Source organism: Quercus lobata, chromosome 1 (genome assembly GCF_001633185.2).
Source record: "Quercus lobata isolate SW786 chromosome 1, ValleyOak3.0 Primary Assembly, whole genome shotgun sequence".
NCBI lineage: Eukaryota > Viridiplantae > Streptophyta > Magnoliopsida > Fagales > Fagaceae > Quercus > Quercus lobata.
This window is the reverse complement of record NC_044904.1, coordinates 42005060-42077148: the sequence shown is the minus strand read 5'-3', so window position 1 is coordinate 42077148 and position 72089 is coordinate 42005060. Positions and strand designations below refer to the sequence as shown.

Below are 72089 nucleotides of genomic sequence, written 5' to 3'. Positions count from 1 at the left end.
ATTAGTAAAGACATATATACTTATTTATGCTTTATTATTGTCTACTAATTTTATAAAAAAATGAAAAAAAAAAAATTTATTTTGAAAGTAGTTTAAATTGCTTTAGATATTTTTACTAACTTTTGCTATTTTTTACAAATTTATTACCGTCAGTTGTATTTTAAATAATTATAAAATCATCACAATTTGACCCTATTTTAAAAATCTTGAACCCTCCCATTTCGATTCTTTGAACTGTTTTTTTTTTTAAAGCATTGCTTGTAGGTCCTTGTACTCTTGTTATCATTTATTCAAGTATTCAAGTAGATTGATGCAATATTTAGTTGTTTATTGAAATTTTATATAATTTACTATTTAATTCAAATCAATTTATTGGTAGAATAATCATTTAGGTTTGAATCCTTTACATTTCCTACAATTTACTTTACTTTGAGATGATTTTCTTAGGATTAATTTACTGTGCATTAGTTTACTTCGAGATAACTTAGGCAAATTAGGTTCATAACTTAGTCATTTAGGAACTTTGACAATTATGATTTTCTCATTCTCATAATCTCATGTGAACTCATGCATTTCAAAACAAGTCCTATTAAGTTAAACATTTCCAAACCCTATGTCTTAGTTTTCGAAGTTATATATTCACTTCAAGTAACTTGAAAGCATAATCAAGGGACCAAGGTTAATTAAAAATTGATTTTTACTCAAACACACTCACATTGTAAGTAATTTATGGTTACCAAAGATTTCCTCCATAATTTGGTCTACCTTTACAATTGAAATTTATTATTATTTTTTTCTAATCAAAACTCAGCTCAGCTCAATATTCCACAAATCTAAATTATATAAACACAAATCAATTTTCAATTTACAGTACCTTGGATTTGTCAAAGAATTAGAAAAAACACTCAATATGGACAAGGTCCCTAGTTGGCTTTCAATTTCATGATACAATCCTAGGACGGAGGCCAAGTTAGATGAGATCTCTATGTCACAAGATAGATCTCAATGCCTTCCTTTGATTGGGGTCCCAATTATTCATCGTAAGATAAAAACCATTCAAGATAAATTTTATTTGTGTGACCGATGTGGCTCTTTATCGGAAATGAATTTGATTTAAAATGTTTGTTTTTAGACCCCTTAAAACACAGATGGATTAACCTAGTAAGTTAGCCAAGTTATTACTTAGTTCAAATTCCAAATCTAGATTATCACAATCAAACAATCATATCATGCATAACAGCGGAAATATAAATAACACAATAATATGATGACCCAGGAAACCACACGGGTAAAAACTTAGGGAGGATTTAACATAGTTATCCTCAAGGTAAACTTGAATCCACTATAAAAAGAATCGAAGTTTGCGCAATAGAACTTAGACCACTAATATTCTATTGCTACGCACTAGTAGAAAACTTATTGATACGACCACGTGCAAGCTCCGAGACCACAGTCTCCTTCTTTCTTGGATTCTCCAGCAAGTACAAACACATCCGCTTGTGTTTCTTTAAGCTCTTTAGTGTAGCAATTGAATAATCATGAAGCTCTCAATAGAATCTCCTTCTTGATAATCCTAAGCATGTGTGAAGGCAACCACCTCTAGATCTTACAAGAGATTCACACACAGAGCAAAAATAGAGCAACCTTAGAGAGGTTTTGGGTACAAAACCTTAGATACAAAAAAGGCACAAGAGGCACTCAAATCTCTCTAAACAACACCCCTAAAAACGTGCTTACGGTTTCCTTTATATACTGGGAGAAGTAGATCTGAAACCCTAGTCCTTAATGGGCTTGGGCTGAGTTGGAAATTCTGCAGAAAGAAACATTCTGCCCGACTTTCGATCGATCGAGTCTAATTCTTGATCCATCAAGCCAGACAAAATTGCACAATAAATTCTGCAGTAACTCAATTTCAACTTTACATAAAACGCATACACTTTAAGCAAGTCTAATCAAGACAAAAACCTGTTTTGATCATAGTTTGCCAACATTACAAAATAGAGTTCTAATACATTAGTTTCTAATTACTTAGAACCTAACAAAAAAAAATTTTGGAATTTGAATTTTAAAAAAATCATATTTGGATTAAATTCGTAACTTTTTTATTCAACTTTTTGCAAATATGGCTATTTTGTAGATGTCACTTGTTCATTGAGTTGTAACACCCGCAAGGGTGTTGATATGCTAGAATTGTTGTGAGAGATACTTTCTTGTTTTGGACAATTTTGTTTTCTCTTAAATTGGTTTTGAAGAATCAGTGGCAAAACATGACCATCTGCAATCTCCGCATGAGTTCCAATTGCAGGAACACTTTAAGGAGATTCGAATTGAGTAATTCATATAACATATAGGGACCAAGAGAGTAAATTTCATGTCATTTTGGTTTGGCCAAAGAAATGAAATATTTTGATACTGGTGTACCATTTTGAGGTTAAATATATGAGTAGTGATATAAGTTTGATGACATTGAGCTAACAAACTAGTGTGTTACCAATCACAAAATGACAATTCAAATATTTATTTTATGAGGTGGTTAAAGCCTACCATTGCCATATCAGTTTGTAAACATTATGCAGTAAAACTTGTAGTACCTTTATCATTTTTCTATACAAAGATTTATTTATTTTTTATATTTATCAAAATATAATTTAAATTGCACTTATTTTATAAGCCTAAGTATTATCCTAAGTACATGAACCCAATGTAATCATTTTATTATATCGGCTGAAACATCAATAATGCCCAAAATACCCAAGAAATCTACAATATAGCCAGTACAATATGGTATATGTAAATACCGGTATCAGTTTAATGACCAATATGGTATATGTTGCTAGTATGGCTAGTATTGACTTTCTTGATAGGAACACCATTGAATCCAAAAGTTTAAGTTTATGGGTTTGGCCCACTTATGTTCTACTAACTACTCATTTCTTTTTTCTTTTTCTTTTTTTGGAGAAGAAACAACTCATTATCTAATGTGAAACTTCACTATTTAACCAACTACACCACTTACATGTGAATATTATAACACACCTTTAGCTGTAACACATCACATTAACATTAAATAATGTCTATCATAAGCGAATACTATACAAATTCATAAATAAGGTCTATCATGACTATTGACCAACCATACCACTTACATATTAATATGACTCCAACTATAACAGTGTCACAATTGGTGAAAATTAGTCCAACGTAGGTTAATAGTTTACAAATTCATGGTTACAAATAGAGAAGGAGTACTAAGTAGTCTAGAATTACAACAAAGTTATATAGGGTAACAATCACATACGTTTCGAAAATAAATAATATATTGTAACAATCACATAGGTTTCAAAAATAAATAAATCACATAAAGACAACACTCAGAAATAAAACAATCAATAAAAGGGAAGATCCATCATCTTTTGAGTTTCTCCCTCGTCATCATTCTCCATCACATTGTGTGTCCCCTACTTCACTAGTAGTTTCTCTCTCCAAGTCATCATTAGCGTCATGTTCACTCTCCTCACCGTCACTAGCATCAATCTACAATAAAAGTATTTCAAAATAAATAAATAAAAAAGATATAAAGTAATCCAAAAACAACATGATATGAAATAGCACGATGTTAACATATTATGAACAATGTTCCAATCTCATCCACCAAATATGGAGATCAACTAAAACCAAAAGCGACAAGATCCAACAATCACAAAAACCAATGTTAGCTCTATTCAAATTAGATTTCTCACATTCCGCACCATTGTAAGATACTACATTTCAAATAACAACAATAATTACAACACCAATATGGGAGTTTATCTTTTTCTTTTTTTAATTACATAATTTGGAAGCAGTTGTGGCTCCATATTTATTTTCTAGGAGTTAATAAGAAACATAAATGATACAAAATCTAAAACAAAAGTGAACTTGAATATATCACATTGCCAAAAAAAAAAAAAAAGGGTTTTACAATTGCCTTTTATGAGGTTTCATATTTTGAAACCATTGTATAATATTTTTATTATTAATCCTACAAGTTACATCTCTTCTAATGTACATAGCCAACCAATCATTCATCCATTAATCTCTCATTTGATTGATTTATTTCAAATTTGCTAAGATCTAAAAGGGCTTTTTTCTAAGGTTTTTTAATTAACAAAATTTCTACTTTCATTGTTGAGCTTATTAATTTTTATTTTATTTTTCCAAATTTTAGCTCAAATTGGTTTGTTATTGAGTTTTATTATTTTATTTTTTAAGGGCCAAGATATTGATAACATGATCATATTCAAATTTATTTTAGTTGGACTTAAAAAATATTTAAGGTCGTGGTGTTCAAAATTTTATTTTAGAGGGTCAAAAAAAATTAAAAACAAAATTATAATATATATATATATATATATATTATATATATATATATATATATATTTGCCAATTCAGGGGTTGAAATTATGTATAATATTGTTACTAAGATGCTTATAAATTAAAAGGCTCTCTAAAGGCCCAATTTTTTTTTTTTTTGGTGTGTGTGTTAAGTAATTTGAAGAAGGCAATATGCATGAATGAAGGCCCACGTTTATGTTTTAATGTGGGTGCAATTGAATGACGTCTGCTTGAATAGAAAATTTTAATGCTTTTTATTTAGAGAAATGCTAACGAATGTCCTTAGGGTATTGGTTAATAATCCATTTAAAAAAGTTTTTAGAGAAAAAAATTAATATTTTAACAGTTTTTTTTTTTTTCATTTTCCATAACAATGATGTCAAAATTTTCCTAAAATGAATTATTAATCAATGCCCTTAAAGCACTCATTAGCATGACCTTTTTAATTAAAGGCAACCTAAATACTAATAGTTAATAACTTTAGGGGATGTTTGGTACATGCACTTAAAAATTGAAAATTGTTATTTGAAAACATGTGTAAAAATACGTGTGGGTGAAAAAAGTAGATGAAAATACGTGTAATGTTATTTAAAAATTGAAAATTGTTGTTTGAAAACATGTACCAAACACCCCCTTATATATTTTGAATTCAGCTAGTTGAGATATCATCATGATGACACATGGCAGTGGGAAAAAAAAAAAACTAATTTTTTATTTTTATTTTTTAATAACCTCAATGACTTGGGGCCTGTTTGGGTAAGGAATTTTCGTCACTCAATTTCCGTCACTCAATTTCCATCACTCATCACTCATCACTCATAACTCATCACTCATCACTCATCACTCATCACTCATTTTTTTACACTCATTTGGCAACATCATTTTTATTTTCATCACTCAATTTTTTCACACTATTCATGGACCCCACACCTGTCAGCCAGTACAGTAATTTTTTTTTTTTTTTTTTTAGCACCCAACTCACCGAAGCTAATATAAAAAAAAAAAAAAAAAAAAAAAAAAAAAAAAAACCAAACCGAAAGCCAACCCAGGAAAAGAAAAAGAAAAAGAAAAAGGAAAAAAAAAAAAAAAAAAAGACAACGCCAACCCAGAAAAAAAAAAAAAAAAAAAAGAAACAACGCCAACCCAGAAGCCAACCCAGGAAAAGGCAAAGAAAAAGGAAAAAAAAAAAGAACAACGCCAACCCAGAAAAAAAAAAAAAAAAAAAAAAAAAAAAAAAAAAAAAAAAAAAAAAAAAAAAAAAAACTGAAACGGCCAACCCAGGAAAAGAAAAAAAAAAAAAAAAAAAACAAACAGCCAACGCCAATCCAGAAAAAAAAAAAAAAAAAAAAAAAAAAAAAAAAAAAAAAAGTCAAAAGGTGGTCAAAAGTTGCGGCTGTGGGTCCCTCATGTGTGTTTATTTACGGAAATGCCATTGAGTTATGAGTTATGGAAACTGAAAACAGCCTTTTGTTGTTTTCAGTTTCCATAACTCATAACTCAAAAATCAGAGAATTGAGTGATGGAAACAGAGTTATGGAAACAGAGTTATCGTTTGGCCAAACAACCTTTTTACTATGGGTCTCACCATTTTTGAGTTATGAGTTATGAAAACAGAGAATTGAGTTATCAAAAAACTCAATCCAAACGGCCCCTTGGTAACTCACCTTTTCAGCAAACTTTTGGTCGCAAGTCTCCAATTTAGCCTCCCAATACTCTTTTATTGTAGTGTTAAGATCTCCATCTCCATCCCCCTCCTTTTTAACTCTTAGATTTCCTTCCATCCAAACCCATGTTAGCTTTGGCGTGCTTAAGACTCCACTACAGAAAATCTTCAATTTAGGACAGTTCTCCACCATTACTTCATCCAATGATGGGAATTTGATGATGCGATTCCCCAAATGGAAGGCTGTGAGACTCGGCAAGTTTTTTAATCGCAAAGATGTCAAATTATTGAAAGTGATCTCATCTCCTGCTTCTGCTTCACTTCCCTGATTTGCAACTATTTCTGTCATTCTTTCGCAATTCTCAATTTCAATCTTTCGGAGTTGCACGGCTCGCTGAGGGAGTTAATAAACTAATCAATTTAGGACAGTTCTTCACCATTACTTTATCCAATGATGGGAATTTGATGGTGCGATTCCCCAAATGGAAGGCTGTGAGACTCGGCAAAGAATCTAAGTACAAATGTGTCAAATTATTGAAAGCGATCTCATCTCTTGCTTCTGCTTCACTTCCCTCGTTTGCAACTATTTCTGTCATTGTTTTGCATTCATAAATTCTAATCATTTTGAGTTGCACGAGAGTTCTGGCTGTTGAGAGAGTTAATAAACTAATCAATTTAGGACAATTCCACACAGCTACTTCATCCAATGATGGGAATTTGATTGTGCGATTCCCCAAATGGAAGGCTGTGAGACTCGGCAAGTTATCTAACTGCAAGAGTGTCAAATTATTGAAAGCGATCTCATCTCCTGCTTCTGCTTCACTTCCCTCATTTGCAACTATTTCTGTCATTCTTTTGCAATCCATAATGTCAATCCATTGGAGTTGCACGAGAGTTCTGGCTGTTGAGGGAGTTAATAAACTAATCAATACATTAGATCTCCTTACTCTCAATTCCCTTAAGTAGTGGAAAGATGTGGATGAGAATGGCACAATATTCTTTAATCTGCGAATATCTGATACTCCTGCTCTTGCAATTGGAGCCTCTACATTTGGAATTTCACCGTTTCCGTACAACCACAGCTCTTTTAGGTTGCAATAGAATTCTGCTGACGGTCCGCCACATGTCTCATTCATGGCATCGCCCTCATCCAATGACAATATTTCCAAGTTCGGGAATTTATCCTGGGAAAATGCCAAAGTAATGAACAAATTAAGGACATAATGAGTTTAACATCCTCTAAAACAAGTTTGGGATTATATTATATTATATTGCAACAAATTTGAACAAGGACTAGATGTATCTAAATCATCTAGACATTTAATCCATGGCATGCACTAATTTAAAATGAATAAATTCAAGGGATATGGTTCCTAACAAGCTCACTCAAGCACAAAAAAAGTATCAGCACATTAATTAAAAAATTAAAAAGAATGAAATAGCCCAAGCAACATAGATAAAAGGACTGATTCAAGGAAAATTATTTAATACTTCAGAGCTTCCATTAACATGAATGAACTGGGTCCCCCTAGGAGGTAGCAACTCATGGTTTAAAATGTGATGCAAATTGATGTCCAATTAGATATTTTCAATATTAAAGCTAGAGATAAGCAATAAAATATTAAATTACATACTAAACTAATTGATCCAAGTTTTGTTTAATTTAAATTAGGACAAGACAAATACGATCTAGCATATCAAAAATAATAACCAAGAAAAAAAAAAGAAAAATATTTGAATACCTAACCAATGCACATTGGTTCAATCATGATGTTATTCAGAACTAACCATGAAGAAATGGGGAAAACAAACCACTCATATCCTATTTGACTTAAGCAATTAAATCAATTGTATTTTTGAAGTAAAGACCTTAACATGAATTTGCCAATACAATTACATTTTTTGTTAAAATTTGTTATTTCTACAAATTTAAATTCATGAGAGCTCATGATTTAAAATTAACTAATGGCAAAATACTAGGATATTACAAATTTTACAAAATAACTAATGTTTTTTTATTATAAAATAACTAATGTGTTAGTTTTTTGACACAGCTAAAATATAATCAATTAATTTGTTTATTTTATATATATATATATGTATGTATATATATAATATTTTTTATATTAATCACTTTCATTACCACATTAGTTTATAAACCTTTTGTTGTTAAATTGGTTACTACTTTAACATTTTTCATAACTAAACATATTTCTTTCCATTCAGCCAATGACATATCTTATTTAGTGTGCGTTTGGGAAAATCTAAAAATTTTAGCTTATTTGCAATTTCAACTTATTTTTCCTATTATTCATGGATCTCACTGTACTATTCAGCTAACTTTTACCTTTATATACAGTATTTTCAACAAATAGTTTTCAATTTCAGCTAAATAAACTATTCCCAAAGGGATACTTAGTGAATATCAATATTTTATCTTTCTTCCACTAGATAGAGACTAGGGCCAAGGGGGTGGTTTTTTTTCTTTTTCTTTTTTGATGTATATATTAGGGACTAATTTGAATTGGACTTAGGGAATAAAACTTGACCCTCTTCCCCCCAAAATCCCCACCCCCTATAGATTAGTGCAAACAACTTCATTACCACATTAGTTTATAAACCTTTTGTTGTTAAATTGGTTACTAATTTAACATTTTTCATAACTAAACATATTTCTTTCCATTCAGCCAATGACATATCTTATTTAGTGTACGTTTGGGAAAATCTAAAAATTTTAGCTTATTTGCAATTTCAACTTATTTTTCCTATGATTCATGGATCTCACTGTATTATTCAGCTAACTTTTACCTTTATCTACAGTATTTTCAACAAATAATTTTCAGTTTCAGCTAAATAAGCTATTCCCAAAGGAATACTTAGTGAATATCAATCTTTTTATCTTTCTTCCACTAGATAGGGACTAGGGCCAAGGGGGTGGTTTTTTTTCTTTTTCTTTTTCTTTTTTGATGTATATATTAGGGACTAATTTGAATTGGACTTAGGGAATAAAACTTGACCCTCTTTCCCCCAAAATCCCCCCCCCCCACCTATAGATTAGTGCAAACATCTCCATAAATTAGCCCAAACAACATTACAAATTTGTCCAAAGAACCACATATTAGCCCTTAAAACCATATGTGCATAGTGCACAAATCATCAACCCAAAAAATTTAACAAAAACTTATTACAAAAATTTATAAATAATGACCAATTGAACCACCATTTTCTCTAAAATGTTAACCATTTCCTTTTGTTCATTTTATAAAGAAATGAAATTATGCTTAAATAAACACATTATGTCATGTCATTGTTGCATGAGTCTATCCATCGCACATGGGCTTAAAGGATACTACATAATTTTTCCATTATGGTGGTGGAATGCAAAATTTTGCTTCAATGGTGTCTAGAATAGCAAATTAGAGGCCACCTAGGACAAAATTCTTCCAATTTAAGAGAGGCAAATTTAAAGAAATTAGTGAGATGTTAAACAACATATACTGATATAAAAAAGTAAAAATATTTGAAAGGAATCTGATGACCAATTATTGTTCACTGGCTTTTAGCCTGAATGACACCTTCCCCCTTTCATTTATATTTCAATTCCCATGTTTCAGGTTCAAACCTGCCTCACCCTTTCCCTTCCCAACAAAATAAAAAATTAGAAAGAATGTTCATAAAGAACTAGAAATTTTAAATGGAAGAAGGAATTAGAAAATAATCAAAAAGAGAAAATTCTTATTAGAGCTAATATCTAACTGTCTTTGAAGAGTCTTTTAACAAACTCATAACTACATATCCAATTAACCATTTTGTGCATTCAATATTTAACTGTTCAACTAAAAACCAATCCTAATTATTATACTTTCGGTTTTTTCTTTTTTTCTTTTTTTGGGGGCTGAGAAATTAAACTTTTGGTTAACACTAATTAATTACATGAAAGAGGAAAAAAAAAAAAAAGGCTTTGAACTTTAACGAAGGAGCATTAATTGATATCTACTTACCAAAATTCTCAATGATAAGGGTAAATTACAACTTACCCACTTGTGGTTTGACCGAAATTTAAATTACCTATATGTGATTTGAAATTTGGCATTTTATCCATCTGAGGTTGGCACTACTAGAGTTCTGTAACCCACCTATGGCTTTTCCGTTAAAAAAAAAAAAAAAAAAAAAAAAACTTTTAACATCAAATATAACATAAAACAGATAAAAAAGTTAGGGTTTGAAGATAACTACCTATCTCCTCTCTATCTTATCCAAGGAACTCATGGTCAAAACATTTTTAAATGGTTTCTTTTGTTCTAAATCTATGGATTATGAGTTTCCCAAGATGACATTTGAGCCAGTTTCTATAAGCCTCTGTGGAATATACACTGAAAATTAATGTTGGTTATTCACATTTCGTGTGCGTTTGGGATGAGTTTAATTTTTTAACTTATTTTCACTTTCAGCTTATTTTTGCCACTATTCATGGGTCTCATTGCACTATTCAGCTAACTTTTACCTTTATCTATAGTACTTTTAGCAAAAAGTTTTTAGTTTCGATTAAATATGCTGTTTCCAAATGGACATTGCATTTGATAATATTATAAATGCAACAGATTCGTGTATAAGTTTTTCTATACTTGATGCTTAATGTCTTTACTTACGTAGGGACTTTTTAATTGATCATTCTAATTTGGTTTTATGTTAATTTGTGCCTAATATTTGTGACCGACGTTGGCTTAGAGATGAACAAGAATGTCAATCTTGAATAAGTGGGTTCATATAAGTTTAGATTTTAGTGACTGATCTATCCAAGAATGAGAGGGTATAGGCTAGAGTCATAAGCTGCAATATGACTCGTTCATGCTGAGCCACATAAGTTTTCTAAATTGAGTTTTTGACCTTCAGTAAGTGCATGTACTCAAGCAATTGAAACACTTACATCTACTTTCCATCTTTTTAACTGTACAAATTAAGTTTCACATCAAATACCCCTGCTTTTTGATCAGTTTTATGTTATGTTTTGATGTTAAAATTGTTCTCTAAGTGAAGAGTAATAGGTGGGTTACAAAACTCTAATAGAGCTAACCTTAAGTGGATAAAGTGTCAAATTTCAAACCACAAGTAGACAACTTAAATTTCAGCCAAACTATGGGTAGATAAGTTATAATTTGCCCTAATAACAAAAAAAGAGTGAGATGATTTGAAACCTTAGTGTCTCTAAATTAGAGACATTAACAGGTGACAATTGAATTGCAACAAATTTGCAAGACCCTTTCCTACTTATTATCATTCTAATTTTGTTCATGTTGACATTTAGGCATGAAGAAAAACATGGGAAAGTTAACCATTCTAATTTTTAACTTAATAGAAATAGTAGGCAAATAATTTTGGATGTCAGAATATAATGAAAAAAAAAAGTGAACTCGTGTCAAAATATAAATGTTTAAGCTATTATGCATAAGAGTTATAAATAACTGAAATATTCCACAAAATACCTTGTTGAGATAAAACTCTTTCGTGAGTAAGCATGAGCTAACCAACTCATATTAATTACGGAATTATAAACTGCCAAGTAAAATTAACAGATCCTCTATGTCAAAAAATAAAAAAATAAAAAAATCCAAATTAGTTTTTTTTTTTTTTTTTGGGTTAATTTGAGAATCCTTATTTTATTCATTGAAGGGCATTTCAATTTTCAAGACCTCCATAATTTTCTATTTTGATTGCAATTCACATATAATGAATTTATTTGAGAGAGAATTCTTAAACAATTAGAATGTGCAGCTAGAATGCAACTACTAGGGACTGTCCCTCAGCCTACTACACCGACATATAATCCAATGAATATATATTTTTTCTGTATTAACAAAATGTAAAGACATGCAAGGGAAGTTGTTACCTTTTCGCTGGAAAAGAAGCATTGTTGAATTACACTAACATCATGGTCCAGCCCATTTGTTTCTTCGACGCTTTCCTTATTGGAACCAAATATTTTCAGTTTGTCGCATTCATAAATGGTCAACCGGTTCAACAACGGCCACTCTGAAGTATGCTTTCCTGGATAAAAACTTTTGAGCTCAGGCAAACTTCCAAGATTTAGAGAGAATAACCGTGGGAATACAAACAAAGTGGTTGTCTCTATTCCTTCTTCTTTTGCTATGATTTGCTCCACCGTTGCACAATCATCTATCTTTAGCATCTCAAGTTGCATAAGAGCCTTCGCCACAGATGTTGGAAAAACACTTTTTAGACTGGAACAACCATAAATATAGACAGTATTTAATTTCCCAAAGGTGATTATTCCTTGAGGATCCATACTCCACACGTGCTTCAATTTTCCTAGATTTACTAATTCTAAGGATCTAAGTTCAGTGGCTGCTATATCATGTGTTTCTTCAACATTGTTTGTCCGTTGGATCTCAAATACCTCTTCTATGGAGCCACAACTATCTATCTTCAAACGTTTTAGATTCTGGAGTGTTCTCGGCATATTGGGTGGAAGAATATTTGTAAGATTGGTGAACTTTGAAACAGTCAAATTTTCCAGTTTGCAAAAGGAATCTAAAATGAGTTGGTCAGGCCAAATCATCTTCATGCTATCCATCCCCTCTATTTCCAATTCCTCCAAGTTTGGAAAGACAACCTACAATTCACAGGTACACAATGAGTCAATAAACGAAAAATTAATTAAATTATATTCTTAATAACAAAGAGGAGACTAATTTGAGAAAGATGAAGGAAGAAGAGTAATAATCCCTTTCTTCAATACAGAGGTATTATCTGACAATGCAGATTCTCAATTCTTCAACATTTTAATCAATTATCATGTCCGTACTAAAGAATTGGAGATGAATTCAATTGAATTTCCTAAGTGGATTCTCTCTCTCTCTCTCTCTCTCTCTAACGAATTTTACTTAAATTCAATCATAGTATATTGCGAAACTTCCAAAAATACAGGAATTAAAAATGTATCCAAATTACTTTGTACACTTCTATAACAGATATTGTGTAGAACAGTCCCATTTAAAAGACAGTAAATGGTAAGGTGCCACTCCACTAGGCAAACTCATTACACCCTAATCTATGATAAGGTATCAGATTACTTTAGTTGAACCAAAGTTTGGTGCAATATAAAAATCAAGTAATTCATGTTCATATTAACGTCTAATCAAACGTGGTTCTGTCAAACATCTTATGGGCATTCTAAAAAGTCGGTGAAAGAAATATATCATGAAAGGTTTGGAGTTTGAACTAAACAAACAATAAGGAATTTCAAAGTGTTAAAATTTGGGTCGGAAAACTAATCAAAATAAACGAATATATGTGACAAAAGAAAATAAGCTTTAATACTGGCAAAAAAAAAAAAAAAGCAAAAATTGTTCTTCTGATCATTTGGTGCAGTTTTCAAAATGGAGTATTGTCATGATATCCACAATAAATACAAGACCTACTCTTTTTGTGGGTTTTTAGTTATAAGTTGTGGGAAACTTATCATCATTCAAGGAGTAAAATTTATAATCAAATCTTAAACATACCTTTCTGTTGAAAAGCACTAGATATTCATCATCAGAAAAGAAGCCCTTCAACTTTAGTAATTTGCTCATAGTGAGAGAATGAAGTTGTGCGAACATAATGTTGTCGTCACTATTAACCTCTATTTCTTCTTTTCTTTCTATTGCAATTATTTCGCTCATTTTCTTACAATCATCTATCTCCATTTCTTGGAGGTGTGAAAAGCATCCAAACATAGATGAGGAGAAGACAAATTCCAAATTACAACATTTACTCACTTTTACCACTCGCAAGTTACGAAAAGACTCCGCTGGAAGTCGAGTGTTGCATATCCGTTTCAAATTGATCATATTGCTTAGATTAATTGACTCCAAGATTGGAAAGACAGAACCGAGAACCCCCATAGACTTGATAATATACTGAATCTCGTCATTGCCTTGGACTGTGAGATGCTTCAAACTTTGAAAACCTTCCGAATCTAATTCGTAAAGAATATTTTTGACACCCTTCATTTCACGCAAAAAGAGAGCTTCACATTTCCTCAATAATACTTTATACCCATCGTCAGATTGAAGGCTTATATTGAGCTTTAAAATTCTTGAAGCATCTAACATTTCTCCTCCGTAGAAGTAACTGCCTATGGCTATTCTATAGCTTACCAACCTTTCAAAAACCATGGCTTTTGGTAAAATCTTGGAATTCTGAATATGTACGTGTAACATGATCAGGTGATACAAATTGTCCAATTCTGAGACCATAGCATTACTTCTTTCTGTGCTTTGTTCTTCAACCTCCCATTCAACAGTTCTCGGTAGGTATAATTCTTGTAAAATCTTCATATTAGATAACACATTGGGTGGAATGACTTTAAGATCGGAACATTCTTCCAAATCTAGCAATTGAAGGTGAGTTAAATGCCCTATTTCTTTTGGTAATTGTTCAAAAATTTTCAATGAAAGGCTAAGAATTTTCAAATTCTTCAGTTCTCCAATTATTGTTACATCCTTCACTGTACCTTTTAAAGTTAATGTTCGGAGTTTTTCAAGTGACAAATGTGATGAAGGAAGTATCTCAAACCATGTTTGAGATAAGCTTAAAACTCTGAGCTCTTTCAACCCTTCAAAAAATGAGATTGGAATTCCCAAAGTCTCTTTTTGATCGAACATAAAAAATAAATGAAGATTCGGACATTCAAACCTTTTAGGAAGGTCACAATCATCAATGTAAGGCAATGAAATTGCACGTGAATCTTCACAATTTAAACGTTCTTGCAAGTCAGTAGTATTTCTTATCATAAACATCTGCTTTTCTTCAGCTGCAATATTAATTGCTACATCACGAATTACATCATGCATTTTGACTGTACCATTGTAATCACCTTCCAACAACAAGCTAGAATCTTTGAGTCTTTTAACCAATGTGTGCACCCTACCTCTCGCAACCTCTATTTTGTCAAGGTTACCAAACAAGCTCAAACCCACACCATATTTTATCAAGTCTTCTACTTTTATGTTGTAATCCTCTCTATGTAGACTACAAAGCAACCATAATGACTTTGCTTCATTACTTTTCAAAAACTCGCAACTCCACTTTATACTCTTGTACACCTTTTCATCCATTCCAGCGATCTTTATTGGCTCAGACATTTTGAACATGTTGACTGCATCCTCCCAAACTTTTATATCTTTCTCATTTTTCAAGGTATTTGCAACTGTTTTAATGGCAATTGGTAATCCAGAACATTCTTCGACAATTTTAAGCATATTAGGTTGGATTTCAGGCCTTTTGGCTAAATCACCAACTATTTTCTCAAACAAGTTTCTCGCTTCATTTTTCAATAAAACTTCAACTGGGATCTGCTTTTGGGTATCCATATCATTGCATAGAACATTATAAAATCTTGACGTCAACAATAATTTGCACCCCTTCTGATCATCTCCAAAGGAAATCCCAAGATATTCCAAGTTCAGGGCCTCCCAAATGTCATCTATAATTATAAGGGTCTTCTTCTCTTGTTTCAATCGCTCACGTAGTTGATCTCCTCTTACAGATTCACTCTCCACCTCAAGTTTTAGACCTAATCGCTCCGCCATTTCCCTTTGAATATTTTTCAAGACTGGATCTTTGGATACAACTAAAAAAAGGTACTTGTCAAACAACTGGTCTTTCTGAGCTTGTTTTACAACTTCTTTGGCTAGCATGGTTTTGCCCACACCTCCCATCCCGTAAACCCCAATCCTAGTGATCTTAGGATCTTTGAGCGCTTCAAGAACTCCAGTTAATGTTTGCATTCTTGATTCAAAGGCCTCATACCCTGTATTCGATGTAGCAGTCCCTACCGCTTGTGGAGACTTACGATAGCCGACTCTATCGAACTTTCCCTCGTCCTTGATTTCCTTGACTTTCAATCCTATCTCAATTGCTCTCTTGCTCACTTGATAACGGGACTTCAAGTTAGGACACCACCCATTGCAGCACGTCATCTTTGCCTGCCCGTTATTTCTAATGAATTCCTCTGCCTCTGCTATGATCCCATCAGAACGGGTAAGCCATGTCTGAACATGAGGATGAATTTCCATTAAATTTCTTCTAGCAGCCGCAACTTCATTTTGTATACTATCCTTGGCATCCAGTAGATATATAACTTGGGGTATGAGATTATCAACATTACTTTTGTAGTGAATCAGATAATCCAAGTTACGTCCCAGTGCTGCAAGCACGCAATCGAGAATTTTCTCGCCGATTAGCTCTAGAAAATTCATTCTTGCAACTGGCTGCTGTCTAGGAGATACATAGTATATACGAAAGAAAAACCCAATAAGAAAATAGTGACAAAAACAACAGTTAAATCAAATTAAAGGAACCCAAAAAAAAAAAAAAAAAACCTTTCTTTGGATATTAATGGATAGACGGACGATGTTCTACTGTCTTCAGGGGGATGGTGGACCGAGATGCTATTTAAAACCTGAAAAAGAAAAAGAAAAAAGGACAAACTCAGTTTTGTCAAAATGAGCATCTTTTTGTGAATTTATTTCTGATTTGTATGAAAATCGTATATATTGCTGAGTAAAACAAATATACGAACATTCTATCAAATTAAAAAACAAAAGTTATAGATACGCACGTGAAAGATATAAGAATAAACAATGGATAATCAAGTAATGTCCAATTTCAACACCATTAATGTAATAATGTTAACAAACATCAAACTAAAATTTTCAAATAAAAATATATTTACAAAATCCATAATTTAGTAAATTACCATATAATTTTCAAGTAACCCAGTACCCACTTAAAATGTGTTAGATATTAATGTTGATATATCATGTTGAGTATGCTAAAATAGATACGGAAACGGAAGTATAAAATAGAGAACATGAAGTTATGTGGTTCAACCTAATAGCATACGCCTACGAAGGAAACTCTCAAGGGTTGCATCTTTATTGAGAGAAATTACATTTTATCACAATAAATTATAATTCATATTACACTTTACACTATAAACTTTTTGAATGAACGTTTTACATCCTAAACTCTGACCCTTGTTACACTTTGTACATCAACATTAAATTTGCTATTAACTTAGATGGAAATTCAAAGTTTAGGATGCTAAGTGTAAACAGAAGTATAGTTTAGAATGGTAAAGTGTAATTTCTCTTTTGTTTTTAAGGGATTAAGAAGACGAGCAATTTGGTCTTTTCACGTGATGTTATATTTTTCTATCTAAGTTAACAGTAAACTTGATGTCAAATTGTAGAGTGTAACAATGATCATAACTTAGGGTGTAAAATGTGCATTCAAAAAGTTTAAGGTGTAAAGTGTAATCGTAGTTATAGTTTAGAATGATAAAGTACAAGTTTCTCTACTATAAGAGAGTGTGGTATAAATCATGTATTACAATGAACATAACATGGGTATATATAGGAGGCTAAACCCTAAACTTCTAGTATAAGTAGGACACTTGTCTTCCACACAAAGTAGGACGTGCTTGGGCCTATTATATTGGCTAATGTCTATTATATCTCTAATATCCCCACTCAAACTCAAGATGGAAGTTTGAGGTTGGATAAGCATGATAAGATTCCCTAAAGAAACCATAAAGATGAAAAGATCAATTGAGCGATTTCAGAGTTTTAAGTACAAAAACAGAGTCCAAAATCAGAATCTACATGAAAAACTGAGCAAGTTAGGCCTATTTTGGAAAAAATTTGACTTTTGGTCACAAGTCAAAGTCAAAGTCAATGGTCAATCAATAGGTTGAGCCAAAGTGGTGAAGTCACAGGTCAGATCCGGGTGATCTAGGTCGTGTCGGTTTGGGTAAGCTTAGTTAGATGATGTGGCATTGACAAGGTGTTGATGTGGCAACACTATTGACATGATGATTACATGGCATTGATTCGACAAATGGCAAATGACATGGCTTAGATGATGTGGCATGATGATGTCATCAAACAATGTTAGCAGATGCTATGTAGTCCCTGAGTTAAGTGGTTGAACGGCAACCGCACATGTATAAAGGGCAAAATTTCCAAGTGGGGCATGGTGGCACTTTTGGCTTATGTTGGAGGCCAGATTCTAGGGTTCTACAAATCGAAGGGTGCTAAAGAGGACGGTGTGCTGCATACAGCTGATAGATGAGCTACATGTGGGTCGATGTCATAGCCTTTAGGCCTTGCATGGTGGCGCATGGATTCTGGGCATAACATTTCTTATAAGAAATATTGTAGACGTAACATTTCTTATATTATTTTGTTTTCATAGATGATTTCGGTCGCCTTGTATGTCTTTATTCTATGAAACTCAAAACTCAAAAGTAATAGTGTTGTATGCTTTCTTCATTTAAGAAGATGATAGAAAATCGTTATCTACCAAGATCAAGTACTTTCAAAGTCATTCTCAAAAAAAAAAAGTACTTTCAAAGTGTTGGGGCATTATAATTAACAAGAAGTTTATTTAAATCTATCTTAGATGATTATGGCATTATTGCTTGAATCTCATGTTCTCACACTCAACAGCAAAGTAGTATAGCTGTGAAGCATCGACACCTTTTTCATAACTTTTGTATTTGATAAATGGGTTACATACTCACACCTGTTTTGAACTCCAAATCTCCTTACAAGGTTCTCTTTAATACACGCACAAACTATTACCACCCTCGCAACTTCGGATGTACTTGCTATCCTTATTTGAGGCCATACAAGCACAATAAATGCATTGCATTCTAAATGCATTTAGACTACTTCTCATGCATGTTTCTAGGATTGTATGCATTTATCTAAAATTAATTAATTCGTATACATTTTATATTTTTCAAAACTATTAATATACTTAGACATGTAATTTAATTTTTTTAGCAAAAAAAAAAAAAAAATACTTCATTTAACGTGTTTGCAAAAAGATCAATTGTTATTACTATAATTTAAAGGATAATTACAAATTACTAAATAAAATAAAATATTTTTTTTGAGTTATATAAAATTGATTTCATGAAATTTTCTTTATTTTATATATATATATATGTGTGTGTGTGTGTGTGTGTGTGTGTGTGTGTGTGTGTATAGAGTTAATGATGCGGGAGACGTAAGAAAATTATTATTTAGTATTATTTATATTTACAAGTCAATTGTATTTTTATATTTTAGGTCCTAATGGTTTATTAGGTTATTAGTATTTTAATTCGAAAGTAAGGTTATTTTTGTAATAAGGCAATTAGGGTTTTCTAGTCAACTAAAACTAGGGTTTAGCAATCCTTTATAAGCAACCTATTGTACTCCTTGAGGAGATAGTTGATATTTTGATGAATGAAAAAAATGGTTGTTTGGTCTCTTTTGGTCTGGTACTGACTCCAGGTCCACCTGGCGAATCATACCTCATAAGGTTGCTTGGGGTTAACTTGAGACCTCAATACAAATCTAGGTACATTATTTTTGTCCAATTTCCTATATCCACCATCACTTGTTTTACTTCAAATCCCCCTATTTGGAGGGTAAGAATTAGGGCATTATCATGGGGCTAAATAGTTCCCTCTTTATCCTGCTTCGAAAATCCTAGCACATGCTTCTCTTCCAGTCTCAGCCTTTTTCTCTAGCCTTGATATTTGCCCCTCCTCAGATTGAGGAGCAAATGCCATCACTCGAGGTGCCCTTGTACTTGCCTCACCTCTAAAATGGGTGACACGGATGACTTCTATAACTCCCAAGGTTGGTTAAGGTGTTGGGCCGATTCTACAGGGCATTTCTTTGATCTAGGAACTATTTCAGATGCACTAGTTGATCCAAAAAGTTTTAGAGAGTTTGACACTCCTTGGTCGTGTGCCCCTGATCTCAGTGGTATTGGTAGTAGAAGCTCTGGTTCCTTTGGGTGGGGTTACTTCTCATCTTGTTTAGCCACCGCAAATAGGGATCATCCTTAATCATATCTACTATAAAGTAAATTGGTTCCTTAAACACCGTATTCACTATTTCAACTATCTTCCTTGGTGGCAAGTTGAAGAAATCTCTCCTAGACCAAGGAGGCATATATCAATCTACTTTGGTGTCCTTCCTATCGTGGATAATTTCTTTTGCTTTTCCCTTACTTTGAACTTGATCATCCTCCAACCTCTTGAACTCCTCAACTTCTGCATATCCCCTATAAGGTTCTTGGTAAGGGACTTTCTTAACTCGAAGCCCATAGAAAGGCCCACCTTGAACGTTCTAGCAGCCACATTTTCATGATTTCCTCTGATCTCATTATATAACTCCTAATAACGGTCTGATTATTGCCTTAGTGTTTCCCCATCTCCCATCGTCATGGTTAACAATGAGTCAATGGGCTTCGGTACTCTATTGCATGTCACAAATCTATCTCCAAATGTTGTCATGCGTTCCTCGTACTACCGGATGTAACCTTTATCCAACCCATTGAACCATCTCATTACCATCAGTCCAAGGCTAGATGGGAAGACTTTACACATAAGAGCCATATTTCTCGAATAGATGGTTATGCTCTGGTTGAAATGACTGACGTGCTCTATTGGGTTTGTCTTCCCATTGTATATAACAAAGACAAGTTGGACAAAGTAGTGAGGTAGGTTCGAATGCTCAATCTGCTGAAAGAAAGGTGAGTGAGATATTTGGTAAAGAGCTTGGCTCATTGCATCAGCCATTAAGTTAGGTGGAGGGGCTTGCTCTCTTCTTTCGTCTCATGTGCCTCCACTAACAGAGTTTGAAAAATCCTCTCTACGATTTCCAAAAGGACTCCTTGATCTCCTCCCCCTCCAATTTGCCTCTCTCTTAGAACTTGAGCTAGTTGAAGGACGTCTCCTCTAGTCCCTCATATTAGCCCCTCTTCGAACTTGGCTTTGCAGGGTTTGGACCTACACCTTAACTTCCTCCAATTCATCATCCTTGGTGCTAGCTCGTGAAGACACTTGTTGTTCTCTCCCTCTCTACTTAGAGGATATTAAGGATCCTTTACTACTTCTATGTGATTAGGTGGGAGATCACACTTCTCTCCTAGGTTCTATATTCACCCATCACTCCCTAGGCCCTGAGCCTATGTAACCTTCTCCCTTACTATGGTCTGAATTCCAAGCTATATCTCAGTTTGCCATTGGTTACTTTTCAAATGTGCTCTTTAGTCTAGAATAGCAATTTCCCACAGATAGTGCCAATTGTATAGGGCAAAAATTGAGTAACCGTTTGGGTTGGGCTTTAACTTTAACAACTAAATTATAGAGATGGGCTGAAAAGCTAATTCTTGGATAATAAAGTAAAAACTCAAATAAAAGATATAACCACCAGGCAAAATTGGAAGATAACACTACTTCTTTCTTATAAACTTTCCCCAAGGCGATCCAAGAAGGAAATATACAAGTGAAGAATGCAAATACACATGAAACTATTATAAGGCTCTTACAATCTTCTCTCTAGACTTAATCTTTTTCAGATCCCTTGCACATGAAGGGTCTTTTCCTATTTATAGGGAAATTGTAACTACCTTAGCCATCCACCTGTAGGGTAGATGCCCCTACTGGTAGGATACTTGTCCTGTCCCCATTTTCTTTCCTTGAGGCTAGGATAACTGTGTAATAGGTTGACGATACACCATTCAAGAGTGTCATTTAGCCATAAATGCGGCATGGCTAGTTGGAGAATTGCATTTAATATGGAGGAGACAATTGCTTTCTCAAGAAACTTCCATCCCTTTCGTCTGGGATTTCAAAGTTCTTCTAATGAGATAGTTCCCCATTGATTACCCACAAAATTAATGTACTTTGTGACCACACTTTGACCACAAAATTAAAGTAATAGTCACCTCCGCATTAATTCGACCCATTTGCTTAATGCAGTCACATTTATTGCTGAATGACTGACCTGAATAATGCTTTAAGCCCCAAGAATCCATATTCATCATGAAAAGAAAGGGGAAGGTGTCTGATGGGACAAGTATCTCACTAGCTCTATGGTGAGATAGGTTTTTAAGGAGGAAGGCAGAGGGGAGTATAAAAGAAAGTAAGACGTGGAGGAATGGGGATAGGCAATCTAAAGAGAGAAACAAAGAGCAAAACTGAGAGTGAAATTTATGCTTGTAACAAGGACTTGTTTTAGGAATAAAGAAGGGTTTTTCTTGAGTGTTCTTAATTAATATTTTGTGATTTCTTAACCTTGTTCAAGTCTCCAATTGTGGATTCATTCCTAACAGTACATTAACCAGACCCTATATATATATATATATATATATATATATATATATATGTGTGTGTATGTGTGTATGTATGTATGTATGAGTCGGAATTCGGTAAGGATGGAGTGTAAAATCATGTTTGATACCATCCAATAAGAGATTGTCACATTAGCTTTTTACTAAAATTCAATACATCTTACTAGACATAATAATATCTCAATAAACTTTTTAATAAAATTTTTATGTTACTTATCAAAAAAAAAAAAAAAAAAATTTCAATAAACTAATAGTTGAATTGGATTTTCAAATTGGTATTAGAATTGATTGGGTGTGGTTATGCCTATTCTTTAATATTTAATAGGATGATATGGTATGTTGGGATTGAAGAGTATAAAACTTGAGTTTTACATATATATATATATATATATATATATAGACACACACACACACTGAGAAGACGTTGGAAGGGTCAAAGGTTTTATGCCAGTGCAGTCTTTTTGAGTGGTCTCATTGTTGGGGTTTTACTGATTGTTCCTCTCTTTGAGTTTATGTTTTCTCTTAGATTATTTTCCTAATTTCCTTCTTTTTTGTTACTTGTTTTATCCTTTTATGTGTTGTTCATCATCATCAACAACTTATATTTTTCCTTACTATTTTCATTAATAATATTTCTATGATTATCTACCAATAAATATATATATATATATATATATATAAATTAAGGTCCAAAATATCACAAGTACAAATCTAAAACTAAAGTGGCCCTCAAAAACAGGCAAGGCCCAATCCGCCAACTAAGAACCACTTAAAATGAGTAAGAGGAAGCCCAAAATCATGTATAGGCAAGCTTTGGGGCTTTAAAAAGAAAGAAAAAGAAAAAAGAAAGCTCAACCTAGCCTTTGTAAGGAGAGTTTCCTAGGGAGCCCAAAAAAAGACTTAACCAAGATAACTTGGGACTGCTAGAGCCATGGGATCCTCGGGAAATGCAGGAAGGGATCAGCTAGGATTTGGACAGCTCATGGGAACATATTCATGGTCACAAAGAACAAAAACAGGCATGTCCCATCAGTCGCCTATGACTCAAAAAAAAGGCAGATGGCTTAGGAATTAGACTTCAAGAAAAGAAGTCTGGTACCTCGAGTAACGCAGGAAGGTGAACCATGAAGGAAGGTGGCTGGGGATTTTTCAACTTGACAAGGAAGAATCTACCCATTTAGAGAAAACGACAAAAAGGTAAAGCAGCCAAAAAGGTGGGTTTGAAAAGGAGCATCTAGAAGCTTTGGGAAGAGAGGATTGAAAGTCAGCCCTTAGGATCTCCCAAAAAAAGAAAGTCAGCTGTGGGCTTTTTGGGGGGAAACCTCAAAAGGAGAAAATAGTGAGAGAATAAGGAAGAGACCAGCCACTAATGTTGCTGACACAACATTGGTTTTGGTACTCAGGGTAACAAACGCAGGGAATCAATGGTACACCAAAAACCCTAAGAAGGTACTATAAAAGGGGATGAAGCCATTAGTAAAAACCATTCAACAATAAGGAATCAAAGCAAAAGGATCCTTTGAAAAACTTCTTTAAAATTCAAAAAGTGAGAAAAGAGGGAAAACACTGTGAGGGATCCTGAGACAAACACTAGAGGATACACTTGGATTCAAAGGGATTCAAACCTTACAAGTCTTAGAAGCCTACAAAGAGCTATCTAAGTCTGTGACTTTTGAGCTTATTTGGACCTTGTGACATATCCCAGTGGAAGAAGGGCCCAGTTTACCGAAATTAAAAAATAACGAAATATCATTTATTTTTCTGAGGATCCTTATTTACCTTTTTATTTTTATTCCTTTACTGTTCCCCAGCCATTTACTGTACAATATGTTTATATTTTATATGTATGAATGTGTATGTGTTGTAGGATCCATGTTTTGTGCACAACTTGGTTCGTAATTAACCCAACACAGCTGCAGTGAACCAAACCCAGTCCACCAAACAAGAAGTATAAGGCCCAGGATCCTTGTTTCTACTTAGGATTAGATACTATAAAAAAAAAAGACCCCACAATATATATATGCATGTATGTATGTATGTATGTATGTATGGGAGTGATTAACTAACACTTTCAAATGAGGTTCACTACATAAAAATTTTCAAGAAGGTTCCCTGGAATGCCAAATGTTCATATTCATGTGGATGGAGAGTTCATGGAAAACATTCAATTAGAGAGAATCCAGAGGTCTTGGGGTTATTGCAATAAGAATGCAAGCATGAAATTTGTAGATATTATAGCAGAGAGTCTAGCTGTACAAAGATTTTTTAAGTATTATTGTAAATACTTTTCCTGTAGTGATGTTTTCTAAGGAATTGGGTCCTTTGACGTGTGTTTTCCATTGAAGATATTCTTATTTGGTTGTCCAATTCAATACCAGATCTTGTGTCTTGGGTTGTTCTCTTTCAATACGTTGCTTTTAGAAATGGTACTTGACTACTATGGTTGGTTTGTTTATTTGTATTGATAACTTTAGGGAAAAATACCAATACACCTCTTGAACAATGGGTAAGTGGCCAAGACACTCCCCTCAACTTTTATTTTAGCAAATTTTCTCCTTAAACTTCACACAGCTTCCAAATAGAGGTAGCTATAGTTTGCCATTTAAACTCACGTTAGTCAATCACGTGTATGTCACGTGTAATAAATTTACCCAATTGCAATTTATTGAGCCAAAGAGAGAGAAAGAGAAATTAGGTTCACTAGTCCAGGCATTCACTAGAGGAGGATCTTTCAACCGAGCTGCGGTATCATCGAAATTCGAGCTCTCACCGCCAATCTAGGCTTTGTGTCGCCAACTGCTCAGTTCATTTGACAATCACTGCTTGTTAACCCATTGCTGATCTAGACTTTTTGTTTTTTTCCCTCCCTTTTTCTTTCATTTTCTCAGCAAAACAAACAGCATCTAAAGCGATAGAGAGAGGTAGCGAAACATAGAAGCCACGAACGGCGAGATCAGTTTTTCTTACACGCTACAAAGCATCAAAACTCAAGATTTTTTTATCCTTTCAAAAAAATTACTTATAATTAAGTTGAGAGAGGGAGTTTGGTAATCAATCTGTAGAATTGTATTTGTGAGAGTAGGGATAATCAGGAATTGAATTGGGTTAGTAGTGGATTGATATGATAATCGAAACAAACATCATTGGCTTCTCTTTTTCTCTCTTTTGCAAATGTAATTGGAGCTTTTTATTTACACATGACATGCACGTGATTGACCAACTTGAGTTTAAACAGCAGACTAACAGCTATCTCTATTTGGCAGTTATTGGAAATTCAAGGAGGAAATTGGCTAAAATGAAAGTTGAGAGGGTGTTTTGGTTCAAGAGGTGTATTGGCATTTTTTCCATTACTTTAAAATCAATGTGATTTGATGAATAAATCTATAAATTCTATTGTAAAAATGTAATGGTCTCAACAAGTTTTTAAGTTGTATTTGAGCAAAGGTATACTTTGTAATAAGGGTTTAGTTTCCTAAGTTTGATCCCTAGCCCCTATTGGCATGAATAAATCTCAATTTCTTAGTGTTTCCCCTTACCTTGAGGAGATTACTATGCCTACTAGAAGGTTTGCAAAAGAGTGTTCCTTAATTCTTTAAATGATGAGAACATGGTATTTGTTGCCATGAAATATAGACAATTTCTCAAAGTTAGGAAGGGTAAAAAGTAGAATAAACCCCTAGACCTACTGGACAACTTAAGAGTGAAGCTAGTTGTAGACACCCATTTAACACCAGATAAAAATCTTTAGTACCCGGCAGTAATAAGAGCATTTGCAACAGTGGAGCTAAATAGCTATATAGCTATTTTAGCTCCACCAAAACACCAAAAAGAAGCATGCAGCAGTGGAGCTATACTTATTTTTTTTAGCTCCGTTACTACAGTGCACATCTATAGATAGATGTGCATTGTAGCTGAGAGCTAAAAAAAAAACAATTTTTTACTCCCTGGCCAATTAAAATAATAAAAATGGTTCTCTCTCTCTCTCTCTCTCTCTCTCTCTCTCTCTCTCTCTCTCTCTCTCTCTAGAGTGCTGAAGCTCTCATCATCTCTCAGAACTCTCTCAACGTCACTCTCTCAAGCTCCCTCATTCACCGCCGCCGGCCCGACTCATCCTCAACGTCGCTGCAACCGAAGCTTAACGTCACCGACCCACCAGCCGTCCCAAGTCACCGATCAGCCTCAGATCCACGCTGCCATCTGCCTCAGACCCACGTCACCAATAGCCTCAAACCCACTTCTCTTTCGTTTTCTCTCTCTCTCTCTCTCTCTCTCTCTCTCTCTCTCTCTCTCTCTCTCTCTCTCTCTCTCTCTCTCTCGTTTTTAGCTCCGATCGGGTCCCACATTCCCAACTCACCTCGAATCGGAGCATTCCATTTCGCTTTGCACTCATCATCACTGTTTATGATCATTGATCGATGATCGACGCAGGTCTCGTCGGCCAGTACCGAATCGGACAGAGTATCAAGCATGGGTTTCGGTTTGGCTATGTTGATTTTTTTGGGTTTTTGTTTTGTTCTTCTTCACTGGTTTGGCTGTGTTGATTTTTCTGAGTTTTTGTTTTTTTCTTCTTCAATGGTTTTGATGGGCACAGTGGGGTTGTGGTTGTGCAGCGATTTTTATGGGTTTAATGGTGGTTGTGGTGGTGTGTGGGTGGTTGAATGAAATATTATTTTATTGTAGTGTTTATATTATTTTATTGTATTAAAAGGTAAAATAACTCCACTGCTGTAGGGTGTGAGGAGGTAAAATAGATAAAGTGACTTTTTGTGTAGCTAAAAAGCTAAAAATTTAGATCCACTGATATGGATGCTCTAAGGAGCTTGAACTTTTTCCCTTTTAAATGGGTTACACACACCAACTTTAAACTTCAAATCTCCTTACAAGATTCTGTTTAATACATACCCAAACTACTACCACCCTTGCACCTTCGGATGTACCTACTATCCTTATTTTGGGCCACTTAAGAGCACTAGCATCAGTTATTCTATAAATATTTTATTTTGAAACACAAAAAAGTTACTTTATCTATTTTAACACACTACTTTACAATACACCCTACATCACATCTTCTATTTTAACATTCATCATATTAAAATATTATAACCAACCTATTAAAATAATATAAATTACCCAACAAAAATACTCATTCATTTATTTTCTCTCTCTAAGTCTGAGCTCTCAAATCTGAAGCTTTGTTTCTCTGTCTCTCTCTTCCTCCCTATCTCACTTCCTCTCTCTCACGCTCCAATCCCAGTAAGAAAAAAAAAATCACCATCACTACAACCACCAAATTTGTAACCCAACACCACTTATTGCAAGAATTAAATAAAAATAAAAATATAAAGAAAGAAAAGGAAAAAAAAAAATATCAAACCTGTTTTTGATTGACCCAAGCCAAACTCAACCAACAACCAATATTAATCAACCCAACCACCACGATTCACACAGACCAAACAACAGATCAAGCAAAACCCAAAATCAACCCAAACTTCACATTCATCGTGACCACAGCCCAAGATAAATGAGAGAGAGAGAGAGAGAGAGAGAGAGAGAGCAATACCCAAGCTTTCAATTGAGAGAGACAGAGAAGAGAAGAAGAGACAAACCGAAAGATTAGAGAGTGGGTGAGAGAAGAGGCAAAAGAGAAGAAGAGTAGAGAGAATGAATGGGTGAGGGACAAATGAATGAATACCTTATTATTATGAGAGAGAAAGTTGAATAAAAAAATATTCAAAAATTTTTGCATTTTCTTATGTACCCTTCTATTGATAGAAGAGTACTGTAGCTCATGCCAAATATTTTTGGCTTTTGGTACACTTGATGAAGAATGGTTTTTGGTGTTTGATGTACTAAATGCTATAAATTTAACATTTAGCATACTTAATGCTAGTGCTCTAAGCACGATAAGCTAAGCCCCAAATTAATTCCAAGCGTATTCTTGGGCTCTAGTACCCATTCCAATGGATACCATTGTTTGGATCCAAAATTTACACTTCACGACATGTGGTTTTTACGAGTCCACCTTTCCATTTGAAGCCACAAAATCTACTTCATCCACCTTAGACACTTATCAACGGTGGGTTAATCTACCTATCACATCACCAGGCCAGCACTCCTTCCTTCTACTAAGCTATCTCTATCTGTACCTTAGCCCAATTCCTCTATCACACCCAACTCTATCGCCATTATTCTAGGTTTTTTCTACTGCACTTATATTACTTGTGTAAGTGATTAACACATTGTTTATTAATATAAAAGATAAACCTTGTACTTTATTTTATACAATTCAATACAAAGTCTTTCAGCTTTTAACAATTACAACTTTAACAATTACAATGCTACAAGCAAAGTACATAAGAATTAAATCAAACAACAACAACAACAACAACAACAACAACAACAAAAAAGAAGAAGAAGAAGGAAATATAGAAGCTACGTACCTTTGTTCAGGATACCAAATTATCAATGAAGCAAGAACTGACTGCTTTCCGCTGCGTATACCTCTTTTCAGAATGCTGAGCAATTGAGCAAGGACAGTCAATTTGGTAAATGAATAAACGTGAAGGGCAAATAATATCTAGATCTTTTCTCTCTGTTTTCTTGCTTTTTAAAGCAAATGAAATAAATAGCCAAATTGAAATGCAATAGCATCAACAAGGCTCGACTTTGGTGTAAGGTCTTCACATTACCCTTGGTGAAAGACACTAGCTATTATACCAAGGCTCGAACTTTTCCCCTCATCCACAACTCAGTTAAAAATAAAGAATAGAGCAACTAGACTCCTACGCGCCACAACGTTGCCAGTTGTTTTTCTGCCCGCTAATGGGAATCAGACTTTAAGTTGAAATGTTGGAACCGCCTAACACACTTTTTTTTGTCCTTTTTTAAATAAAAAAAAATTATTTTTTGGTAAAACCAAGCGGAGAATGAAATTTCAAAAAGTACAACAAAAACTATATGGTAAAGAGTAGGAAGTATCTTTTTTTCTCTGTATTTAGAAATGTAGTAACGTAAGACCAAATTGAGCAAAATGATAACTCACAACAAAAACTAAGATGAAAAGTTGGAAGTACTAAGTATATGGCTTTTTTTTTTTTTTAATGTAAAACCAAATTGAGGAACTCGCAATGAAGACTAAGATGATTTTTTTTTATGTGATTTTTTTTTCTCTGTTATAAAGAAGACGAAAGGTTGGACGTATCTGACTTTTTTTTTTTTTAATGTAAAATCAAATTGAGGGAACGACAACTTGCAACGAAAATTAAGATAAAACTTTTTATTTTTAATATAATAAGATGAAAGTAAATATCTATCTTTTAATCAGAAAAAGAAAAGAAAAGGAAAAAAAAAAACTATGATCTAAGTATCTGACCTGACTTTTTTTTTGGTTTTTTTTTTAAGTAAAGAAAAAAAAATGAGAGGAAGACACAACACACAAACTGCAGCAAAAGTTTGAATAAAATGATGTTGAATTTGTATTTCTGACCCTCCGCTTAATCTGCAAAACAAAGATTACTCACACAGTTCAAAGGATTTAATGCAGTGCTGATCTCCACATGCGAATGAAAATGGACAGTCACGCTCAAAACGATAAACAGATTATGATCTGAATTGAAGCAGATCTGACTGTGTGTATCCTCATACAGAAAAACAGGAGAAATAAAATTAACGCTAACAATCACTCAACAAAATTAAAATTCTATTAGGATTTGGTCCAGAACTTATAATTACACCATTCATTCAAAGAGTATCAATATAGATTTTTTTTTTTTTTTTTTGTCAAATAAAACAATAGAAAGTAAACAATCACAATCCTATTAATCCACTATTAAAAAAGAACAAGGATAAAAAAAATAAAAATAAAAAACACGCAAGGCAGTACAACCTTATCACCTTCGACTAGGACAAGGCGCCAGAGAATGCCTAAGCTTCAGGTAATATTACCAACACCACAAATACACGTTTCGTAAGAACTCTATTTTCTGTCTCTCCCTCTTCTTTAGTCTAGACTATAGATTCACATTCACAAGATCCAACTTACTATTGCTGATTGACTGAGTATGAGCAATTCAATCAAAACGTGGGCCCTATCACTTTGGAAAAACGTGAAATAATTAAAAAAGAAAGTAACATTATCAGACAACAGCACATAGGAAATTTTACCCGTTTGGATTGCACTGATTCTAGCGTTTGCGTTTCTGTTTTGCATTTTTTTTTTTTTTTTTATTTGTTCAGCCCACAATAGTTGACTTGTCAACTGTAAACAGTATACCTATGTACTGTTTACGGATCCTACAAATTACACTTTTCAGTAACTTTTTCATTAAAAATGGGTCCCACAGCATTATTTACACATTTAAAAATTATTTTGCTACAATGTTTTCAGTTTCAGTTTTCAGTTTCAGCAAAAATAAGCTCAATCCAAACGGATATAACCGACACAAGGGGTCCATTTGGATACAGCTCATTACTGAAACTGAAAACTGAATCTGAAAACACTGTAGCGCTATAGGACTTATTTTTTATAAAAAAAAGTTGCTGAAAAGTGTAATTTGTGAGACCCATGAACAGTGCATGGATGTACTGTTTACAGTTGACTTGTCAACAATTGCGGGCTGTAAAAAAAAAAAAAAATCGTAGATTACAAAACGCAAACGTCAAATTAATTTGAATCCAAACATGTACAAGAAGACAATAATCAATCACAATATGGCCCCTACCACTTTGGAAGTGAAAAACGAGGATATCAAAACCAAGGCAAAACCCATAAAATTAATTAATTAAATACGGCTGACCAGTTGAAACTAATAAATATTTTAACCAAAAAAAAAAAACTAAGAAATAGTTTGATTCAAATACATCTGATTAGTTTTTTAAAACGATGTTTTTTTTTTTTTAATCTTATATAATAAAATGTTGATGCTTGGTTCAAATATATTGCTATTTTATTTGATATTTTCTATATTTTAATCAATTTGAAAGCTCAGATTTGTGATAAAATACAAGAGCTTGTTCAGACCCCAATTAAAAATTACGGCTAGATTGCTTTTATTCTAACTAAAACTAAGTGTGAAACAAAAGTAAATAAGCACAATGAACCAATAGCACTACCTTAAGCCATATTCATCCATCATCAACAATAAAATGAAAGCTTAAAGAGTAGGGAAGAGAGATGAAAATACAAGATAACATCGAGACGTGTTATCAAAGAGGAAACCAAAGAACTCGGCGAAAAACCTCTCTGCGTCTCTCCAAGTCAAAATCTATCTACTAGAGAATAAAGTTGGAGTACACGAATAACAAAAGACCCTCCAAGCCTAGTCTACCCCCATATACTTGAGTCCTCCAAGCTCCTACTACCAACGGGCTTTTCAGAGTCTTAGGGGCTGTCTGGGTTTTTTTTTTTTTTTTAATCACTCATCACTCCTCACTCAATTTTCGTCACTCATCACTTATCACTCATCACTCAAAATACCCGAACTCCCTACACGAAGTCTATTTGGCACCATTGCCCAACTTGTCATCACTCAAATTTTCTACATTTTTGTGGGATCCATACCTGTAAAGTGGTCAAACCCTTTTGTTAAGCTTACCCACCGGAACCCATTCCCCACCCATTCCCCTTTTGTAAAGTGGTCAAACCCTTTTCTCATTTCCCCTTCACCCTTGTTACTCTCCCAAAACACAAACCCAAAACCATCAAAATAGAATAAGCAACTCATCACCCCAAATTCAAAACTCCATTCATACTTATTTATGATACAGCACCAAATCAAAAAAAAAAATATATATATATATATATTGTCTAGAAATAGCAAGACCCATCTCTGATCTTTCACACAATCACACTCACACTCTTCCTACAATTCTCATATACTGTTATAATCAAAACACAAACCCAACAAAGACCCATGTGAGTATATTGTCAAATTAATGTCTTTTTTATTTTTTTACTCAAAAACCCCAAGGTAGCACCTAGTGTGATTGTTTTGAGCTTGATGAAGGTTGCGCCTAGGAATCCACAATCATATCTCTATCGCCGAAAGTCCCACTCGAAGCCCATCAGTGAGTTGAGTCATCCATCTTCGTTGCCGTAAGACTCTCCGGAAATCACACCGACGATTCTCTCGCTGAAATAACTCGCCGTCGGAGATGGATTCCAATCCCAGACAAAGAATAGAAACCCAGTGAAAAGGAAAGAAAAGAGAGAGAGAGAGAGAGAGAGAGGAAAAAAATCCCAAGCCCAAAACTTCGCTGTCATGTTCGCTGGTCTTCTTGTGGCCTCTACAGGTTGGATGAGGTGAAGGCTCGGTCAGCGTGGTTGGGCAAAGGGGATGAAGTGTGGGATGAAGTGTGAAAAGGTATGCTTGGATTTGGGAATGGAGAAGAGTTTCTGTAGATTGGGTTTTTGGTGTGAATGAAGAAACTGTTGGTGGGGACGTAAGGGAGAGCTAGACTTGACAAGGCACTGACAATGAGTCCAATGTATGTGAGTTTAATTACCAAAATATCATTGAAAACTGAGTTATGGAAACTGAAAACGTCTAAAATGTGTTTTCAATTTCCATAACTCATCACTCAAAAATCAAAGAATTAAGTGATGAAAACAAAAACTAGAAACAGAATTATATGAAAATCCAAACGGACCCCTCAATCATGGATCCTACCATTTTTGAGTTATGAGTTATAAAAACAGAGTTATGAGTTATGGAAATAGCAAATCCAAACAGTCCTTTAATCTCTTACCAACAAATCAAAAAAGGAACAACTAACAAAGCATCTTCGATGTTCAAGACAACAAGATAACATTGGGCAGAGAGACGAGCGAGCCAGCAGGGGCTATGACCCTCCATACTTTTGAAATTCTTCCTCTCCCTTTATTGCATTATTGGTTAAGGCATATAAAGTTAACATTTATTTTTTTTTTAATTTATCTAAAATTAATTGATTTTTATACGTTTTATTTTTTTTCAAAACTATTAATACACTTAGACATGTAATTTAATTTGTTTAACCAAAAAAAAAAAAAAAAAACTTCATTTAACATGTTTTCAGAAAGAACAATTGTGATTACTGTAATTTAATGGATAATTACACATTGCTTAATAAAATAAAATATTTATTTTGAATTATACAAAACTGACTTCATGAAATTTTCTTATATATGAAATATATATTATTAAAGGCATGCTTTAAGTATTACGTGTGTTGGTGTGTGTTTAAAATGGATGATGTTTGTCCCTAAAAAAATGGACAGTGTGTGGCTACAACTTCACACAATATATTTAAATTTAGATATGAATTTTGATAAATCCATCATAGAATAATATTTTCTTCTTATATCTTCCATATTTGCAAGATTTTTAAAAGGTCAAAAATTAATATTTATGTCATCTATCAAATATTTATATTTCAAGTTTTTGTAGTCTAAAATTATGCATTAAAAATAAATTTATGGATTAAATAGTAAATGATTTCTGATCGACAAGAAATTTGACAGGCTTGTTGAGAATATAAAGAACATACAATTCAATAAAAAAAAAATTTTTTTGATATAACAATTCAATAATTAAAATTTCAAAATATGTAGAAAAGTTATGGCCTGTTTGGTCATGGAGTTTAAAAATTCTTGTTTAAAAAGATGTGAAAACATTAAAAAGTGTCGTTGAAAAACATATTTTTAGTGTTTATAAAACAAAAAATGTGTTTGGTACATGTGTTTGATTTTTAAAAAAAAGCCAACACCATTGACCGAAATAAACATTTTTTTTAATGCCGTTGGGACTGTGTGGGTGAGATTGAGATCTTGGCTCTAGGTGCAAATGGATTCGGCCAGAGGAAGAGAGTAGACAATTACAGCTTTTAATGTCTGACCAGGTGGGCCATACAATGTTCAAGATAATTACACAATTGCCACTGAACACTAGTGTTTGTTGCTTAGGCTGTGTTTGGTTCCCGTAAAATATTTTCCAGAAATGCTATTTTCCGGAAAGGAAAATATTTTCAAATGTTTGGTTGCATTATGAAAATTGTTGTAGAAAATATTTTCATGTGTTTGGTTCTATTCTGAAAATGCTATTTTCTTACAAATTTTTCACATTTTCTCAAGTACTTTCTCATCATCCAAACAAATTTTATTACAGAAAATTTCAAAATCACAGCCAAATCCCAATCCACAGAACAAATCACAGCCAAATCCCAACCCCACGCACCACTGAAACTCCAATTCAACCCACGATAGCAAACTCCGGCAATCAAAAGCCACAACCACCAAAACACCACCACCACACCACCACAACAAAAAAAAAAAATCAAAATCACACACATAGAGAGATCGGTGGGTCAAAGATCGGTGGGTCGAAGGCGAGATCGAAGGCGAGATCAAGCGACGCGGTGCTGCCATCGACGAGACCGGTGCGATCTGGTGCGTACGATCGTCGAACTGGAGCTCGCGAGATCAATCGGCGCGGTGCTGCAATCGACGAGACCAGTGCGATCTGGTGTGTGCGATCGTCGGACTAGAGCTCGGGGTTTGCTAGCAACATCGAAGGCGTGATCTAGGCTCCCTCTTCTTCCTCTCGCTCTCTCTCTCTCTCTCTCTCTCTCTCTCTCTCTCTCTCCGGAAACCATTTGAAGTGAAAATAGGAACATAAATGAATTTCCGTGATCAAAGCGTATTTTTTACAGTCAAATGAAAATGATTTCCAGAAAATTCTATTTTCAAAACCAACCAAACACCCGCATTTACGAAAAAACATTTCCGGAAATGATTTTGATCCAAAACAAACACAACCTTAAATATAGGCCAGAGGTAATTTCAAAACCATCATTTTGAACACTGATTTTTGAACAATGTTTTCCAAACAACCCATGAACAGGAATGGCATACCAACTTATTTTTGCTGAAAGCCTAAAACTAAAAAACTGAAAACACTATAGCAAAATGATTTTTTAATGTGTAAAAATTACTGTTCACTCTGTTTTTTATTGTTCATAGGCCTAAAATCACTATCCATGGACAATGAATAGTGCTAGACAAGCGTCCAAGGAAAAAAAAAAAAAAAAAAGCTAAAAACGCGCTACAGTGTAAAACTTGGCCGTGGACATGAATCCAAACCCACACTAGTGTTCAGTATTTAAACACTAAACACAAACGTTTAAACTGACAAACCAAACGCTCTGATAGGTTCCCAAATAGTTTAAGAACATCTAGTTTTACAAGTAGTTTTTATTAGCAATGTTTTCACAAAGCTTCCAAATAATGTCATATTCCTAATTATTCTATTATGAATGCACATCATACTCGAAAGTAATATTTTCATCCAGAACAAATGCTTTTATGAAGTTAAAATGATGCACAAATTTTAGTCTGAGAAGTAGATTTTCTATGTCCAATTTGTAAACCCTAAGTCTATGCTACATGTACATAGTGCCTGGGAGAACTTAGTAATGTAAGATACCGCCTAACAAACATAATAATAGAAAGGCACCACTGAATCCTGTAACAAAAAATAATCATATTCTGACAAAAATGATACATTCCTATACTTTCCCCATCAGAAATTTGGGGAAACGAGATGCAGATTGGAGACACTGTAGCTTAGTCTGATTATTTTCATGTCAACCTCCAATCTTAGCAACCTTTCTTTGCTCAATTTGACCAGTTAATGGGCACTGCATCTCGGTCCAACTTATTGGAACCATTGTTTCACCTACAGTAAAAAAATCAATAGTTGAGGCATAATCATAGATGTTTCATTAAGTGTTATATTTCATCTTATGGATCAAAGCATAAATACAAACAATACTTTTGAACCAGGCTTAATTTTCTTCCTTAGCAATCTCATACAATTTGGCATCCAAACAGAAGCAAGTTAATCAACAGCTAAGATTTATCCAAGTGAACTGAAGTAGGATTCATAGATAATTAAATTGGACAAGAAAAAAGTGAGATATATAATTGAAAAGATCACAAAAAGAAGCAAAAACTGATTTTGAGTTCCATAAAGAGATTAGTTAAGAAAAGAATCACACGATGACTACTCAAACATAACATTATTAACCTCGTGATACTCAGCTTTCCAACAAACACTTCAATATACTCTGCAATTGGACAATGAAGTAATAAATTATCAATAGTCTCTTTGTTTTGTTTACACATACAACACAATCCATAATAGTCATTCTTTCTTTTAGAAGATTATCTACTATGAGAATTTTCCCCAACCACACTTGCTAGATTATCAATAGTCCCATACGCTTAACATGGTGAATTTTAATGAATATTCTAACACTCCCCTGACATGTGAACCCAACCAAACTCCCTCTTAATAAGTGGGACCCAACACTCAATATTTTTAACTTTTTAAATGGAAGGTAGAGTGGAGATAGGGTTTGAATTCAAAACCACCTGTTCTGATATTATGATAGATTTATCAATTGTCCTAAAATCTTAAACTATTAGGAAATGGTGAATTTACTAGTTTACAAATAACGATGCTCTCCAAACAAAAAAAAATACTACCTTCATAGGTGCCTTCAGTAACCAATCACCTTCTGAGGAAAATCTGAGCTTAGATACCCCTCTCAAAACTTCATAATATTATGAATGAAACCCTTTCAATTCAAATTCCAAACCACTTTTTCACCCCTTCCAACACATCCAAACTAAATACTAAAAAAGAAAGAAGAAAAAAAAATCACCTATTCAAACTATCAATCTTGAACCAGTCTCATAAATATGAGGCTTTGAAGCACTACTACTTGAAACCACACTTTGGCAAGTCTATTTGCAGCTATTTAGAAAAGCTCAAGAAATAAAGACTTTGACAATCCATGGGAACACTAAACATCATGCCAAAAACTAATTCTTCTACCCTTACCAATGCGAAATCTAACATGTCATAAAAAAGGATCTCACCAAACTCTGGTAGACTTCCAAACTCACACTCCTTATATACTTCTAGCTGAATTACTCCCTCCACCCTCCCCATATTTACTACAACATGACATTTCAATAAGTTGTGGTCCCCCTGTTATAAATTCTTCCACCCTGTTAACTTTCTCTCAACCACCTCAAAAACATCATTTCAGATAGATGTAGACCTAAAAGAAGACCACAAAGGTAAACCCAGATAATTCATAGGTAAAGAACTTACGACTCCTAAAAAACAACAGACTCTTCCACTTTTGGCATTAGGCAAACCAGCACTAGTTCACTTTCATTCAAATGGGTAAGTTACATAACCTCCCTTGAGCTTAGGGGAATGTCCGAAACCTTCTCCCTATTTTTAAAAACGACACTCTACTCCTTGTGATTTTGAGAAAAACAATTTTCTTCTATTGATGCTGAAGAAATTTGATGTTTAGAGTGTACATATGAGGAGGATGAATTGTTAAAAGCTTTGAGTAGCATGAACAGTGATACAGCACCAGCTCCGAATGGTTTTGTAATTGCATTTTTCTTTTTGTTCAAATTTGCTAGTGGTTGTGAAAGAAGATATTATGCAAGAGTATCACACCTTTCATAAGTAAGGTATGTTTGAGAAAGTATTCCTGTGACTTTATTACTCTTATTCAAAATAAGGCGCCAGCTGTGGATGTTAGGATTTCAGGCATATTAGTCTTGTAGGTGGTGTGTATAAAATTTTGGCGGAACACCGGAACCACTGGCTGATTGGCTATTAGACATGCTACTGAAGTTGTTACCGAATATAAAGCACACATTAATTAAAATAGACAAATTTAAAAATCTGTTGTTATTGCCAAAGAATATAAGAAAGTTGAAGTCGGGTGTTCTAGGGACATTATGAAAATTGGATTGGAGGAAAGCTTATGAACATGTTATTTGGGAAGTCTACAATAGGTTTTTTTTTTTTTTTTTTTTTTTTTTTTTTTTTTTTTTTTTTGTTAATTGGTTGAGAAAAACGTTATTCAAGGGAAAAAAAAAAGTCTACAATAGGGTTTTTAATTTTGGTAAATGAAAGTCCAAAAGATTTTTTTGGAAGTTCTAGGGTTTTAAGGTAAGGGGTCCCCCTTCTCCACTTCTTTTTGATATTATCATAAAGGCACTTAGTAGTAAGTAATTGCAGCCAATGGAAAGGAACAATTAGCTAGCTTACTGTGGGTTTTGATATTTCTAATAATTTGGTGATGATCTAGGAAGCATGGACACGACAAAAGGATACAAGCACATGATATAAAAACAAAATATGGAACTTCTTAAAAAATAATGTATCTAAGAATTTCACATTTCATTTATTTTAGGTCATAATTTATAATTGAATAAAAAAAATCATAAAATAAAACAAGGAATAGCATATAACTGCTCTAAGAATGTTATACTGTGTCATTGAATTGCCTTTCCACTTTAAATTCAATACAACCAGAAAGGCGCACTAAATCTTATGTTACAAAAATTCCACACACATGCATGCACCCCCAAAAAAAAAAAAAAAAATCTAACCTGCTGTGCTCTCCGCAGACACAACACCCAGTTCATTCTTTGCAGTTGATAGATAATAAGCCCGTGCATCTCCAAGGGACAGCTTATCAACAAACCATGTTAAGGAAAAAAACCTTTTTGCAAATTATCAATTTAAGAGTCAATGGAAAGTACGACTAAAACTATATGGATGATTTTAAAGTGATTGCCCCTAGGAATAAACTAACAAAATTCCATCTTTCATGCCTAAAAAAAGAAATTATGCAACTCATATAATAATTTTTTTTTCTTATCAGTAAAAAAAGGTAAAATTAACTTTAATTTAATACCAAGTAAAGTATGCTCCCCCCAATAAATCATGTGTTGAGATTATCCCCAGGTATTATTTTACATGGTCCCACAAGGTTAAGCTATGTTCAATAAAAATTACATTTTTGAAAGAACACAGCATTTACAATCAGAGAGAGAGAAGAGATATAGTAGCATTCTCTAAGTTATTTGTCCCATTTCAATCATAGTAATCAAAACCAAAATAAGGAAATCTGTATCAAATCTCCACCCTTTGCCCCCACACCCCCCCCCCAAGCAAACAATGCATGTAATTCTACTAGTGCTTTTTTTTTCCCCCCAAAATGCAATAAATGTTAAAAATGATATAAAACTTCAAAATCTCTCACAAGTCAGTAAAGAGGCCTGTCAAGCATAAAGGATACCACAACAGCTCTAATAATGTCACCAGGGCGAAAAGATAAGTGCATATCCACTTTATCAATCTCAGTTGCTCTAACATCTTGCTGCCTGTAAAGATAGAGAAGTTTTGCAACATCATCAGAACCTTGGTCTAAATGTCCAATTATATACATCTATTGAAAATTGAATTGCTAAAGCCCATACTGCAAGAATAGTCTATGCATAACTACAATTATACAGTTTAATATAAGAAAATCTATGCAAATATCATCTCATATAGGCAATCCAAAGCAAAGCAAACAAAAAGGAAATTAAAAACAATAGGCAACTTGATTAATTAGTTTTAGATATTGCATCAGTATCCATCATTACATGCATCAAGCAATAAGAAACCAGAATCCAAGTGCACAAAATTGATCATGAGATTTTTTTCCCCTTCCTAAGTAAAAGCAATAATATTCATAAGAGATTATACAAAGATACCCAGGGAACAAATGGAGTGTACTAGCTATGAACCAAAAATTCCTATTCAAAGACATCCAAAAGAAAGAAAACCCAACAAATTGGGATTTTAGTTCCTCTATATATAGCTCTGGCCCCTAAAAGGTCCTATTCTTCTCCCACCACGCTTGCCGCATCAAACAAGATGGAACCGTATTCCATGCTATATTTCTGAGAGAGCCTAGGTCTTCAGTCTTCGTCCCCAACGTTGTAGCACTCTTCTCAGCATTTCAGGCATCAACCATTCAATTGGAAATGTCATGAATGTAAATCCCATAACTCCCTGGCGATTAGACAATGCAAAAGCAAACAATCAATGTACTTATAGCAATAATAGCATTCCCCATTCAATAAGGTTGTCTACCATGAGAATTTTCTCCAGAGTCACAATTTACACAAAGAAAGCAACCTTTGTAGCCACCATCACTCTCCAAATTGCTCATAGTATGAACAAACGCTAAAACAGCCATTTTTATTTAATTTCCAATTTGTGTGCACCATATCATTGATTCCCACGTGTATTTGAGCTGAATATAATAGCTCAAAGATATTACTACACACTTCCAATAGCCAATCTTGAGCAGACGTCACAAAGATCAGAGTTCAATGTACCCACCATTGATAACCTCCATGCAGTTACACACCACTAGCAGCAGCTTAAAGATAAACCCCACCAAAAAATAAAAGCAATGTTGTAGGCTAACAAAACAAATGGAAATTGATTTTTCAGTCAGCTCAACACAACAAACACCAATCTTTCCATGTTCCCTCTGTTAGGACTTATCTCACTCTTCCTGAAATTCACCCTTCACCCATAACCACCTCAAAACATAGCAAAAGACGCATCAAGGCTTTAACATTTTCCAATTCAACTCCATAGATATAATAGTATCATCAGCAAATAGCAGGTGATAGATATTCAAGGCCTCTACATTCCCCCCCCCCCCCCTTTTTCATGATAAACCCAGACATCTTTCGTCCCAAAGTTAACCTATCATTCATGTTAAAAAGAACTTCCAAAATAAGGATAAAAAGGAATGGCAACAATAGATCTTTTTACCTTGATCCCCTGGAATTTGAGAAAAACATGATATAGAGGATATAATAGTGTGACAAATATTAATCCACCTCCTACATTTCTTCCCAAATCCATATCTTGCTAACATATAGAGAATACTATCCCAATATAAGTGTTCATAAGCATTCTCAATGTCAAGTTTTCAAATGAATCTTGGAATCTTATTACAAACTCTGCTATCCAAGACCTTATCTGCAATCAGTGTAAAATCTAGAATTTGTCTCCCTTCCACAAATGCATTTTGTAAGTCTAAAAGACCAACTTTCCCACTAGTCTTCTCAGTCCATTAGCCAACCTCTTTATTAATATTTTATAAAGGCTCCCTAGAAATCTCTAATATTTGATGTAACTAGTCTATTCAAGACAAGATTATGAAGGATACATTTAGGGCATGTTTGGTATACTAAATGTAGATTACGAATTTACGATAGGAATAGTAATCTTTATTGCTTAGAATATAAGATATTGTAATGGCATAACTATTCTTATTCATTCATTTGGTTGTAAAATTAGAACAAAACTTAAAATCAGTATTTATGAAATATCTTATACAACTGTATTTCCGAAAATAATATTTTTTAAGTTTGACATCATTGCTCATTTTTTAAATCAATATGGATATCAAATAAAAGATAAATAAATAACATAGAAACATATTCACATCCCTAATGTATAATGTGTGTTGTGTGTGTGTGTTAGAGGTTACATAGATTCTTTTAGGACTTTTTTTAAGGGTATATATGCACACACACACACAATTGTTATGTGCATATGAAAAGTTTATATTTATGGAAATATATTAATTTCAAAATTTATTACACCTATTAAGGAATAGCTATTCCTCAATTTAAGGGAGTAGATTCCTGAGGAATAAATATTCCATGTAATAACCGAATAGCTATTTCACATGAATAACCATTCCATTACAAGATCTATTACAACATACTAAACATGCCCTTAGGCTCTTAAAAAGTACCTTTTGCATGAAAGACCTATAGCAACTTCACCTCTGCTTTGACCACTCCTCAACATCTTTGGAAGAAAAGCTATGTCAAAACCATAGGAACCAGGAGCTTTATCTCCATTCATATTCTTGATGGCTAAGGACACTTCCTCTTCACTAAAAATTGATCCTCCAGCCCAAGTGCTGCAATCTCAATACCATCTATCTCCAAGCGCTAGTCAACAGGCTCCTCATACAGTTTTTTCATAATAGTAAACTATCACATCCGTAACTTCATTCTCAGTTAACATTGTGCCATATTTCTTGAGAGGATATTGGATGAAGAGGAAGTGTCCTCAGCCGTTAAGAATATGAATGGAGATGAGGTTCAGTCCCAATAGTTTTATCTTGGCTTTCTTCCAAAAATACAGGGGAGTGGTCAAAGAAGGGGTGATGAAGTTTTTTCAGGAAATTCATTTGAAACATACTTTTAAGAGCCCAAATACATCCTTCATGTAACGTTTTTGATGAATGATATGGAAGATAATGTGCACTGGACATTAAACAGAAATGGTTGTTTTATCGTTTAATCATACTATAAACTTTGAGAGGGATTGCTGAATGAGATTATCCTTGGAAAGCAATTTGGAGAGTGAAGGCACCTACGAGGTTAGCTGTCTTTATGACTGCAACCTTGGAGAAAGTTCTTACAATAGACAATCTTATTAATTAAAGATGAGTATTGTGGATAGGTGTTTTATGTGCAAATAAAATCGCAAGAATACTGATCATTTGTTACTTCATTGTCCAATTGCTACAAAGCTATAGGCACATGTATTTGAGGTTTATGGAATTAGATGGGTGGTACCAATAGGCTCCAGTATATACTATGCTTTAATGTTGAACGAGGAGACTAGTATGGAAAATAATTTCATCTTGCCTATAGGGAGATTAAAGTCTCAGTTTGTTAGATCTCTATTTTATTGGATGTCATTATATAGGTATAGACCTTCCAACCTAAGTTAATTTTCTGGATTCGTTATATTACTTATCCCAAAAGCTTGCGTTGATAGGAGATGGTGAATTTAATGAATCACTTTACCATTATTCTCATACTCTCTCTCACGTGTGGGCCCCAACTCCCCCTCAATAAGTGGGATCCAACATGTGAAATTTTGACTATTTTAATGAGAGATAGAGCAAAGTCAGAGTTTAAACTTAGGACCACCTACTTTTATATCATGATAAATTGCCACCTATCCCAAAAACTTAATCTACCATGAAATGGTTAATTTAATCGCTTAACCATTATTCTAACACCTATATACATCAATTTTTTTCTTTGAGTCCTTGTATAATGCTCTTTTCTTTAATATACTTACTTTGACAAATCAAAAAAGAAGCTGGGTAGTGTCTGCCCCCCATTTAATCATCTAGTTGCATGTCAGCAAATAAATAAACAAGCTGAATCAGAATTTCCAATCCCAATCAAGATACAATCGTATATGCCTATTTGTTCATCCAATTGCAAATTTTCAAACCCAACACGAGTAAAATTTATCTTCATTCCATAAACAACTAGCATTATTCCTTGGGTACATAAAGGGATTATGTACACCTGATTATGATAAAAGGATGAATTATACCTGATTGATCCAGTAAATTTTTCAAAATCATCTCTAATTCATTTTCTCTTCTTTTCTTCCACTTTCCTAGTAACCAAACACTGAAACCCATCTAAATATCAAATTCCCCAAGAACAGCTGTCAACCACCACTAATCATTGACACCCACTAAAACCCAGTCACACCGCAACAACAAAACCCAAATGAACCCATGCTAGAAACCTCAAATCAATCCAACCCATCTGTAGCAACAAAACCAAATCAACTTAAAGCAAAATTTTGAGACCCAAAGCAACCAACAATGCAACAGTGAGAGAGGTTGTGTTCCAAGCTCATCAAATCTCAGTTTGTTTATTGTGCAAAACTAGGATGACATTGCCATGACTAGCCATGTTTGTGCATATATATATATATATATATATATATGGGTTCAGTGGCCGATAGAAGGCTAAATGGATTGATGCAATTGCTAAATCTTAGATTTGATTGATGACATTTTTATTGCTTAATTATGTGTTCATAATAGACCCACTTATGCCCCCTAATCCATTCATTGCTCTGCTCCAAGAAACTCTGCCCTTTGCAAATTACCCAAATGGCATGTCTAACAACTTGGAAACTGTAGCTCACCATGAAAACCTTTAAGAACTCATCTAGGCCCCAGTCAACCCTCAGACACCAATAAATTTTGATATTGCGAACGGATTGCAATGGGTGATGTTGCTGTGTTATGAGACCGTGTTAACGGATTTCTTCTTGCTTGTAGTGAATATTTTCAGCCTAATTAATTTTGTTTTTGTATTTTTCTGATTTTAAAATATTTGTAGGTGATGTGGCCTTTTTTATGTTGGTTAATTTTTTAATATTATTTTCTATGCCGCGTTAGCTTTAAGTGTGCACATAGTTTGCCATATAGACATTTTCTGTTAATAACTTAACAGTAGGGACCAAATTAACTCCAAGTTGAAAATAACAGGGACCAATTTGACTGCTATTAAAATGTAGGGATCAAATTGATTGCAGCCCCAAAATGTAGGCACGAAAATAGTATTTTTGCCTAGTTTATAAGGAAAATAAATGTTGGAAAAATAGCATGGAGTGAATAAGAAATAGATGTTTTCTATGTTCACTTGAAGATGTTATTATTGTTATTAAAAGTGGTAAAAATCCTGAGTCTCACATAGGAAAGGAAATAGATAATATATGAGTTTATATGCTCATGAGTTGGACATTGGGTTGGGCCTTTGGCATATGTGGACTGGGCCTACTTGTCCAAAAAATAATATTTTATTATTTTAATTTTTGAGTCAGTTAGTCTGTGCACAGCAATTATCACTGAAACAGAGTGCAAAAAACTCTCCCAACGAGAATATTTTTGTGCATTCATTTTGTGTCAAAGAGAGAGAAAGAGACATTGAGTAGTTCGTAGAACACAACCATGTGTGCTTCGTTTTCGTGCTATAAATCATTTTATCCTAGAAGGTAGACATCCCTAAGTCTCAAAGCACCACAATGATTGTGTGAAGGGCGAAATCTGCTTTAAGAAAATTGTGTCAAACATAAGACTTGATATGAATCATTTATTCTTCACGCATTTGGTCTGTGAGTTTTTAATTATTTGCAGATTTCTTCTTATATATATTCAATATTTGTTTACTGCTTTTGTCTATCACATCTATTTGTGTTATTGTTTATTCTTAGATCTGTGTATTGTTCCTTTTGCTTTATCACAAAAGTAAATTGTTGAAATATATCCAACAAGAAACAAATGTTTGGAAAAAAAAAAAAGAATGTTTATGCTTGAAAAAGAAAAAGGCTAAACTAATGTGAAGGTGGAGAGGGGCAAATGGATAATTTCTCATCTTAAGTCCACTTTCTCCCCAATTTGGGAAGAAAACAAAACCTTCACAAAATCATCCCCTCCAACCAAACACACACCTCAACTATTTTCTCACCTTACAAAACAATAATCAGCAATCGCCCTACTTTTCTCTCCAACATGTGAGCCCTACCAAACATAGGCTAAATGCGGGTGTAAATTGAATGAATATGCGTGTGTGTAATTCATGTTGCTTTTTAGTTGATCATAAACTTTGAGTAGTACATATATTTTTGAAAATGGAACTTTACATGTGCTAGCTATACGGTAAACCATATATAAATGCCAATACTAATCATTAATCAGTAGTAGGGGTGGCAATTTTTATCCATATCTATGAACCCACCCATTACCCACCTAATTTGGATAAGTCTTAATCCAACCCATTTGAATATTTGGGTTAAATGGGTAAAGACCCATTAGGTTATTTAGTTATATGGCTCTTAATGGATAAACCCACTAAAACTCATCTAAAATTTAAGTAAACAACATAAAATCTAAATTTCTAGAAAACGACCAAAATACCTCCAAAACCTAAAAATTACCAAAATACACCCTAAACCTAAAAAATTACCAAAATACTCCCTCAACCTAAAAAATTACCGAAATACCTCCTAAACCTCAAAAAATAACCGAAATACCCCTGAAACCTAAAAAAATTTACCAAAATACCCTAAAACCTAAAAAATGATCGAAATACCCCAAAATCTAAAAAATGACCAAAATAACCCCAAAATCTTAAAAAAAATGATCGATAAAAACCACTAAAACCTAAATTATGACCAAAATACCCCTAAACATGTAAGATGACCAAGATACACCTAAAACATCTAAAATTACTAAAATAGAGGTTTAGGGTATTTTGGATGTTTTGAGGATATTTTCGACAAATTAAAGGTTCTAAGAGTATTTCAGTCATTTTATAGGTTTCGAGGGAATTTTAGTCATTTTTTAGGTTTCAAGTGAATTTTGGTAATTTTTTAGGTTTCGGGGTTATTTTGATCATTTTTTAGATTCTAAGGGTATTTTAGTCATTTTTTAGGTTACGAGGGCATTTCTGTCATCTTTTAGGTATTAGGGTTATTTCAATAATTTTTAGATTTTTTGGTTATTTCGGTAAATTTTTAAGGTTCAAAAGTGTTTTGGTAATTTTTAGGTTTTGGGGTATTTTGGTAATTTTTTAGGTTTCAGGGATATTTTGGTCATTTTCAGGTTTCAAGGGTATTTTGGTCATTTTTTGAGTTTCGGGGGGTATTTTGGTCATTTTTTGAGTTTTGGGGGTATTTTGATAATTTTTTGGGTTTTGGGGTACTTTGGTCATTTTTGGGTTTTGGGGGTATTTTGGTCATTTTTAAGTTTCCAAGGTATTTTGGTCATTTTTTGGTATTGGGGGTATTTTGGTCATTTTTAAGTTTCCAAGGTATTTTGGTCATTTTTAGGTTTTTGGTAATTTTTAGGTTTCAGGGGTATTTTGGTCATTTTATGGGTTTTGGGGGTATTTTGATCATTTCTTGGGCTTCAGGGGTATTTTGGTCATTTTAGAGATTTTAAAGGTATTTTGGTCATTTTAGTGGTTTTTAAGCATATTTGGTGATTTTAGAGATATCGGGGGTATTTTGGTCATTTTAGAGGTTTCATGGGTATTTTGCTCATTTTAGAGATTTTGGGGATATTTTGGTCATTTTTGTGGTTTTTGAGCATATTTGGTAATTTTAGAGATATCGGGAGTATTTTGGTTATTTTAAAGGTTTCATGAGTATTTTGCTCATTTTAGAGATTTTGGCGATATTTTCCTCATTTTAGAGATTTTGGGGATAATATTAGATGTCTAAAGGTATATTGGTAATTTTGGAAATGTAGGGATATTTGCGTCATTTTAGGTATTTAAAGGTATTTTGGTAATTTTGGAGATCAAGAGGGTATTCAAGTAGTTTTAGAGGCATTTTGGTCATATTGGGTTAAATGGGTACTTTTTCTCTTAGTATGAGAGTAATATAATTGATTAAAAATCTCAGAATAAAGTTTCACATCTTCAATTGACAAATCATAGGGATTCAGTGTCTATCAAAGCTCGCATTAGAATTTGGGAGTCCCCCTCCAAAACAACTTGGTTGATACCTATATCCGCGGCAAACTGGAGTGCCTTAGCAGCAGCTAGGGTTGTCCACGGGTCGGTCCGGGTCGGGTTTGTGTCCAACCCGGAACCGAACCGATCACTTCGGGTCTTCTAAATTTGGATCCGCCGCCGACCCGTCGGAGGCAAAGGTTCGGATGGTCGGACGTCGTCGTTTTCCGGTCGATTTCCGGTCGGGCTCGGGCTATGGGAATCGTCGCCGGATTTTGCCAAAATCTGCTTATTTTTGCTTGATTGACCGGATTTCGAAGAGATCTCGGCGGATCTCAACGAGATTAGGCCGAATCTTGAAGAGATCTCAGCAGATCTCAACTAGATCAGGCCCGATCTCGAAGAGATCCGGCGAGATCTCGACGAGATCTCGGTGGATCTAGAAGAGATCCGGCGAGATCTCGTCGAGGTCTCGGTGGATCTCGAAGAGATCAGGCCAGATCTCGACGAGATCTCGCCGGATCTCGACAGATCGGAGGAAATAGACTGGCGAACTACTTCAATCGACGGAGAAAGCAATTTCCGGTGCGTTTTCCGGTCGGGTCGGTTGAAAATCGGTTTTCCATGCTTTAACCCGTCAACCGACCCGCCGGTCTCGGGTTTTGGGAGCAGAGATCCGCCGCCGACCGTCGCCGGCATCGGGTCGGCCGGTTATCGGTCCGGGTCGGCCGGGTTGGGCGGGTGGGTCGGTTGACGGGTCTGGTTGGACACCCCTAGCAGCAGCCAATGCTTCATCCATGTTAATAGAATAGTATCAAATAGAAAAATAGTAATAGTCGAATCTAAATCATATTTGAATTAGAAGAATTGTACTAGTCACAGAAATTACCATTGGAATTTGAATCATATTTGAATTAGTATAATAGTAAGATTCCTTAAATTAAAAGAAAAAGAAAAGTTTTTTTTTTTTTTAAATAGCCTAATAGAACAAACACTAGGATAATTGACACCCTAAATATTTGCCAATAATTAACCTACATCTAATTTTGGGGCAATGATTTTGTGGTACCTAGCCTAAAGTTCTAGATGAATTTTTTAGTCAGGCTCCCAATTTACTTGTTTTTTATGGATGTGAAATTTCCAACAATGGAAAAACCTCTTAAAGCCAACCCAACGGCCCAAGAAAATGTACTTCAGGCCCAATCTGTATTTTCTTACCCTGTATGTGTGCTTCTCGAGAATACTCAAGCTTAATAGTGTTGAGCTTACCCCTTTCTTATGGTTCCTCTCTTTTCTCTCGTTTATCTCTCCCAAAAATTGCCACCCCCTGTCTCTAACTATTAGCCTCTATTTATAGACTTCTCTTGTGGGGTCGTCATGATGAGGTAGTGGTTTTCTATGTTGGTGGGTCCTTATGAGACAAATTCTTGACTAGATGGACCCACTTCTCATGACTGACGCGACTCTCTTGGAACTTGCACCCATCACCAAATGGTGTTCGGCAAGCAATTTCCCTCAAAGCATTATCGTTCTTCTCTGTTCAGGCCCCGACTTGGCATTGGGTCCCTGACTTTGTAACCTTGTGAGGACTAATGGGCTAGACGTCGACTTTATACTAGACTCCGACCTAATATGGGCCCCGACCTGACTCTAGGCCCTGAACTCTTAAGCATAAGGAGGCTAATGGATTGGGCCCATACCTAATTGCCAAATAATTTTCTTTCCTTGGAGAGTGTTAATGGGCCTTCTCAAATTGTTGGAGTAGAAACCTTGATATTTGGACACTACATAAGGAAGATATATAAACGTTCTTTTTTGGATAGTAAGGCTGAGAGAAAGGTATTAATCATCCGTCACTAAGACCCCCAAAGCTCTGATACCAATGAGCTTGAACTTCCAATGTTCCTAGGCAACCCCAGAGAGTGTAGAATGATGGTTTAAAATGGGTTTCACAGAGATGGACGATCAATGACATGGTTACATAATGCATACTTTTCACTTTTCAGGGCTTGTTAGGGTAAAACTTTTTTTTTCCTTGTTTTTTTACAATTGCTAACGTGGATAACATACGAACATCTTAGCATCAACCACATGTCAAATCAACAACCATGAAAAAAATCGTAAGAAATACCGTATTTCTGAACTTATTGTAAATATAATTTAGTACTAAAGGATTTCAATACACATAACAAATTTTTAAAAATTGGTCACACGTCAAAAATGAAGAACCGAGCAAGATTTTATATGCGATATAGGTTCCCAAATAGTTTAAGAACATCTAGTTTTACAAGTAGTTTTTATTAGCAATGTTTTCACAAAGCTTCCAAATAATGTCATATTCCTAATTATTCTATGATGAATGCACATCATACTCGAAAGTAATATTTTCATCCGGAACAAATGCTTTTATGAAGTTAAAATGATGCACAAATTGTAGTCTGAGAAGTAGATTTTCTATGTCCAATTTGTAAACCCTAAGTCTATGCTACATGTACATAGTGCCTGGGAGAACTTAGTAATGTAAGATACCGCCTAACAAACATAATCATAGAAAGGCACTACTGAATCCTGTAACAAAAAATAATCATATTCTGACAAAAATGATACATTCCTATACTTTCCCCATCAGAAATTTAGGGAAACGAAATGCAGATTGGAGACACGGTAGCTTAGTCTGATTATTTTCATGTCAACCTCCAACCTTAGCAACCTTTCTTTGCTCAATTTGACCAGTTAATGGGCACTGCATCTCCGTCCAACTTATTGGAACCATTGTTTCACCTACAATAAAAAAATCAATAGTTGAGGCATAATCATAGATATTTTCATTAAGTATTATATTTCATCTTATGGATCAAAGCATAAATACAAACAATACTTTTGAACCAGGCTTAATTTTCTTCCTTAGCAATCTCATACAATTTGGCATCCAAACAGGAGCAAGTTAATCAACAGCTAAGATTTATCCAAGTGAACTGAAGTAGGATTCATAGATAATTAAATTGGACAAGAAAAAAGTGAGATATATCAACAACAACAACAAAAAAAAAGATCACAAAAAGAAGCAAAAACTGATTTTGAGTTCCATAAAGAGATTAGTTAAGAAAAGAATCACACGATGACTACTCAAACATAACATTATTAAACTCGTGATACTCAGCTCTCCAAAAATAACACCCTAAACAACTGATTTCCAACAAACACTTCAATATGTACTCTGCAATTGGACAATGAAGTAATAAATTATCAATAGCCTCTTTGTTTTGTTTACACATACAACACAATCCATAATAGTCATACTTTCTTTTAGAAGATTATCTACTATTAGAATTTTCCCCAACTACAATTGATAAATTATCAACAGTCCCATACGCTTAACATGGTGAATTTTAATGAATATTCAAACACTCCCCTGACATGTGAACCCAACCAAACTCCCTCTTAATAAGTGGGACCCAACACTCAATATTTTTAACTTTTTAAATGGAAGGTAGAGTGGAGATAGGGTTTGAATTCAAAACCACATGTTCTGATATTATGATAGATTTATCAATTGTCCTAAAATCTTAAACTATTAGGAAATGGTGAATTTACTAGTTAACAAATAACAATGCCCTCCAAACAAAAAAATGCTACCTTCATAGGTGCCTTCAATAACCAATCACCTTCCGAGGAAAATCTGAGCTAGATACCCCTCTCAAAACCTCATAATAGTATGAATGAAACCCTTTCAATTCAAATTCCAAACCACTTTTTCACCCCTTCCAACGCATATCCAAACTAAATACTAAAAAAGAAAGAAGAAATAGAAAATCACCTATTCAAACTATCAATATTGTACCAGTCTCATAATTATGGGACTTTGAGGCACTACCACACTTCAGCAAGTTTATAAGCAATTTGGAAAAGCTCAAGAAATAAAGACTTTGACAATCCATGGGATCACTAAACATCATGCCAAAAACTAATTCTTCTACCCTTACCAATGCGAAATCTAACATGTCATGAAAAAGGATCTCACCAAACTCTACTAGACTTCCAGACTCACACTCCTTACATACTTCTAGCTGAATTAGTCCCTCCACCTCCCCCATATTTACTACGACATGACATTTCAATAAGTTGTGGTCCCCCTGTTATAAATTCTTCCACCCTGTTAACTTTCTCTCAATCATCTCAAAAACATCATTCCAGATAGATGTAGCCTTAAAAGAAGACCACAAAGGTAAACCTAGATAATTCATAGGTAAAGAATTACCTTACAACCCCTAAAAAACAACAAACTCTTCCACTTTTGGCATTAGGCAAACCAACACTAGTTCACTTTCATTCAAATGGGTAAGTTACATAACCTCCCTTGAGCTTAGGAGAATGTCCGAAACCTTCTCCCTATTTTCAAAAACGACACTCTAGTCCTTGTGATTTTGAGAAAAACAATTTTCTTCTATTGATGCTGAAGAAATTTGATGTTTAGAGAGTACATATGAGGAGGATGAACTGTTACAAGCTTTGAGTAGCATGAACAGTGATACAGCACCAGGTCCAAATGGTTTTATAATTGCATTTTTCTTTTTGTTCAAATTTGCTGGTGGTTGTGAAAGAAGATATTATGCAAGAGTATCACTCCTTTCATAAGTAAGGTATGTTTGAGAAAGTATTCCTGTGACTTATATTACTCTTATTCAAAAGAAGGCTACAGCTGTGGATGTTAGGATTTCAGGCATATTAGTCTTGTTGGTGGTGTGTATAAAATTTTGGTGGAACACCGGAACCACTGGCTGATAGGCTATTAGACATGCTACAGAAGTTGTTACCAAATATAAAGTACGCTTTAATTAAAATAGACAAATTTAAGAATCTGTTGTTATTGCCAAAGAATATAAGAAAGTTGAAGTCAGGTGTTCTAGGGACTTTATGTCAATTGGATTGGAGGAAAGCTTATGAAAATGTTATTTGGGAAGTCTACAATAGGTTTTTTTTTTTTTTTTTTTTTTTGATAGTTAAGAAAAACGGTATTAAGAAGAAAAAAAAATACTAAATTAAAAAAATGAAGTAGGCAGAGAAAATATGTACAAGCAAAAATAAAGAAAACAGAAAATTATGAACCAAGAGAAGGAAAAAAAAAAGGTCTACAATAGGGTTTTTAATTTTGGTAAATGAAAGTCCAAAAGATTTTTTTGGAAGTTCTAGGGGTTTAAGGTAAGGGGTTCCCCCTTCGCCACTTCTTTTTGATATTATCATAGAGGCACTTAGTAGTAAGTAATTGCAGCCAATGGAAGGGAACATTTAGCCAGCTTACTGTGGGTGATATTTCTAATAATTTGGTGATGATCTAGGAAGCATGGACACAAAAAAGGAAGGATACAGGCACAACATGATACAAAAACAACAATATGGCACTTCTAAAAAAATAATGTATATAAGAATTTCAAATTTCATTTATTTTAGGTCATAATTTATTATTGAATAAAAAAAATCATAAAATAAAACAAGTAATAGCATATAATTGCTCTAAGAATGTTATTCTGTGTCATTGAATTGCCTTTTCACTTTAAATTCAATAAAACCAGAAAGGCGCACAAACTCTTATGTTACAAAAATTCCACACACGTGCATGCACCCTCCAAAAAAAAATCTAACCTGCTGTGCTCTCCGCAGACACAACACCCAGTTCATTCTTTGCAGTTGATAGATAATAAGCCCGTGCGTCTCCAAGAGACAGCTTATCAACAAACCAGGTTAAGGAAAATAAACTTTTTGCAAATTATCAATTTAAGAGCCAATGGAAAGTACAACTAAAGCGTCATGGATGGTTTTAAAGTGATTGCCCCTAGGAATAAACTAACAAAATTCCATCTTTCACTGCCTAAAAAAAGAAATTATGCAACTCATATAACAATTTTTTTTTTCTTATCAGTAAAAAAAGGTAAAATTAACTTTAATTTAATACCAAGTTAGGTATGCTTCCCCCAATAAATCATGTGTTGAGACTATCCCCAGGTATTATTTTCCATGGTCCCACAAGGTTAAGCTATGATCAATAAAAATTACATTTTTGAAAGAACACAGCATTTACAATCAGAGAGAGAGAGAAGAGATATAGTAGCATGCTCTAAGTTATTTGTCCCATTTCAATCATAATAATCAAAACCAAAATTAGGAAATCTGTGTCAAATCTCCACCCTTTGCCTCCCCAGCAAAAACAATGCATGTAATTCTACTAGTGCTTTCTTTTTTCTTTTTCTTTTTTTTCCCCCCAAAATGCGATAAATGTTAAAAATGATATAAAACTTCAAAATCTCTCACAAGTCAGTAAAGAGGCCAGTCAACATAAAGGATACCACAACAGCTCTAATAATGTCACCGGGGCGAAAAGATAAGTGCATATCCACTTTATCAATCTCAGTTGCTCTAACATCTTGCTGCCTGTAAAGATAGAGAAGTTTTGCAACATCATCAGAAGCTTGGTCTAAATGTCCAATTATATGCATCTATTGAAAATTGAATTGCTAAAGCCCATACTGCAAGAGTAGCCTATGCATAACTACAATTATGCAGTGTAATATAAGAAAATCTATGCAAATATCATCTAATATAGGCAATCCAAAGCAAAGCAAACAAAAAGGAAATTAAAAACAATAGGCAACTTGATTAATTAGTTTTAGATATTGCATCAGTATCCATCATTACATGCATCAAGCAATAAGAAACTAGAACCCAAGTGCACAAAATTGGTCATGAGATTTTTTTCCCCTTCCTAAGTAAAAGCAATAATATTCATAAGAGATTATACAAAGATTCCTAGGGAACAAATGGAGTGTACTAGCTATGAACCAAAAATTCCTATTCAAAGACATCCAAAAGAAAGAAGACCCAACAAATTGGGATTTTAGTTCCTCTATATATAGCTCTGGCCCCTAAAAGGTCCTATTCTTCTCCCACCACACTTGCCACATCAAACAAGATGGAACCATATTCCATGCTATATTTCTGAAAGAGCGTAGGTCTTCAGTCTTTGTCCCCCACGTTGTAGCACTCTTCTCAGCATTTCAGGCATCAACCATTCAATTGGAAATGTCATGAATGTAAATACCATAACTCCCTAGAAATTAGACAACGCAAAAGCAAACAATCAATGTACTTATAGCATTCCCCATTCAATAACGTTGTCTACCATGAGAATATTCTCCAGAGTCGCAATTTACACAACCAAAGCAACCTTTGTAGCCATTATCACTATCCAAATTGCTCATAGTATGAACAAACGCTAAAACAGCCATTTTATTTAATTTCCAATTTGAGTGCACCATATCATCCATTCCCACGTGTATTTGAGCTGAATATAATAGCTCAAAGATATTACTACACACTTCCATTTGCCAATCTTGAGCAAACGTCACAAAGATCAGAGTTCAATGTACCCACCATTGATAACCTCCATGCAGTTAGACATCACTAGCAGCAGCTTAAAGATAAACCCCACCAAAAAATAAAAAGCAATGTTGTAGGCTCACAAAACAAACGGAAATTGACTTTTCAGTCAGCTCAACACAACAAACACCAATCTTTCCTTGTTGCCTCTGTTAGGACTTATCTCACTCTTCCTGAAATTTACCCTTCACCCATAACCACCTCAAAACATAGCAAAATCTGCATCAAGGCTTTAACATTTTCCAATTCAACTCCATAGATATAACGGTATCATCAGCAAATAGCAGATGAGAGATATTCAAGGCCTCTACATTCCCCTCCCCCCCCTCTCATGATAAACCCAGACATCTTTCGTCCCAAAGTTAACCTATCATTAATGTTAAAAAGAACTTCCATAATAAGGATAAACAGGAATGGCAAGAATAGATCTTTTTACCTTAATCCCCTGGAATTTGAGAAAAACATGATATAGAGGATATAACATTGTGAGACAAATATTAATCCCTCCTACATTTCTTCCCAAATCCATATCTTGCTAATATATAGAGAAGACTATCCCAATATAAGTTTTCATAAGCATTCTCAATGTCAAGTTTTCAAATGACTCTTGGAATGTGATTACAAACTCTGCAATCCAAGACCTTATCTGCAATCAGTGTAAGATCTAGAATTTGTCTCCCTTCCACAAATGCATTTTGCGAGTCTGAAAATCCAACTTTCCCACTACTCTTCTCAATCTATTAGCCAACCTCTTTATTAATATTTTATAAAGGCTGCCCAGCAAACTTATAAGTCGGAAATCTCTAATATTTGATGTAACTAGTCTATTCAAGACAAGATTATGAAGGATACATTTAGGGCACATTTGGTACACTAAATGGAGAATACGATAGGAATAGTAATCTTTATTATTTAGAATATAAGATGTTGTAATGGCATAACTATTCTTATTCATTCATTTGGTTGTAAAATTAGAATAAAACTTAAAATCAGTATTTATGAAATATCTTACTTATACAATTGTATTTCCGAAAATAATATTTTTTAAGTTTGACATCATTGCTCATTTTTGAAATCAATATGGATATCAAAATAAAAAAATAAAATAAAATAACATAGAAAACATATTCACATCCCTATTGTATAATGTGTATTGTGTGTGTGTGTTAGAGGTTACATTGATTCTTTTAGAATTTTTTTTAAGGATATACACACACACACAATGGTTATGTGCATATGAAAAGTTTATATTTATGGAAATATATTAATTTCAAAATTTATCACACCTATTAAGAAATAGTTATTTCTCAATTTAAGGGAGTAGATTCCTAAGGAATAACTATTCCATGTAATAACCGAATAGCTATTTCACATAAATAACCATTCCATTACAAGATCTATTACAACATACTAAACATTCCCTTAGGCTCTTAGAAGTACCTTTTGCATGAAAGACCTACAGCAACTTCACCTCTGCTTTGACCACCCCTCAACATCGTTGGAAGAAAAGCTATGTCAAAACCATAGGAACCAGGAGCTTTATCTCCATTCATATTCTTGATGGCTAAGGACACTTCCTCTTCGCCAAAAATTGATCCTCCAGCCCAAGTGCTGCAATCTCAATACCATCTATCTCCAAGCACTAGTCAATAGGCTCCTTATATAGTTTTTTCATAATAGTAGACTATCACATCCGTAACTTCGTTCTTAGTTAACATTGTGCCATATTTCTTGCGAGGACATAGGATGAAGTGTAAGTGTCCTCAGCCGTTAAGAATATGAATGGAGATGAGGCTCCTAGACCTAGTCCCAATAGTTTTATCTTGGCTTTCTTCCAAAAATACAGGGGAGTGGTCAAAGAAGGGGCAATGAAGTTTTTCAGGAACTTCATTTGAAAGATACTTTTAAGAGCCCAAATACATCCTTCATATAATGTTTTTGATGAATGATATGGAAGATAATGTGCACTGGACATTAAACAGAAATGGCTGTTTTATTGTTCAATCGTACTATAAAGCTTTGAGAGGGATTGCTGAAAGAGATTATCCTTGGAAAGCAATTTGGAGAGTGAAGGCACCTACGAACTTAGCTGTCTTTATGACTGCAAACTTGGAGAAAGTTCTTACAATAAACAATCTTTTTTTTTTTTTTTTTTTTGATAAATAATAAAATATATATATGTTAGAAGGGGGATAAAAGAAATTTATAATCTTATTAAGTAAGGATAAGTATTGTGGATAGGTGTTTTAATTGCAAATAAATCGCAAGAATACTAATCATTTGTTACTTCATTGTCCAATTGCTACAAAGCTATAGGCACATGTATTTGGGGTTTATGGAATTAGATGGGCAATACCTATAGGCTCTAGTGTATACTATGCTTTAATGCTGAAGGAGGAGACCAGCATAGAAAATAATTCCATCATGCCTATAGGGAGATTAAAGTCTCAGTTTGTTAGATCTCTATTTTATTGGATGTCATTATATAGGTGTAGACCTTCCAACCTAAGTTGATTTTCTGGATTTGTTATATTACTTATCCCAAAAGCTTGTGTTGATAGGAGATGGTGAATTTAATGAATCACTTTACAATTATTCTCATACTCTCTCTCACGTGTGGACCCCAACTCCCCCTCAATAAGTGGGATCCAACATGTGAAATTTTGACAATTTTAATGAGAGATAGAGCAAAGTCAAAGTTTAAACTTAGGACCACCTACTTTTATATCATGATAAATTGCCACCTATCCCAAAAGCTTAATCTACCATGAAATGGTGAATCTAATCACTTAACCATTATTCTAACACCTACATACTTCAATTTTTTTTCTTTGAGTCCCTGTATAATGCTCTTTTCTTTAATATACTTACTTTGACAAATCAAAAAAGAAGCCGGGTAGTGTCTGCCCCCCATTTAATCATCTAGTTGCATGTCAGCAAATAAATAAACAAGCTGAATCAGAATTTCCAATCCCAATCAAGATACAATCGTATATGCCTATTTGTTCACCCAATTGCAAATTTTCAAACCCAACACGAGTAAAATTTATCTTCATTCCATAAACAACTAGCATTATTCCTTGGGTACATAAAGGGATTATGTACACCTGATTATGATAAAAGGATGAATTATACCTGATTGATCCAGTAAATTTTTCTCGAACAGACTTGGGACCGACACACATAATATCAGCTGAAGCCACTCTGGCTGTCACTCTAGTAACCTATCATAATCAGGTAAACAACATGAGATATACATACATAAATCAATTTCAACATAGCTCACAAAACTCAATTGAGTTACTTATATGTATGCCTGATAGCAACATAGACCTTAAAACAGGCATGAAAGAGCCCACTCTAAAATACTATAAACTAAAATATTTAGAATGCAAGTAAACAGCCAAAAACTCATTGACATAGTAAGTAGTGAGCAGCAGCCACTTACTCTTGCAATAACAACCGATCCGGGTTCGGGAACCGCACCATGGGCTTTGTGACCAGTTACTTCCACAGTGGGTCTCTATAAAATGACAAATTAAATTAATGAACAATGTAATTATCATCACCAATTAACACAAACCAACAGTTTATAAAACATAGACTAAGAAATAAGGCTAATTTTTTTTTTTTTTTTTTTTATAAATAATTATACAATTTAGGTGCATTTTTATAAAGAAGAGGATTATTGTTGTTGTTATTTAAAGTTAAACCCTAGAGGGTAGAGAGCAGTAGAGAAGTTAGTTAGTTGGTTAGTTAAGAAGTTAGTTACCTGGTCGGGGGAGTTAGGGGGAGGGGATAGGGTGCGGCGGAAACCAGTGAGGGAGGCGTAGACCAAGTTGTTGTGAGGAGCCACGTAGGCGCCTCTCCCTGCTCTCACTTGGCTTGCTTTTCCCAGCACTTCTCCTGGCGTCACCACCACCACCTCCGCCGCCGCTGCCTCTTCCATTCTCTTTCTCTCTCTCTCTCTAACACTGTGCTTTAGACGGTGCAATGCAGAGAGCAATTGTAGCGGCGCGGACAGAGAGGGACTTATTATGGTTCTTGGTTGGGTAAAGTAATAACTTTAAATTCCGGTCACCGAAGAATTTGGCTCAAAAATCAAAATTGCAATTTTTTTTTTTTATAAAAAAGACACGATAAGTTCAAAGAAAAAAAATTAAGCCATGGGCCAAAATGCAAGAAAGAGAGATTTTGGGTCATACACTTATGGATTATAAGGTTTAATAATTATCCAACTTGAACCCATCTTAATTTTGAAGCCTAATTAGTTGGAAGGAAAAGTGAGGAGAAGAGAAAAAGTGGCCCAAAAGTTTTCCTCCTCAGGCCCACCATTTGAGAGAAAATAGTCTTCTTCCCGTACTTTGGGAGAAAACTAGGGAGTGGGTTGATGTAAAATTACCTATTTACCCTCCTTCATTTTCAACATTACTCTTTTTTTTCTTTTTCATCTTTGTTACGTTTGTTTTTCTAAACTAGTAGGTTTTTTTTTTCTTTCTTTCTAATATATACTATTAAATTTATTTTCTTGGCACTAGGGCACATGACTAAATTTATATAATCTACATTTTTATATTGTCTTATTTTCTTCTCAACCAAACCAAACATCATAAGAAAAAACTAAAAGTTTTTTATATCTTCTCACTTTTCCATTTCCTCTTCATTTTCTATATTTTCACTTTTCCATCCCCAACCAAACAGACCATAAATCCTTTGCCTCATTTTTTTTTCCACCTTTATTATTATTAGTGTATAACCTCATGCATATGTACGGGTAAAATTAAAAACAATCACAATTATACCGTTCAAATATTTTTTTTAAAAGAAGATGTTGAAATTATATATGGTATTAGCTTACACATTTTTTTAATTGAAATTATATATAATTTAGAATTTAATTGGAATTAGACTCTTCGGTTTTCGCATCCAATAATTCTCTTGCCATAAAAATTAAAAAAAATAGATAGTCCAATTGAAATCCAATTTAGAATCTAATTAAATTTGAACTTTTCGATTTTTACACTCAATAATTCACTTTGCACAAAAATTAAAAATTAAATGGGACACATGGTGCACAATTGGACTCCAATTAAAATTCATTTAGATTCTAATTTAATTTTCTCCGAGCTTTGGCTTTATATATATATATATATATATATTATTGGATCACAATTCCACCTTATATTATACCAATCACAACTTACAACATTTTTCTTTTTTACTTTTCTTAAAAAATAATCAAAATTTAAAATGGATGAGGTTGGATCAGATGACATTGAAGACTATTATAGGAAAACAAAAGATTCTCATTTGTTGGTGTCCACACTAATAGCAACATTAACTTTTGCAATTGCAAATGTATGTAAATTGTTTGAACAAGTTGTGGGTGATGAGATAGACAATAATGGTGCAATTGTGTCATTAATTTACAAGGAATGATACCATTTGAAGGCAAAAAAAAAAAACAGTTGGTTGAGGTGTCTATGAGTTGGGTTATATTAGGTTTTTCTAACCCAACCCAACCTTGTATGTAGAAAACGACTCAACCCAATCCACATGGGTCAGGTTGGGTTGGGTTGGGTTGGACCCAATGATTGTGCATACATATTTTATGATTCATAAAATTTAGGCTTTGATCAATTATTTAAATGTTTTTTTTTTCAACAAATTATTACAATTCATAAGATATGCTTAAATTATATTCCAAATTTCTAAAGTTATCACTTATCAAAACTAATTTTCAAAATACCAAATTCAATCAAACTAAAAAATTAGAATAAGGGTAAGATAATATCAATATGAACTACACAAAATGAATTTGTTATTATCCAAGCTTCTATACTCCTCTTCTATCAAGGAGAGTCTAAATCTAAGATCCTCACTCGAAGCAGAGGAAGAAACAGCCCTGAGATTAACACAAAGGTATCATTGCACCATCAATTAAAGTGTCAAGAGCTTCTTCTTTTTTCTTTTTTTGCTGAAAGTATCTAGGGCTTCTTATTATTGCAACATATAGAAGAAATTATGTACTTATAAACAATAGATGAAGTCATATAGAAGAATCTAAGGTTAAGAAATGGCAAATCAAATCATTATATCTCCTACCACAAATTCCAAGGCAATATACATCATAATTTCTCTTTAATTCAATAATTACAACAATGGAAATAGAGGATATGAACCCTAAAGTCTTAGACATCTCCGTTAGAAAAACTAAAAGATGTCAATTGAGCCATAGGCTCTTGGCAAATTGATGGAAATCAAGATCAAATAACTGAGAACTTGAACTAGAATGACCTTAAAATTAAGAATCAAAGTTGGAATTACAAAGGAAATAACTGGAGAAACAGAGTTTCTGTCCAGGTCTAAAACTAAGTTAAGTTTACATCAAAAAACTGATTCTACTTTTACATTACAAGCTTATTTATAATCTTTAACTACAAGGAAATAAGCTAGCTAATTGTTACATCTAAACAGGCTACCACAACATAAGTCAAAATTGAAATTAATGAGAATATATGGCAAATCTAAGAAGTCAAAATAAGGGGCTGGCTAGCTGCCCTAAGAGGTTAGAAAAAGTAGCTGGCTTGTAGACAGTGGTTGGTTGTCAGTCTAAGAGTAGAGGGGGGTTGGTTGGCTAGCCTAAGGGTAGAGGGTGGCTACTTCATACTCCCCTCCATAAAGGAAACTTTCCCTCAAGTTTTAGCCAGAAAATAAGGCTTCAAGTGCTTCACATTGAAGGCATTAAAAATGTTTAAATGAGGGGGTAGTTAGATTGTGTAGGCATTGTCATTGATTTTAGTCAACACTTTGCATGTACCTACTTTCCTTGCTCACAACTTGGAATAGGAGCCATGAGGACACCTTTCCTTAGTCACAATCACCCATTCAAGGTCTCCTTCCCTGAAAATTAGTCTCCTTCAACGAATATCAATAGCAATCTTGTAGTTTGCATTGGAATGTTCAATTCTCTCCTTGACTTGTGCATGGACAGATTGAATAAAATCTGTCATTTTTGTTGCTCTTACATTCTTCTTTTTAGAAAGTGGCAAGGGTGCTAAATCTAAGATACTTAAAAGTTTATTCCCATTCACAACTTCAAAAGAAGATGTGTTAATAGTCCAATTAAGAGAAGAGCTGTAAGCAAATTTAGCTAAGAGAAGGATACTTTCCCAATTCCTTTGATTTTCACCAATCAAGCATCTCAAGAGATTTCCAAGACCCCGGTTGACAACTTTGGTTTGACCATTCATTTGAGGGTGGAAAGAAATGCTGGAGCTCAATTTAGCACCTATCTTCTACCATAGAGTTCACCAAAAATGAGCAAGAAATTTAGCGTCTTTATCTGAAATAATTAAGAGGAATACACCACGAAGCTTGTAGACTTCTTTGAAAAATAAAACAGCCACATTAAAAGCATCCGAAGTCTTCTTGCATGGGATAAAGTGAGCCATCATGGAGAAACAATGCACTACCACCATGATTGAATCACTCTTTTGGTGTGTAGGTGGAAGGCCAAAAAACAAAATTCATACAAATACATTCTCATGGTTTATTAGGCACTGGAAAAGACAAATATATACCTGCATTAGTGGTTGTACCCTTTCTTTTTTGACAAACTTGGCACCTTTAAACATGCCACTTTACATCTTTAGTCATTCCCAGCCAAAAGTAGTCTTGTTTAAGGGATTCTAGGGTCTTTGATTTGCCAAAATGCCCCAAATTATGTTGTTCAACAATCATCAGCTCTCTTAGAAAACATTTAGGCACACATAATTTCAGCTCTTTGAAAAGAAATCCATCCTTCAACCAAAAGTTAGATTTGGCAAGTTGCTATCTCTGCTGCAATTGTTGGCATAGATTACCAAAATGTGGGTCATCTTGGTAATTCTCCTTGAAAACTTTAAATCAGGGACCTTAGCTTGCATTTCCACCAAGAAATAAGTCCTTCTACTTAACCCATCAGCCACTTTGTTAAGAATACCAGACCAATGTTTTAATGAGAAAGTGAATTACTGCAAAAAGCTTACACACTTTACATGCCTCTTGTTCACATTAGATTGGCTATTGAGATATTTCAAAGCCTCAAGATCAGTATGCAGAATAAACTCTTTGTAGGCCAAATAGTAACTTGAATACTTGATGGCTTGAAAAATAGCATAGAATTCCTTGTCATAGGTAGAATATCTAAGTTTGATTTATTTAATTTCTCACTAAAGAATGCTATGGGTTGTCTTTCTTGGTTAAAGACACAACCAATTCCCACTCCTGATGCATTACAATTATATCTTGTCAAAATTGGGCAAGGCAAGAATACGGGCTTCGGTTGACTTCCTCTTCAATAGTTGGAAGCTTTCTTGGGCTTCATCAGTCCAAACAAAGGACTTTTGCATGAGAAAATCGATGAGAAGAGCTGTAACAGTGCTGGAATTGCTAATAAACCTTCTATAGAATGTAGCAAGACCATGGAAACTCCTCACCTTATGCACTCTAGAAGGTGTAGGTCAATCAATAATTGCCTTAACCCTATTTTTATCCATGAACACTCCTTTGGAAGACAACATACCCCATGAACACCACTTGATCCATCCCAAATCTACACTTTTTCATGCTAACGTAAAACTTTTCACTCTTCAAAATATCGAGCACAAGCTATAAATGCACCAATTGACCCTCCAAACAGTGGCTATACACCAAAATATCATCAAAATACACCACAACACAAACCCCTAATAGTGGTTGCAACATTTGTGTCATCTCTCATGAAAGTGCTAGGTGCATTTGTCAAACCATATAGAATAACAAGCCATTCAAATAAACCATGATGTGTCATGAAAGCTGTCTTCCATTCATCTCTCGGGCCCCAAAACATAGTCGCTTATGGAATTGAATTGTGCACAATCCTGCTGCTCGGTTTTTATTTATTTATTTTTATTTAAAAGAAAAAGGAAGGTGCAAGAAGAACAGTGCTCAGACATATTATTGTAAAATAAAGAGAGACATTTCCAAAACATGGCTAATAGATCAAAAACTTTCAGTTAGTCTAATAGGATTCAGTTCTGTGAGTTATGATTAAAGTTGCTTTCACTATCAGATGGACCTGTAAATTATCCTTGTTCTAACATCAAGTAAGGCTATTCATTCTACCAAGTTCCAGTGATATAACTCAATCATGGAAATGGTTAGCAAGAAATAACAGCTACAATTTGTACGATATCAAGAGTACTACTAAATTTGACTTCTCCAAGTGGTATTTCAAAGACCACAAAAAATATTTGAAAAAATCTAGGGGCTAGAAAATTTTCACACTACATCACAACCCCTCACCAGCATGTTACAGGACTCTTCGAAGCTCATCTGCCATTCCTTGCAAGAGGACAGGTTTTCGAATAACTCCACTTATTCCAATCTGTAGGCATCTCTCTAACACATGTTCCTCAGCACTTGCTGTTAGGGCTATAATTAATGGCCAATTCTGGCTGCGTAATTTTCGGATTCTTAATGCTACTTCGAACCCATCCATCTCAGGCATATGAAGATCCAAAAGAACAATTTGGAAAGAATTTTCAGCAGCACTAAGGGCACTCAGGCATTCAAACCCAGACGAAACTGCAGTAACATGACAGCCTAGCTTCTCAAGCAGTTTCTTTGTCACAGTCCTGTTTAAATCATCATCATCAGCTAGTATGACCTTAAGGCCTTTAAACTGCGAGTTGGAATTTGGCTCTGAAGAACTTCCATGAGCAAATATGGCTCTTCCAAAAGATGGTCGGGTTTGGAACCTAAGAACAAGTGTCATGCTTTGTGCAAAACCCAACAAGTTCGTAGATATCCATATATTACCTTGCATCATCTGCAGATATTTTTCCATAGAAAATTCAGAAGTTAATAAAACTAGTCTTAACATTAAAGTTACAAATATTATAATCTTTTGTCCAAAGCAACGCAAACGCTAATGCATCACAGTTACATAAAAATAAAAAAATAAAATAAAATTTAAAAAAAAAAAAAAAGAAAAGAAAAGAGGAAAGGCAATGATATTCCATCATAGTTTTCTTTTTCTTTTTTTTTCTTTTTTTTTAAAGACAGGGAACCTCGTAGACTGTACAGAGCATCATATCTTTTTACCTGGTTAAACCCTGGACCCATGTAACATGCACATCACACAGATCAGGTAAGTCATTGGCTTTGCCAATAGGACGTTGCCTCTATAAATTGTTCAATCATAGTTTTAACAAGTGAAAATGTATAAGTGATGCAGCACAAATTAAATAAAATAAACTTAGGAATCAATACCTAGGCTTGTTTGGAATAAGAACCAAACATAATCTAAGAATCAACAGTTAGGGTTGGAGGGAGTCAACACTAAGCCACTAGGAAATTTACGATTACAATTTTATTCATCAACTTTTCTCCAAAAGAGTACAATAGCTTTCTTATATAGACTATTACAATTAAGCCTTAATCCTAATTGTCTTGGGCAAAACAAAATTATTGAATTATAAATATAACCTTAATCTAGGAAATTAAATAAAATACTAATAAACTAATAATGAGACCTGAAATAAAATCCAATAGACTAATAATAAAACTACAACTGACTCCTAAACTTAAATAAGACAAAACTGTTTCTGTACTCCCTACATCATTCTCCCTTGTTAAAGAAAACTCAACCTCAACTTTTGAAGTGTCTAAGGATAAGAACTCTTACACTTGATAGTTGCACCAACTCTTGAATCACCTTTGGTGACACTAAGAACAAAGAACATTTTTGTTCCACCATTTCATTAAATTTGTCTAGAATAATAAAATCAACAAGTGGATAAAATCAACAAGGGTTGAGTAGCAGATGCATCAAACGCATTTTTCACAATATATAAACCCCTAATTCTTTGCTCTCTTGTTGAACTTTCTCTTCATCAAATTGTGGGAAATCTTCCTTCTCAGTGATAAGTATTATACCTGACTTTCGAACATGCTGTATTAAGACGACTACACATGGTTCACGTATTCCAACTCATAGTTTAGGCACAATGGTATATTTTTCTTACAAGCCTAGCACTGTCCATTCTCATAACCAATCAATGAAGGCTTTTGGATCTAGGCAACCGTCAAAAGTAGGTGCTTTGACCCTGATACTGCCTACCACTCTTTCATTGGCATCCCTAAAGTCCCTAGGGTCAACTTAATTAGGAGAGCCATTACCTCTATTCAAATTTCCCTGACAATTTTGCCTAGGGGGCAGAGCATTTTAACAGTCATATTTAGAGCACTAGCATTGAAAAATGCTAAAGGCATATTTAAGGCATTTTTGACATTTTAGAGGACAAAACCACCTATATCAAACAATGCTAAACCATACTATTGCAAAAATTTTTGCAATAGTGCTACAGTACAATTCTAAGTTTAGAATTGTACTGTAGCACAATGCTAAAAAAAATATATATATATATTTTATTCAGTCCGTTTTTTCCTCACAGCCCAGAATTATTTTCTCTCTCTTCCATCTCTTCTCTTTTCTCCATCTCTGCTCTTTCCTCTCTACGGACCCGACCCAAACGCAACCTCTGCTCTCTCTTTCTTCTCTCTTCCTTCTCTGTTGGGTCCGGTGTTTGGGTTGTGGTTGGGTTGTGGGTCCGGTGTTTGGGTCGTGGTTGGGTTGTGGGTCCGGTGCTTGGCTCGTGGGCGACGGCGTGGGTGTGGTGGGTGTTGTTGATCGTCGAGCTGGGTTTGGTGGGTGGATCGGTTGGGTTGATCGGTGGGTGGATCGGTTTGAAACAGTAGATTTGTTGATCAGTGGGTGGATCATTGGTAGCTCCGGTGATGATTTTTTTGAATGGGTTTGCTCCGGTGGGTTTCGAATAGGCTGGGTTTCAAATCGGCGGTGTGGATTCGGATCGGTGGTGGGTGTGGTGGCCGTTGTTGGCTTTGGTTTGATGGTTTGTGTGTGGGTCACTGTTGGTTCTCTGTGTTTTTTTTTTTTTTTTTTTTCTTTTTTTTTCATGGCTATGACTGGTGCTTAAAGGGGTTGTGGTGGTGGTTGGGTCTGGGTTTGGTGGCGTTGTTGGCTTTAGTTTGTGGTTTGTGTGTGGCATGTGTGTGGGGTCACTGTGTTGGTTTCTGTTTTTTTTTTTTTTTTTTTTTTTTTTTTTTTTTTTTTTTTTTTTTTTTTTTTTTTTCTGGCTATGACCGGTGCTTAAAGGGGTTGTGGGTGGTGGTTGGGTCCGGGGTTTGGTGGCCGTTGTTGGCGGGTGGCCGTTGTTGGCTCTAGTTTGATGGTTTGTGTGTGGCTCTGTTGATGGGTCTGTGTGGTTCTGTGAGAGGAGCTGGTGCTAGAGGTTGAGGGAGGTTGAGGGAGGCTGAGGAAAAAAAAAAAAAACGGTTGGAAAGCCTAGGAAAGTAGAACTGAAAAAAAAATTGGTTAAAAAGAAATAATAAAAAAAGATTAAATAATAATATTTTAATAAGAATAGAGTTTTACGATGTGAGAGGTATTGTAAAATGGGATGGTATAAGTAATAAAGTGGTTTTTTGGGATGGTATAATAGTATAGGATAGCATTTTTCAATGCTAGTGCTCAAGTGATCAATTGTCTCACCACTAAATCAACACATGCAACACCAATCTGCTATAATAATGCTCCTTTTAATATGATTATCTTCCATCAAAATCTTTCCTAAGGCAGATGTCCAATAAAAAATTAGGCCACAACCTTCCGTGGTACCTTAGCACCCCAAATACTCTTCCAAGGGAAATAAAAAAATAGCATTAAACCCAAAATAGCTAACCATTAAAATCATTGTCTCAATTTAACCTCCAAAACCTCTTATCAGCAGCCGCTCTGTATGATGGGAGATTGGAATAAAACAATTCAAGGAAGGAATCCGCCAATTCTAATTCCCAATCTTGAAAAGCACACACAATTCTTAAATTCCAAGCTTGAACTACTCCTTCCTCCAAAATGACCAAGGAATAATCTACCATAGCATTCTTATCCTCAACATGGAACACAGATCATGAAAAGGTCTTTTAAGGCAACCTCACCACACCATACATAATGCCAAAAATGGATCCTCCTAATGTCCTCACCCTTATTAAAACCAGAAAACCAGTCCCAACCATTCGTAATATTTTTAGCTTCTCCAATGTTTTAGCTGTATAAATAGGAATGGTAAAAGGGAAAGGAAGTAGATAGGAAGATTATATAAAGTACTCTTACCTGGCTTTTCTCATTTTACAAGCATATTTCTTCCAACTTGCCAATGTCCTTTCCATTCTCTTAATAATAGAGTTACACAGCATGTGAGCCTCAAAAGATGGCCCTCTAAAAATCTTAGATAAGTTATGGATAAATAGCCCCCAACACATCCACTTCCTCCACAACATCAACCTCCCCCATGGGTACCAACTTACTCTTAATTAATGTTCCTACCTAATATAGCTTCGAAGTAAAAGAAAAACTCAGGGAATATATCTCAATTGAAAAGGACTGGTCTTTATAGCAAAAAGCGAGCAGGAGACCATCATCACACTATTATTATTATTATTATTAGCTCCCACCTGAAAACCGGATGATTGCCTATCTTCCATAGTTCTTGATGGAATACCACTAAGAACCTCCATAACTAAAAAACAAAATGGAGGTTGGAACATAGTAATGCATGTGAGTAGTCGTAGCATTGGAGAATCAACTTTCTCCATTACGGACATTCTTGAAATTGAGATAATCATCCCTATCATATCTTAGAAAGAACACCATGTTTCCTACGTAAATATTCACTAGGCACAACAGGGACAAGAGGGTACTGGATTACAAAAGAAATCCCACTGAAAGAACAACATGTTTCCTACGTATATATTCACAAGGCATGACAAGGACAACAGGGTACTGGATTACAAAAGCAATCCCAATGAAAAAAATGTAAATTTACATCTTGGCCATCTGACGGCCAACAATACGCTTTGGGTTTTGAATAGAAGAGTAAGAACTACTCTAAACTTCATACAAAAGTGCACAATCCCAGACTCAAACCTATAGGGGTAAAAGACGTCCCAAGAAAAACACCTATAGGGGGAAAGACCCCTGTAAAGCTTAATGGAAGTAGAAATTTTTTATAAAAAAATAGTTCAGTATACAACCCATGCACTCTTATGGGATTGAACCTATGTCATCCTCAATCCTAACTTTTTTTTGAACCAGGGGGTGGGGTGGGGTGGGTTGGTTGTGTTTGGTTTTGATGAGATGCCATTTGCTCCAAGGATCATTGGCATGAAATAGAGAAAATTAGAAAATGTAGCATGCTACCACATTGGTTGGAGGAATAAATGCAACATTCTGAACTAGAGATAGTACAAGTTTGTCAATCAAATATGAACATGACAAGAAACCCCCACAGAAAGAAATGGTTCATTGCATTCAACAATGATCCATCATAGGTCAATTTTTCTATGTGCCAAACAAAAATTGCAATGAATTGAAATAGTTATAATTGGTTTTGTTGATATCACTTGCATTGCAGTAATCAATAAAGCAGAGTAAAAAAATAAAACAAAATATAGACAAAACAATAAGAGAACCCACCTGCACGAGCTTTTTGCACATGCTGAAGCTCAGGCCCTCCTTAACTTCATTGCTGTTGTGCCTTCTACCAGCATAATTTAATGCTGAGATTGATCCATCTGATTGAGAACCTTTCTCACTAATCTCAATTTCAAACTTTATATAAATATGCTCCCCTGGCATGGTTGGTCTCCACATTCCCAACATTTTATCATCCTTGTCCTCAATATCAATATCCCGAAAAACCCGAAAGATGACAGTGCCCTGCCCATCATAGACATTCAGTAGATACCCAACCATATGCAAAATCACTTGAAAAGCCCTTCTCTCGTCACCTATCACCTGATTAGGCAAAGAACTCTGAACATTAATCTCAAAACCCAAGCCTTTATATACACACAAGCACTTTGCAAGACAAGAAGCTTCCTTGATCATGGAATGTAGCCCAAAAGGCCTCATCTCTAAAGGGAACCTTCCATTATCATTTGCTGAAATTTCCATCACATCATTTATCAAAGTTGAGAGAACATTGCTGGTTTTCACCATCGTATCAACCATAATCCTCTGTTCGAAGCTCATGTTATCCTCTTGAAACATTGACAGTAGGCCCAGGACTGTATGCATTGGCCTCCTCATTCCATGACTCATCACCTTTTGAAAGGAGTTTCTTGCCTGGCTTGCCATCAATGCATTCTTCTTAGCTTGTTGCAATGCACGGTTTTTTTCACCCAGTTGCTCTCTCATTACCTGAGATTCTTCAAGAACTGCGGCATGAGAGAGAGCCACAGCCACCTGATCAGCAACCACATCCACTATCTCCATTTCATGGTAACTCCAAACTCTATTGTTTGCTGCTGGAAGAACCAACACCAGTACTGCATAACTGGTTTCCACCAATTCTGGTGTCCCCCCTTTGAAATTTGAAACTCGAAGCATCGGCATCCGAATTGCTGCCACGGCCCCTGACTCACAAGAACCACCACTGCTTGCAGCACCTAGTGCTGACTCAGGCCTTAGAATCCTCACTCCCTTGCTCCCTCTTATCTCTAACACATCCAGGTCATTGATTGGGATAGAACTGCAGTAATTCCGTGAAGAACTTGTCTTCAACTCATGGGTCAGATTCATCTCTGTTCTATTCTCATTTGGCATCCAAACTGCACAATTTTGCAAATCCAAAGTCTTGGAAAGTTCAACCAGTGTTGTGTAAAGTATATTATGCTTATCAAGTGACTTTCTGATTTCTCTGGTTAGCATTCGTACGTGCAAACTCGCTTCCTTCTGTTTCTTCATCATTCCAACCTCTTGATCTAATTCTATCACATTTTGCCTCAAAAAAAGCTCCCTTACTTTTACTTTAAGAAGAAGAGGAATCAGAGTCAAAAGAGTAATTGCAGTTGCACATGAAACCAAGGCAGTGAGAAATTTGGCAATGGTAAGGGAAAGCATCAACTGGAATGGTTGTTGGCCATAATAAGTCCATCCATTGAGCAAATGGGTCAATCCACAGAGGACTATAAATGCTATAAACTGTAGGAGTACCCATTTAAATGGAAAGTTTGAGCAGCTAATAAAGTAAAGAAGCTCAATTGGGATTGAGAAATATGCCACTGCAATCAAGAAATCACTCACTCTTTGGCACTCTAAAATGCTTTGTATGCTCCACAAGCCCTCTTCGTCACAGTTACAATTATCATCAGCAGCAACGGAGAAAATCATATAAGAAATGAACAATCCAAGAGCTAATGCTCTTAACATTGCTCCCAAATGGTTGCTTGTTTAATCCAATTTTCTAAAAGTACTCACATCCCAAACCCCGAATCACAAAAACTGCAATAGCATACATTCGACTATAGCCCTTGAAGTATGCTCCAATTCTGAATTCTGATTCCCTCCCCAAAGTAGAACTCCTCAATGAAAAACCAACCTAATCCATATCACAGAAACTCAACTGCCACATTTTATTATCTGAATTTTACTAAGCTAGTTTTGTCAAAAAAGTTAAATACCTATCTAATAGATCCAAAGATCTAACACAACCACTTATGCGGAACCTGTAGTTTCCCTACGAACTTGTGTTTTCACATTTTTAATACTAGACTACTAGTTTATATTTCCTTTTGAGTTTTATGATAAAAAAGATTTCCATTTTCCCTACTGTTGAACCACATATAACCAAACAAGCAATCAAGAATCAAAGTTGAAAACTACCCAACTTCAATCTATCAAAAATATCTAAAAAGAAACAAAAAAAGAACAGAAACAAAAATGTTTCCAAATAAAAAGGGTATCTAAAAAAAGCACTAACCTTGTAGCTCCTGTGGCAAAAGCCAACTTCAAAGTTCAAACTTTGACTTATTACCAAATCAAATTCAAAAACTAGACAAACTCAACCACTTTCTTTAACCCAGTGGCAAAATCTTCACAGAGAAAACCAGGTACAAAGCAAATGGAGGACTATATATCAAAGAAAACAAAGTAAAAAACCAACACAACTATATCCTATCCTTCTTAAATCACATATCCCTATGTGCTTCTATTATAAGGAATAAATAAAAGAAGAAACAGAAGAAGCAATAGAGTTTGTCAATTCTTATAACTAACCAATCTTTTATTTTCTCTCTCTCTCTCTT

The 72089-nt window shown here is 34.4% G+C and overlaps 3 protein-coding genes across 4 annotated transcripts; all 3 read right to left on the bottom strand.

Annotated features, from left to right (window-relative positions):
• Positions 1–3296: 3296 nt before the first annotated feature.
• On the bottom strand, positions 3297–28745 carry LOC115954172 (probable disease resistance protein At4g27220). The gene is made up of 6 exons (XM_031072079.1): positions 28681–28745; positions 13561–16318; positions 11925–12668; positions 6667–7221; positions 6039–6419; positions 3297–3534 (listed from the first exon to the last, which is right to left on the bottom strand). The coding sequence occupies exons 2-6, from the start codon at positions 16297–16299 to the stop codon at positions 3433–3435; spliced, it is 4521 nt and encodes a 1506-aa protein (XP_030927939.1). The 5' UTR covers positions 16300–16318; positions 28681–28745; the 3' UTR covers positions 3297–3432.
• Positions 28746–35800: 7055 nt separating this feature from the next.
• Positions 35801–59171, bottom strand: LOC115990430 (exosome complex component CSL4-like). 2 transcript variants are annotated; one of them, XM_031114265.1, is made up of 6 exons: positions 58669–59171; positions 58345–58419; positions 58032–58120; positions 53807–53891; positions 38706–38787; positions 35801–35952 (listed from the first exon to the last, which is right to left on the bottom strand). In XM_031114265.1, the coding sequence occupies exons 1-6, from the start codon at positions 58843–58845 to the stop codon at positions 35861–35863; spliced, it is 600 nt and encodes a 199-aa protein (XP_030970125.1). In that variant the 5' UTR covers positions 58846–59171; the 3' UTR covers positions 35801–35860. The 2 variants fall into 2 exon arrangements, with proteins under 2 accessions (XP_030970125.1, XP_030970132.1); XM_031114272.1 differs by lacking the exons at positions 35801–35952; positions 38706–38787 and adding exons at positions 49850–50246; positions 53106–53187.
• Positions 59172–63951: 4780 nt separating this feature from the next.
• On the bottom strand, positions 63952–71693 carry LOC115990424 (protein EIN4-like). Its single transcript, XM_031114260.1, has 2 exons — positions 69478–71693; positions 63952–64749 (listed from the first exon to the last, which is right to left on the bottom strand). Exons 1-2 carry the CDS (start codon positions 71212–71214, stop codon positions 64231–64233), a joined length of 2256 nt encoding a protein of 751 aa, XP_030970120.1. The 5' UTR covers positions 71215–71693; the 3' UTR covers positions 63952–64230.
• Positions 71694–72089: the final 396 nt, after the last annotated feature.

Excerpts from the sequence above, each read along its gene's own strand:
- LOC115954172 (XM_031072079.1), bottom strand. The coding sequence starts at position 16,299 with ATGAATTTTCTAGAGCTAATCGGCGAGAAAATTCTCGATTGCGTGCTT. Across the intron at positions 7,222-11,924 it reads GCTTCTTTTCCAGCGAAAAG|GATAAATTCCCGAACTTGGA; the intron begins GTAACAACTTCC and ends GCATTTTCCCAG. Across the intron at positions 3,535-6,038 it reads ACCAAAAGTTTGCTGAAAAG|ATTGATGCTAGTGACGGTGA; the intron begins GTGAGTTACCAA and ends CTTTTATTGTAG.
- LOC115990430 (XM_031114265.1), bottom strand. The coding sequence starts at position 58,845 with ATGGAAGAGGCAGCGGCGGCGGAGGTGGTGGTGGTGACGCCAGGAGAA. Across the intron at positions 58,121-58,344 it reads GATCGGTTGTTATTGCAAGA|GTTACTAGAGTGACAGCCAG; the intron begins GTAAGTGGCTGC and ends TGATTATGATAG. Across the intron at positions 53,892-58,031 it reads AAATTTACTGGATCAATCAG|GCAGCAAGATGTTAGAGCAA; the intron begins GTATAATTCATC and ends CTATCTTTACAG.
- LOC115990424 (XM_031114260.1), bottom strand. The coding sequence starts at position 71,214 with ATGTTAAGAGCATTAGCTCTTGGATTGTTCATTTCTTATATGATTTTC. Across the intron at positions 64,750-69,477 it reads TGTGCAAAAAGCTCGTGCAG|ATGATGCAAGGTAATATATG; the intron begins GTGGGTTCTCTT and ends AAATATCTGCAG.